Here is a 72,089-nt window from a genome sequence, read left to right as displayed (position 1 = left end):
TAAGACAGGGCCGATAGCCCATCCTTTTTTGAAGAAGAACAATCGGGTTTTCATGTTAGATCATGTCAAATGCAGAGAACGGGTCAAGAGATCTCAAAGTGTCATCAACAATGTTTGTTGGAGCAATTTCAGTATTATGACTCACTCTGTAACCCTATTGGTATAGGTCAAGGAGCCAGAACTTCTCAATGTGGTTGCAGAGCTGCGTGTGAATGCAATTTTCAAGCAGCTTGGAAAATTCATGATATTAGTAATTGGACGGAAGTTGTTAGGATCTGCTAAGTCTGTATTTGGCTTTTTGGGCGTGGGGGTGACTTGTTCCATCTTGAGGGTATCTGGACTCCTACCCTGCACAAGAGATTCATGGATGCTCAAAGACCAGAGTGTAAGAATGACAGATTTGAGTTCATTGAAAAACTTGGCGGGTAGCTGATCGATTAAGTGATTGGAGTGTTTCAAAGAAGTCATAGATTTGAGCAGCTCAGCAGTGTCTTATAGTAAAAAGGAGTTCCATGATGCATTGTTCTTTGGAAAGTAAATAATGGAGTAGGAAGTAGGGGCTCCCACTCAGATTAATCAAGATAATGGTGTGGACAGGGTCTGAAGCTGCACATTTGGTAAAGCAATTTACAGTTTAAGTTACATTTTTTGTGTATTTTCAATGAAGTGTGTTGAGAAGTCCTTCCCAATGGGGCAGGAGATCTTGGGTGCATAGTGTTGGTTGGTTAAGTGGTTAGTTTGTTGCTTGATGATTTTAAACAGTTTTTTGGGTCTGTTTTTGTCATTGTCAAGCTGTGCCCTCACGTGATCAGTTTTCGCACTACAGGTATGTTTGTTATCTGAACTCTAGTCATCCTCAACTGTTTGAGGTTTGTAATGGAGGGAAAGTTGCACCATAATCTCTCCGTAAGCCTTAGATTGCATTGTTTCTCATTTAGGGAGCAATTTAACCAGGGTTTTGACTGTTTGATTGACATCCTTTTGAGTTACTTTGGTGCAATTGTGTCAAAAATATTTGTCATGGTGTATATGTAATGATCAGTAATGTCATCCAGGTTAGTCATATTAGAGGGTGGAGGAAGTAGATTATTACTAATGGAGGTTAGATCATTTTCGTGGATGTTTCTCAGATTTCAAGACCACTGTTTGGTTTTTTGAGGTTGATCTTGTCTGACCAATAACTTTTCCAGGATGTGAAAAGAGATTTGCTAGTGATCCGACCAGTCATCAAGTTGTATGATGTTATCTTTAGCTATGATCAGATCAATGGTGGAATCCTTGTTGTGGTTAGGTCCATTGCAGGCTTGGGTGAAGTTTAGGTCAGAGAGGAAAGACTTGAAGGAGCCCAAGAAGGGATCAGTTGTGTCATTCCAGTGTAAGATAAAAACCCCAAGGAAGATATGGATGGGGTGTTGGTCAGAGTTTGAGGCAATAGACTTGTCACATGGGGTAATATATAGGGGAATATATATCGTGTGGAGCAAACATACTAGCTTGCCATAATTCCAGTTTTCAATGCCTAGGTGTCGACAGGAGGCCATCATAGAGGTTTGCACCTGTCTCAAGGTGAGGATGGAGCTACAGATGCAAGCAATGCCACCCCCAACTTTAACAGGTCTATCGAGTCAAATATTGTCATATTCAGGAGGGACTAAGATGTCTAGAATTGGAGATGAGGTATCATTAAGCCAGGTTTCAGTTAGGTTTAGGAGGTCTAGTTTTTGCTTGAGGATGCATGTTTCACTGCTGACTAACAGTTGAGAAGCATCGATTTGATGTGCAAGTTAGTTGCTACCGCTTCTAGGTGTGAAGTGGCGACAAACAGTAGGTTATCCTTGTTTCACAGTTCTCAGGGTAACACTGGATTCTCTAAACGTGTAGGATGGACTAGTTTGGATGTTTAATGGTGAGGGTGAGGAGAAACTGCAGGAGCCTTTGTAATATAGAAGTACGGAGAGAGTGTCATCATCAGACAGATGGTGAGTAGACATATGGGGCCTTGAGTGGTGATTAATAAGGGGACATGTTTTCCAGAGAGGAATGAGCAGGTTTTCGTAAGATGAAATGTTTCTCCTGCAGTGTTTATCCATGCGGTAGGGCTGGATTGATTAGTCTCAAGGGTAGGATAGAGCTTCCAAAACGTCTCCATCTTCAAAAAGAAGTGTAAGAGGGTCTGCAATCTAACCCTAGCAATTTGGGGATCCTGCTTGAGGTCAACCAACTTAACCTCAATTTAGGGCAGGCAAGTATTGTCAACAGCAGGTCTAGGAGTAGACAGTGGTTGAGACCCCTCAGGGAGAGGGGTGTTGGAAGGCCAAGTGGGTCATTCATAGGTGCAAAGGTAAGTATTGGGGAGGATGGGTCCTGGTTAAGGACAGACATCTTATCATCAATGGAGGGTGGGTTGACATAGTGGGCGGCAGGTCTAGGGGTAGCTAGTAGATGAGACATTCCGTGAATGGTGGTACAGTTGCTTTCTCCTGGGTGAGAAGGTAAGTATTGGGGAGGAAACAGGATGTTGTGGGTTAGAGGATGGAGTGCTGGAGTATAAGTCTGGGTGAGGGGTAGGTAGAGTTGGCAGATTTAGTTCTTCTATAGGTCTCTTAGGTTGAGAGGCAGTGTACACAAATGGGCAGGAGAGGACAGTGGAAGAGTATGGTCTCCGTTGGAGGAATGGAGAAATAGCGGAATGGTGGTTAGTAGAATTAAGGTTTACCAGACTATTGTTGTTGGAATCTTTAGCAGAGTGAGCAATATGTTTCAGACAAATGAGTGAAGAGGGAGATGGCAGAACACTCCTTTCGGTATTCGGGCAGACTTGAGTTGATATACCAGGATTAGATTTGTTGGCATTGACTTCACCATCTGTGTCAGGAGACTGGTCATACCGGTTCAGGGGGAGTGAGAGAGAGGTGGAGAAGGAAGAGGATGATACGTAAGGTTAAGCAACTAAAGGGGTACTTTGATTAGGTAGACTAGCTGGGACTATATTATCCAATGTATTTTTAATCCTAATAAACATTCTGTCAAATTGTTCACGATTTGGGTCAGAAGCTTGTATAAGGACGTTTCCATTGTTGTAGAGGGACATACCAAGATCGGCATTGTAGTCACGTGAGGGTATTATGGTTATTTGGAAACCATGAAGGGTTTTCCTCATTGGTTTGGAAAGAAACGTTCATATCAGGACTCTTTTCCACTAGGCTCTTCTGGTAGCGTAGAAATTTAGGTCTTTAACCACAATATCCTTTGACGTACAGAAATAGTCATTAGAGATAAGCGTTTCAGGGAATTGTTTGCGCAGATTGTGTTTGAAGATCTTTTTAGATTTCTTAGAAAGGTTAGGGTGGTAGGCAATCTAAAAAGCATTAAGATCTACCTGGGCGAGGTTGTTGTAGCAGCTAATGTTAGTAAGCGCCATGGTGAGAATAGTGACCAGCGTTAATGATTATGAGAGAATCTTGGTTCGACATGAGATGTCTCCAGAGCGTAGTGGTATGGCCCACCTTTAGATTCACTGCATTCTGTGCACTGTATATTGCTTCACTAGACCAAGAACAAGCACCATTCTAATATGGCTGCTACTAAATTGAAACCAAGTGAGAGGTCCAACCTTTCATTTAGTACCCTGGACCGTGGTTCAAAAGATATACTTTACTTTCATTGAGAGGGAAAGAGAGCTAGTCTTATGTTTGATTTTATCAATCCTAGTGAGAAGATGTATCTTTCTGGCAAGATGTATAAAGTCCTTCTATACTTTCAACTAAAGGGAATGGATGCAAGTCCTATGTTTATTTTCATGAAACAACTTGCCCACAATCTTGAGGAAAAGACTTCATATTGAGGATTAAGATAGAAACTGACCCAAAATGGACGAGTGTTGCGCTAGTAAATGCAAATCAAAAGAAATACATGTTGGCAACAAAAACAATTTTCCATCGGGCACAGCAGTCTTAAGCTCCCCCCCCATCGGCAGATGGTGGTTAAGAGAAGTAAAATAAACTAAAGACAAAAGCTATGCTGTTCCTAGGGGGCTAGAGGTAGGAAAAGATGAGCCAAGCCACATCAGTAATGGCAGTCAATAGTGGGTGTTAGAGTGCTTGTCCAGGGATAGCTCCTATAAGGAGCAAGGGCCCTCACGCAACCTGTTGGATGTCATGCTTCATCATATGGCAGCTCCTCATTGGCCCGGTGCCGCCATGCAGGGGGGATCTTTAACGGAGGTCTTCTCGCTTTGCCATTGTGAAGCTCGATGATATTGGGTGAGGGCGAACCTGTGTAAAATGAGTAGAGGTGGGACTATCTGATTTAAAAATGGCTCCTGGATGCTCCAAAGGGAATTTATTCGAGGAGTACCTGTGCCATGAGTAAAAACCGACTGAAAGAGTCGTGAACTGAGAGAGGAAAATTAAACCTGTGTCAGTTCTGGTGAATTGTGCAAAGTGTAAGGAAAGCGTAGCAGGCAGCAGTTGGTGTGGCATGCAGAGCAGGCCAGTTGTCGTTGACAAGCGTCTGGAGCCTCACTTTGGTGGTTCTAAATGGGATGTTGATGCTGCTGTGTGAAGAGACAGGCTCGTGGCTGTTTGCACCGATGTTTGGAGCATATAACATAGGTCCAGTGCAAACAAATTGTATTAAACATTTCTTCATATCCTCTTACAATTTAGTTTATATAAAAAAGCCTTGCCTTCACAGTTTGAGCACGTTCAAGGTATTTATAGCTTTCTTTTCAAATTGTCATTCAGTTTGGCGGGGAAATTACAGTGCATTGTTGTGTTGTTACATCTTCTGATAAATTCAGATTAAATGAACCGCCTAGCTCTCATATATAACCATCAGGATTACGAGACATATCAATCCAAGTCATATCTTCTATCTCCTGCAAAAGAAACAAACAACTGCTGACCTCCCTTCCCTTCCCGACCCCCTCCCTCTCCCTAGGCATGCCTGAGATTGATGTGGTCCAGTAATCCATGCCCTATTCAGGTTTATTCCGTAGATTTGTTACAGAGCTGTCCGATGCTCATTGTTTTGGGGTAGTATGCAAGCAATCAGGTTTGATCTCCCTCTATTAAGTCCCCTCCCTGCACTTCCTCGTCAGCGTCGTTAGTTGGATGCTTGTGTAGTGTTACTTATACTTCCCCTGCTCTGCCTGTCTCTTAGGATCCTCTGCCTCTTCTGGCCTCCTTCAGTCTCACTGCCTCCTCGTATATGGGTACAGGAACTGTTGGGGAGCCTTTTATGTCCCTGAGGCTAAGACCAGGCCACCAGCAGACTAGCTCTTTGAGTCACTCAGTAGTCCTGGCCTCAAGATGAAGTTGTAGGTCAAGTTCTTCCCCCGGCAAGAAGGCAGTAGGCAACAGGTCAGCACAGCAGGACAGTAGTTCCTTTAGGGCAGCCGTCCAACAGTGTGGCAGTTCTTAAAGCAGTACCACAGTCCTTTATCATCATTTTCCTTTATTTCAGCTCAGTTGAACCACAAGAGGTACAAGATAAAACTTTGTTTAAAAAGTAAGATGAAAACTGACAAATTCATTACAGAGAGAGAATACATCTACCATTAAAGTGCATTTCATTCAGAGGAAGATTCTTATGTGAAAGTCTTTGTCAAGTGCAAATCCCAATAAAGTTAGAAAAAACTAAATTAAAAAATGTATAGCAGCACAGTAGTCCTTCTTCCAGGCAGAGTATCCACATGTCCAGAAATGTGCAGAAGTTGTGGTGTCTGAGGTCTTTCTTTTATACACAGTGGTGTCTGTGAAGTGAGGAGAAGCTTCTTTGAGGCATGCCTTTGAAGTGCACGGATGCCTTGCCTCCCCAGCCCTGGTTTCAGACTAACTGCAGGAGGTATGCAGCCCCCTTTTGTGGAGACAGGACACAGCCTATTCAAGTGTAAGTGGGGCTGTGTTCAGCTCCTCACTCCCATCCTGCCAGTGATGGACCATCCAGTCACACCTCAGCTCCCATTTTGTGTGGCTGTCTAGGAGAAATAACAAATCCCAACTGTCACAAACATCCAGTCATGTGACCCAGAGACAGGCTGCAGGCACCAAATGGCTACGTCAAGAAAATAGCAACATTCTAAAAGTAGCATTTTGAAAATTGCAATTCAAAATCCGACTTTACCATAAGTTAGGATTTTAAACTGTGATTCCAGAGACCCCAAACATGAACTGGTCATCTCTTTCCATTTAGAAATTACACTTAGAAAATGTAATAAGGGAACTCCAATGTTATCCTATGGGAGAAATAGGCCTTGCAGTACTGCAAAACACATTTGAGAGTTCTTTTACTACTAGGGCATGTAAAACTTGAAAAAATGTGTCCTACTTTTAAATATATTGCACCCTACCCTCTGGATTGTCCAGGGCCCATCCTGTAAAGAAGTAATACTCTTAATAAGTTGGTAAAGAAGAATTTATTCAAATGAAAGGATCCCATCTATCAGGTGACTCTTTCCAGTACAGCCAGTCAGCTTCAACTGCATACTTTCTAATCATAACATTCTATGCAGGCTGCTGGCACTGATGTATCCAACATTCCAGTCTAAAGAATGTGTAGCACCAAGATGCCACACATCTCCCTTCTTACAACAAAACAATATATATACATAGTAAAACTATTTAACAAAGTCTTTCAGATGAGCTGGTTCACGAGTGACCCTAGACGACTTACGAAGACACAGAGAAGGTCCACCACGATGAGATGATTCCAAAGATGAATCAGAATTTATCCCAGACTTGCTACCACTGGAGATAAGATCTTTCCTGATAACCACAACTCTGTTAAGATTCCAAATTCGTTGATCAGCCGTCTTAATTGCATTATGGAAAACTTTGATGACTTGAATAGGTTTCATGAACATGGCAGACATCATCTTATTTTTATTACTTGGATTCTTTATGAGAACCCATTCTCCCACCTTTACACAAGTTTTTTTAACATTCTTCCTCACATCAAAAAGTCTTTTCCTATTTTGTATTCTTTGAGCCTCACGTAATTTCCAGTCTACACGATCATTGGCAGAATCTAACTTAGGCTGTAAATCATTAACCCAAGCTGGTGCTACCAATGTGTTGGCTCTTCTAGATCTAAAAAGCTCAAAATTAGACTTATTAGTTGTGGCATGTGGAGATAACCTATACACCTTAACTTTCTTAAAAATATCACATCTCCAGTCAGTTCCTGAAGATTTAGCCATCCTCACAGTCTCCTTAAGCACACGGTTGAATCTCTCAACAATGCCATTGGTTTCTGGGTGGTATAAAGATGACTTCTTGTGCCTAATGCCATGTTTAGAAAGAAACATTTCCATTTCCTTTGAGACAAATTGACAACCATTGTCTGTAACAATAGTATAAGGAATACCTTCCCTGTCAAATAGTTTCCCAAGAAAACTAATACCATGTTTTGTTTCAATTCCACGCGTAATAGCTATCTCAGGCCATCTTGAGTAAAAATCAACCAAGACTAAAACATACCACTCAGATCCTGTAGAAGAAATAGGTCCTAAAATGTCCAAACCTACTTCCTTCCAAGGCAAATCTGGAGGATCCCTAATAATCATGGGTTGTGTCTTGGGTTTGGCTACTTTGTCACTTAAAGCACATTCCACACAATCTCTAATTTTCCTTTCCACTTCCAAATCCATTCCTGGCCACCAATAGGAAGATCTTAGAGTCTCTTTAGTCTTAGATATGCCCAAATGACCAATGTGAGCTAAGGAAATGAGCTCACTTCTTATGGACTGTGGTGGAACTAACCTCGTACCCCTCATTAACAAACCATCATGCTCCGCTAACTGATCTTTGACATGCCAGAACGTTTCTATCATTTCATCTCCCTTTACTCTACACCTCCAACCTGCATTGATTCATTTCAAAATTTCAACGAAAACAGAATCATCCTCTAAAGCCTTGTTCCATTTCTCCCTGTCAATAACACTTTCTTGTATAGAACACACCAACTCATCATCCTCATCTAAATCATCATTCACATTAGACTCTTCAGACGGAACAAGACGAGACAACGCCTCAGCAACCTTGTTTTCCACACCAGGAAGATACTTAACCACAAAATTATAATCCTGCAATCCAGCAACCCACTTAGTGATCCTACTAGATATGGCATCTATACCTTTCTTCATCAGAATTTCACATAAAGGTTTATGGTCTGTCCTTATTTCAAAAGAAGTTCCTCACAACACATTTTTTAACTTTTTAACAGACCAATATACCGCCAATGCCTCCCTCTCAACAACAGAATATCTACATTCTGCACCTCTCAGACTCCTTGACAAAAATAAAATCACAACTTCTACACCTTCACATTTTTGTACCAAAACCGCACCCAGACCTCTCAAACTAGCATCAGTAATTAAAATCGACTTTTGAGCAGGATCAAAACTATTGCGTTTGGGAGCACAGCTCAATTTAACTTTCAATATCAAAAATTCCTCTTCACACTTTTCACTCCAAACAAAATCACATCCTTTCTTGAGTAAACCTCTCATATTGACACAAAGAGAAGCAAAACCCCTTATGAACTTGCTGTAGTACTCAGCCATTCCTAAAAAACTCATCAATTCTTCCTTGCTCGTTGGTGAAGACATTTTAGAAATGGTGGATACTAAACTTTCTTTAGGCAGAATTCCCCCTTTAGAGATGGTATGACCCAAGTATTCAATAGAGTCTTTTCTAAATTTACATTTCTCAATTTTTACAGTAAGACCAGCATCACATAACGCTTCTAAAACCTTCATGAGTCTCAAATCATGTTTCACATTATCAGAACCAAAGATCAGGATATCATCCTGATATATCCTCACACCTTTAATGTTTTTAAGTACATTTTCCAATGCTCGCTGAAAAACTGAGGCAGCTGAAACTAACACAAAGGGTAGTCTTACAAAACGGAAAGTACCAAAGGGGGTAATGAATGCTGTCAAATCTTTTGACATTTCATCAAGACTAATCTGATGGTAGGCAGATCTCAAATCCATGGTGCTAAACACTTTAGCCCCCTTCAAAAGAATTAACATATCAGAGATCTTCGGCAAAGGTTAATGATCACTAACCACATTTTGATTTAATTCTCTCAAATCTACACAGAGACGTAAAGAACCGTCCGATTTCTTCGCTGCAACAATGGGGGCGACCCATTCAGTCCCCTCAACTACCTCTATGATGCCTTCTCTAACAAGTTTCTCCAACTCCGCCTTCACTTGATCCCTGACAGCAATAGGTACATTGCGCACCTTACAACACACAGGAACAGCGTTATCTTTCAATTTTATGTGATGTATATAGTTATTTAGACAACCTAATTTTTGTGAAAAAACACTAGGAAATTTTTTCTCTAGATCACAACAAAATTCTAGATCATCAAATGTTACAGCTTTAAGATCTTGACCAAAAGGCTCTTTTAAAATGATTGGAGGTGATGAATTCGGGTCTAACATAACCCCAAGATCCCTTTGAGCAAACCAACTTATAATGCTGTCGCCTTCTTGAGACACATACACCTTAGTCGTGGTCAATTTTTCCTTATAGTTGATGAGACCCATGAAATAGTCAAGCAGTTTGATAGGCTTGCCACAATAGGCCAAAGGTTTGATATCAGGGTGAGATAATTTTGTCTTGTCTCCCAAATTCTTTAAACAAAAATCCTTTGCAACTATAGTTAATTTGGCACCAGAATCAAATAAGACTTTGGTTTTATGCCCATCAACACAGATCTCATCAGAAGGACAGTTTTCACTTTCTTGATTGCTTATAACTTGCACCAACACCTGACCACAATAAACTTCCTCAAAATTTCCCGTTTGTTCATCAAAGTCATAAACATTTCATTCACTTTACTTTTAAAGTTTTTTTCCTTACACATGTGAGACACATGGCCTTTCCTTTTACATTTACTACAGGTCATTTTCCAACCTGGACACTGCCTATCATTGGCGAAGTGTCCCATCTTGCCACATCTGAAGCATTTAACTTGAGAGAAGTCAAATTTACCCTGAGATTTTCTACCAGGCACACTATTCGGTAAATGTTCACCTTTATTTACCTTCTGGGAAGCATCAACTTTGTGATTTAACTTTACGTTCTGGACAACATCTTTACCTTTAGCTTCTCCATTCTTTTTAATTACTTCCACACATTTGATGGAATGTTCAATTCTCTTTGCTATTGTGATGACATCATTCAAACACGGCTCATCCTTCTGCCACAGCTCATCTCTAACTTTCTCACTAATACAACCTAACATAAATTGATCCCGTATACGTTCATCAACTAATGCTCCAAATTTACAACTTGAAGCAAGCTTCCTGAGAGCCGTAATGTAATGTTCAATACTCTCTTCCTCTTGTTGAGCCCTGTGACCAAAATGATACCTCTCTAATATGGTACTGACTTTTGGCAGGTAATGTTTGTCCAGCTAGGCCATGCAAATTTCATACTCATTGAGAGAACTGTCATCAAGTTCTCGAAGATGGTCAAACACATCCTGACCTTCAGAACCCAGACAGTGTAATAATAGAGCTGTCTTCCTCTCCGCACTAAGACTAGAACCACAAACCTTTGCATACCTTTCAAAGACTTTGCGACATTTTTGCCATCTAATCGGAGGGTCACCAGGAGAAGATAGGAAAAATGGCGGTGACGTAACATTTTGCATGTTGTAAGAAAATAAATAAAAAAATAAATATATAATCAAAATTACTCAAATCTACTCTGTCTTTGGATTGAATGTGTGTCAAATATCTAAAATGTATACATGAGACTAAATTTCCCACATGAGTGAAATAAAGGATGTAAATACCAAAAGATGTGAATGTAAAAGATAATCAAAATTAATACCTCTTTCTGAAATAAGCCTTTACAAGAGTAAAACACTTAATAATTCACTTATGTATTATAATAGAAGTAGTGACAGACTATTAAGCTCAAAAGCATATCTCCATGAGGAAGTTAAATTTGTGAATGTGTCACAGTGGTAACACATTTCAAAACGAATAAATAATAGAATAGTGAGCTTTTTTTTTTAAATAATCCAATTGTCAAATGCCACGGAATTCGCCAAATGAATAAATAAATATGGGAAGTCAAAGTGCGTGTAAGAAAACACACAAATACCTCATAATAGTGTGCGTGTCACAGAAATGGCAGTAACACGCAAATGACTCCAAAATAGTGAAATCCTTAAAAAGTGTGCGTGTCATAGTAGTGGCACGCAAATGACTCCAATTTGTACAAATTCCAGGAACTACATAGCAGTGTGCGTGTCACTGAAACGGCACGCCAAGGACTTCAAATCTTTTCAAAGATGGCCACCACGTTGAGCGCGATGACGTTAAACCGCAAAGAACTATGGGCCGCAGTCACCACGTTGAACGCAATGACATAAACTGCAAAGCACGATGGACTGCATACATCACCAGCTTCCTTGATGAACGTTCCGAACTCCTTGATGCACGATCCGAACTTCAGGCTCCACAGTGAGAATGTTTGACGCCTGCACAGTCCAGTTGATGCCAGTTAGGTTAAAGTCTTTCAACTTTGAAAAATGCAGTGCCCATTAGATCACAGACTTGCAGCTTTGGAAAAAGCCCAAAACACCGCAGTAAGTACCAGGTTTCCAGGGCAAAACAAGTCCATAAATAGCCCTTCAAAGTGTATAAAACACACAGTCACAGTTGCAGCATGAGCACAGTTATTTTATGCAGATGAGAAAAGCGCTTGCTAAATAGAAAATTAAGATGATACACGAAGCAGAATGCATTTGTAAGAGATCTTAGAACACAAAAATCTCAAATTGAAGTTATAAGGTTTCTATTAAAAACCCATTTTGTAGGAAAATCAGATGAGGTGTGAAAAACACCACAATACCTCCAGGTAAAACACAGGCTTGTAACTTTCAATTTTAAAACAGGACCTCAAACTTCCTTGAAGTCTTGAAATCCATCAAACAGTAGTCAAACTGTAAAGTTCAATCTTTTTTTTTTAAGAGAAATTATTCGAGTGTTGAGATCCTTTCTTCTACTGCATCCCGTCCATCGTCGCCAAATGTAAAGAAGTAATACTCTTAATAAGTTGGTAAAGTAGAATTTATTCAAATGAAAGGATCCCATCCATCAGGTGACTCTTTCCAGTACAGCCAGTCAGCTTCAACTGCATACTTTCTAATCATAACATTCTATGCAGGCTGCTGGCACTGATGTATCCAACGTTCCAGTCTAAAAGGTGTAGCACCAAGATGCCACACATCCTAAGGTTGATTTCCATGTATTACAATGAATGTTTATGTCTGGCTAAAGGTTTATTCAGCCAGGTCAAAATGGCAGTATAAAATGAACACACAGGCTCTGCAATGGCAGTTCTGAGGCATATTTAAAGCTCTAATTACATGGGTGTCACAACCAATGCTGCAGGCCCACTAGTAGCATTTAATTTACAGTCCCTGGGCACACGTAGTGCCAGTTTACTAGGAACATATAAGCAAATTAAATATGCCAATTGGGTATAAGCAAATGTTACCATGTTTTAAGAAAAGAATACAAGCACTTTAGTATCGGTTAGCACTGGTAAAGTACACAGAGTCCTAAGATCAACAAAAACAAATTTAGAAAAAAGTTGAGGAGTGAAGGCAGAAATTTTGGGGATGACCCCACAGACAGGACCAAATCCAACAGTCCTTATTATTATAAAGCCTTAACTTAGCAAATTTAGGAACCTTCTCACAAATATACCTATCCCATCACTGTTCACTAGGTGCAATGACATAGGGCCTGGTGTAGAGTTTGGTGGATGGGATTCTCCATCCCAAACATGATGATATCCCATCAGTTGTATTAGACGTGCCATAGGATATAATGCACCTGTAGTATGGCAGGTGGGATATCCATCACATTTGTGATGTAGTATCTCTTACGCCAAACTTTAAATCAGGCCCATAGTTTTTTCAAGGGACATAAATCTAAATGAGGGTGGCAGTACTAAGGGGCCCATTAGGATCACGGGTGAATCGCCACCGCCCGCATGGCGGTGGTGATCCGCCTATGATCCGACCCCGCCCGCCACCCATTTCCGGAAAGACCGTCCGCCACTTTTCCGCCCGGTCAACGAGTTGACCCATTTTCGGAAAAGGGTTTATTATGGTGGCGGTGCCGCCACAGAAAGGCATGCAAGAATAGACTGCGGGCCTGTTGCGGGCCCCCAGGTACTCTGGGGGGTGGGGGGGCACATGGGGTGTACCTATGTTAACCCCCAGCAGTTCCATGCACAACATGGCAGGCACCGGGTGGTGAATGCCATGTTGTGCATGGAAGTGCACATCATGCCTTCCTGGCATTGTGGCGGGCGGTGCTGAGTGCACCGCTTGCCACAATGACAGGAATGCAGAATGCGCCCGCCACTGTTGCGGGCGCATCCTTATCGCCCCCACGGGACCCCCGCCCTTATTATTAATATTATTATTATTATTATTATGCATTCTTATATAGCGCTCGATTACCCGTAGGCATCTCGGCGCTTGCCTTGGGAACCCGTCCTGGCTTTTTCCCTGTGAAATACCCGTACTGGGCATCCCCAAGGTGAAAGCCAGGCATCCCGCCGCGGGGGGCCGTAGTGGAGATTAAGCAGCTAATGCCCAGAGCAGCAGAGTGTGAACCCGTGATTCAAGTAGGCACCGAAACGAGAATTATCGAGTCCGTGGATATTTGGGCTCAAGACCCTGCCGCGTCGGGAATTGAACCCTGGTCCCGGGTCTGACCTCTGCTTCAGGGTCTGCCTCCTCTAACCAGTGAGCCACACTTCTCCACCATGGCGGGTGGTCCCGTTTCCAGATAGGGTGGCAGGCGGACAAAGTCCTACCGCCACCCTAATGACCCCCTAAGTCTTCAGAAACTCCAAGCACAACAAAAGATTGGCCAAACTTGAAATTATTTCCTAATCACATAAATCTGGTCAAAATAGAAAAAAAACACTTTTAAAAATAGTTATGTGACTGTATTTTACATTTCTAAGATCCTCAACAAAATTTAGTTGAAATGTCTTTGGATGCTTTTAGACCTGTCATTTGTAAGTTGGATAACCGTGAAAAAGGAGAGAGATGATGGTCTGTTTTTCCTTTTCTCCACTCTTAAAGAGGGCTCCATTCCAGAAGGCAACAGCATCCCATCAGGATAAGTTAGTTATTTTAAAGTACAATGCACTTATGATAGCATGCAGAATACATTTTTACAAATAATTTAAAACCTTTATATTGGCACATTCTGAGTCAAACACTATAGCCTCATTTCTCTTTTTAGTGGAGTTTAGTTCATTCATATACTTAGGGGCCGATTTCGGCCGGAAGAGCTCCGAACGATGGTCGGAGCCCTTCCGAACAACGCAGAATGTTTGGGCCGGATTCCTTTCCGACCGAGCCATTCTGATGGGCTCGGTTGAAAAGGAATCCGACTCGGATTTCCAGATTGTGGACGACAGGCTCGGAGAGCCTGTTCGCAGTCTGGAAATCCCTCAGTCGTCCCCTGGTCGCCTCTTTATGACCGAGGGAGTACGATGGCAGCTTTTCACTGCCTTTTCGTGCAGGTGTGTCCTGCACGAAAAGGCAGTCAGAAGCTGTCTCTGGGGGCCCCCAGCAGGTTCCCCTATGGGTGTGAGGCTGGCACCTATGGTGCCCTCCGATGATCCCTGCACACGGTGGCAGGCACCTTGGGGTGCCGGCCACAGGGTGCAGGGATGAACTGCACCCCTGCTTTCAGCAATGCAGGCATGCATTCCACTCAGAATGCATGCTTGTATTGCAAAGTATACGAATGCAATTGAACCCTGTTCAGTCGCATCGTACTAGCAGGGCTGTAACCGACAACAGCAGGTCAGTCGGTTACAGCTCCTGGCCGATGTCGGACGGGGAAGCAGCCCCTTAATAACGGGAAGTTTTTTCAAAACACTTTAATCAGGCAACATCTGTCATACAGGTTTTTTTCAATGCATATGGCCTCCATGTTTTGTCAACATATTTTGGCTGTTTGAGTATTTAACTGGCTTTTGCTGGACAGCAAAGACATAGAAAAAAATGACATGGGCTTCATTTAAATATGTGGTGTTGCCCATGGGCTTCAAAATGATGTGAAGCCCCCACATTTTCTCAATGGATCCAGGTCTTAGTGTGAAAATTAATACAAATCCATCCACATCAGAAAGTTCAATAACAAGCACTGTTAAACTATTAGCTCTATTTATGTTGCTTTGACCCTCATTGAAGGCAGTGTATGAGATTCCAAGGCATAGGAGGTAAGTTGTGTATGTTGCTTTATGTTAATTCAGCAGCATCTGTATAGTGCATTTCTGCCATGTTTATTGCCTTGTCGAATTTCTGTCATTTTCAGGGTTTCTTTCCACATGGTTGTTGACTTTCTCCTTCACTGAGTCAAAATACCCAGATATCTTTAAGTCTGGAATATGAATTAGTGAGCTTTTTCACTGTAGTGCTTAGTGATGGTTCAACGGGAATGGAAGTATTTTGCCCAAGAGATGCTTAGGGTGGTGATTTTTGGGGAATCTATTTGTCAAGATTGTGACTCTCTTGCTGTGTTGCATGTCTGATAATGCAGGAAGTTCTGTTTAAAGTCTTTTGTTGTCTTTGTGAAATATACTTTTGTAATAGGCGGATAATTCTGTCAGAAATATTAACTCAGTTGTTTAGGTGCATAGGTAAGCAGATTTGTGCTGGCTCCTCTGCTCCACTGGACATTACATTGACTGGACATTACATTGACTGAATTGTATAAATAAACAATACAGAAGATGCAAGAGTCCATGTGCCGAAGGCAGCAGGGAAAGAGAGTAAAGAGGGCTACATCCATTAAAGAAAAAAAGTAGCACAGCTAGAGGGCCACAGCCCCTATTAAAAATAGCAGGGGAACATTGAAAAAGGCAGACCCTCAAAACAGCACATTTACAATACAGAAGAGTACAAAACAAAAAAAGGGAGACTCATGAAGGGGGTAAATATAAAAACAATGCCATATGGAGAAGCCACCATGAGCCACGGTTCAGTGACTAAATATCGAGGGACAGAGTATCGACTGCCCAAAATATCGACTCCAAAATATCGAGGGACAGAATATAGAATGCCTATCTACAAATTAAGTACTAAAATATCGATTCCAAAATATAGAAAGCTAAAATATAGTTAACTAAAATGTAGAATTTTTAAATGTATTATAAAATCCTATAAAAGTAATTAAATAATATACACAATTAATTGTAATATATATTTATTTAATAATATTATAAAATAATAATTAATCTTAATCTTAAAATATTTAGAACATTATTAAAAATACATTGACATGTATATAAATAAACAAATTATCTAAATATAAAAATAAATAGTATATAATAATTTAAATAATTAAAGTAATAATTTTTATGTTAATTAATAATGAGTGCAACAGTAGGGAAAGCGTTGGATAGCGTAGGGGTAAAAATTACTATTCCCACTCCAGTGAGGTCAACAGTAGGAAAGCGTTGGATAGCGTAGGGGTAAACATTACTATTTCCACTCCAATGAGTGCAACAGTAGGGAAAGTGTTGGATAGAGTAGGGGTAAAAATTACTATTCCCTCTCCAGAGAGTGCAAACAGTAGGGAAGGCATTGGATAGTGTAGCGGAAAAAATTACTATTCCCACTCCAGTGAGTGCAACAGTGGGGAAAACGTTGGATAGCGTAGGGGTAAAAATTACTATTCCCACTCCACTCCAATGAGTGCAACAGTAGGGAAAGCATTGGATAGCGTAGGAGTAAAAATTACTATTCCCACTCCAGTGAGTGCAACAGCAGGGAAAGCATTGGATAGCGTAGGGGTAAAAATTACTATTCCCACTCCCAGTGAGTACAACAGTAGGGAAAGCGCTGGATAGCGTAGGGGTAAAAATTACTATTCCCACTCCAAGGACAGCATCAGTAGGGAAAGCGTTGGATGGCCTAGGGGTAAAAATTACTATTCCCACACCAGTGAGTGCAACAGTAGGGAAAGCATTGGATAGCGTAGGGGTAAAAATGACTATTCCCACTCCTGAGAGTGCAAAAGTAGGGAAAGCATTGGATAGCAGGAGGGTAAAAATTTGTATTTCCACTGAAGAGAGTGCAACAGCAGAGAAAGCATTAGATAGCTTAGGGGTAAAAAGGACCATTCCCACTCCAGAGAGTGCAACAGTAGGGAAAGCATTGAATAGTGGTAGGGTAAAAATTACTATACCCACTTCAGGAAGTGCAACAGTAGGGAAAGTGTTGGATAGCAGGACGGTAAAAATTACTATTCCCGCTCCAGAGAGTGCAACAGTTGGCAAAGAGTTGGATAGCGTGAGGGTAAAAATGACTATTCCCACTCCAGAGAGTGCAACAGTAGGGAAAGCATTGGATAGTGGGAGGGTAAAAATTACTATTCCCACTCCAGAAAGTGCAACACTAGGGAAAGTGTTGGATAGCAGGAGGGTAAAAACTACTATTCCCACTCCAGAGAGTGCAACAGTAGGGAAAGCCTTCGATTGCGGGAGGGTACAAATTACTATTCCCACTCCAGAGAGTCCAACAGTAGGGAAAGTAATGATTTAATATTTAAACATGAATACATTAATTATCGATACCGATTTAAAATTAATTAAAATGATTTACCAATTACAAAATATTTAATAATTAATTAATTATATATACCAATAAATGTTATTTATTACACATTAATTACCTAATAATAATTGATTAAAAACCAATTAATGTTCAATACCAAAAATGTAATAAGATAAAATATTTACAAATTAATAAGTAATTAACAATAAATTATGTATCAATACACAAAAATAATTTTAAAACTTATTTAATTTCAATTCAATTTATAATCTTTATTCGGTTCTTAAAAAGACACCATAAAAGCACAAATACAAAATACACACATAAAAAGCTTTTAGTGTAACACATAAATAAATCACTAAATACGGGAGTCCTTGATCAAAATGTTCGTGCAATTTAACTCATCATGGGGACAGGCAAATGTCAATGGTCAATTTTCTCTAGTATTTCTTAGTCTTATCGCTACACGAATAAAATTTATGGTGCAAAAGAGGGTGTATGCGTCCTCTGCTTCCTGTAGGAATCTCAGGGCCGTTCTTGCATGTTTAGGTTTTATGTCTTTCAGAATCCCCACCAGCAACTTACGTCTAGGCATAGTATAAAAAGGACACAATAGGATAAAATGAAGGGTATCCTGCGGAGACCTGTGGTCGCAGCCGCAGGTACCCTTCTCCGCCAGTGTGTGAGTAAACCCTGCCGGGACCGCAAGAATATGATGTAGCATGTTTAGTCTGAACCGTGTCATGACAAAGCGGTCCTGGGCGTTAAACATGACTCTTAAATAAGGTTCCATTCCGTGCTTTGCTGTGAGTTCGTTATAGGTGGAATTTGTGGGTTTACAATTTTCTTTTTCTGCTCTTAATAGCTTGAGCTGTGCCAAGAAGAGGTTCTTTACCAATGATTTACTCTCAGATGTTATAGAGTCTGGGGATGTGAAAAAGTTTGTGCAATCGATTTCGGCTAGGGATTTCTTTACATATTTCAGCCAAGGGATGATATCACCTTTATCTTTTTTGAGGCAGTCCTCGATGATTTGTCTTGTTAGGCCGGCCTCTGGGTTAGTCCATATTTTGACCCATGCCAGGAGGGGTTTAATTTTGATTTTATCTTCTATGAAGAGTTCTCCTAGTTCTTCATGGATTATGTGGGCCGATACGCTCTGAGGGACCTTCAAAATTCTCCTCATAAATTTGTTTTCTTCAGTCTGTATCTGCTGGGCTTTACTATCCAAGAAGCCCCACACTTCTGCGCCATAAGAGACTTTCGCGCAACAAATTGCCCTATAAAGGTTCAGGATTTGTTCCGGGGACCATTTTCCCAGTCTTTGCCCATATCCCATGATAGCTCCTACTGAAGCTGCAAGTTTCGTAGAATGTTTTTCGACCAAGGGTTTAAAAGTGAGGTGATGATCAAATAGTACCCCCAAATACGAAAAGGTCTGAACTTTGTCGATTTTGTGTGACCCAATGTGAAAGGAAAAAGATCCTTTTGTAGGTTTTCCGACGGACATGATATAGGATTTTTCCAGATTAGTTGCCAGGTCTAGTTTTTCCATAAATCTGACAAACCCATCAATCAGTTTTTGCAGGCCAACGGGGGTTCTAGCAAGCAAAACCGCGTCATCGGCGTATAATAAAACAGGTACCGCACGATGACCGATTTGGGGTGAGTCCACCTTGAGTTTAAGCAGGTCTTTTTCCAGCGAATTAATGTAAATGGAGAACAAAAAGGGCGCAAGGATACATCCTTGCCTTACTCCACTAGTGCAAGTGAAGGGGTCGGTCTTCTTACCCTCTTGGCTGTACCTTACACTTGCAGTGGTGTTCCGGTGGAGGTTTTGCAAGGTGTCCACTAGCGGTTGGTCCACTCCTAGTTCTACTAACATGCTCCAGAGCTTTCTCCTATTTACACGGTCGAAAGCCGCTGAAAGGTCCATAAACCCCATGTGGATGGACCCCTTTCCCGCGATGGTATATTTGGCTATCAGGAGGTAAAGATTTAAACATTGGTCAGTAGTAGATCTGCCTTTCCTGAAGCCGTATTGCATTTCTGAGAGGATTTGATGTTCCTCGGCCCAATCTTGCAATCGCTGTAGGATGACTCGCCCTAGAACTTTTGCGGTCACGTCTATAAGCGATATGGGTCGGTAGCATTGGGGGTCGTCGCGGTTCCCTTTCTTGTAAATTGGGACTATGGTCGCCGTTGACCAGGACTGGGGTAGACCTGCCACCACCGCTTCGTTTAAAACCCTGGTGAGTAACGATGCCCACCAATCAGGTTGACTCAGGTACAGGTCTGGTGGAATTCCGTCCGGGCCCGGGGCCTTATTTTTACTTAGTCCAGTTATTCCCCTTTTGACTTCTTTCAAAGAGAAGTCTAGCTTTGCCGGCTGATGTTTCCTCGATGTATCCTCCAGGGCTAGGTGATTTGAGTGGTTATATAGTCTCTGGAAGTGGGTCTGCCATTGCTCCGGTAAGATGATGTTTGTGATTTTTGGAGCCCCTTGGTCCTGGAAGCAAGGGGAATTAATCACTTTCCAGAAGCTAACAATGTCTTTTCTTTCAGCGGCGTTCCTTAAGTCCTCCCAGGCCTGGTTCTGTAGGTTTTGCTTGCGGATTTTCAAGGTCTTTTTATACTCCGCTCTGCTCTTTGTCACCCAGATCTTATCCCTTGGTTTGCAGTGGAGGCTATCCTTCAGTTCTTTAAGTGCCTTGGTGCAGTTCGCATCAAACCAGCGGGGATTTGAATTCATTTTGTTAGATCCCGTGGTTGTTAATGAATTATTTACGTGTTGTGCGATTTCTTCGAAAGCCTTGACCACCCGGTCCCCGCATACACTTGGGTCTAAGCATTTATCAATTGCATCTGAAGCATCTATTAATAATTTTTTATAAAAACTGACCCCATCAATTTTTACCCATTTAATTCTTCTTCCCTGATCCACAGCTTTTTCCACGGTGTCAGGTTTCTTTGGGCATGTGTTAAAATCAAAACCTTCAATTGCAATAAAGACCGGGTTATGATCACTAAAACTGCTGGCCTCTATTTTAGTGCTAGTAATGTTTCTTTTTAGGATGGGCGAGACTAGAATAAAATCAATGTAGGAGTGGCACCCTCTTCCTTTGTACGTTGGTGTCAGTTCTCCTAGTTCGCCCAATGCCACAAGGTCTAGCGTTTGATTTAAGTTGTTCCTTTTCGTTAATCTCTCCAAATCCCATTCCTCTTTTGTATGTGCAAAGTGTGGGCCTTTCATTAAAGTGCATCTTGACCAGTCTTTATTAAAAGGTTTTAGTTTGTCGCATAAATGACAATTAAAATCTCCCGTTAGTATTACGCTCAATTCATTTGGTGTCTTGTGTAAAAGGTTTAAGTTTCTTAAGCATTCCTCTAATTTGAAAATGACTTTTCCCCTCTCCATCAATGCTGGGGAATTGTACCAATTAACTAGGAAAAAGGTTATTCTTGCTGAGTTGAACCTTAGAACTTGTAGGTTATGTGAGGCCCATTTGATGTTACTCCAAGTGCCCTTAATGTCTAGGTTGACATATATGGCCAGGCCCTCACTTGCTCTCCCAGAGGTTACTTTTTTGGCTGGGACACAAAAGCTTTTGTATCCTTCCAGGCTGTAGTCATTTAATTCTAGGGCCCAAGTTTCCTGCAGGCAAATGATTTGGAATTTTTTGATGTAACTCAGCCATTCCTGTGATTCAAACTTGGCCGCTAGTCCTGCAATGTTCCAGGATGCTATTAGTAGATTTGGTGGCGTCATTTCTTTAATGGTTCTTTTTGGTTCATCTGGTAGGGGCGTAACCTGTTTGCTTATTTCTGTTAAGGTGGCATTGTTGAGATGAGTTTCGCTAAGAATATTTGGCGGGTTTGTCCCTTTTTCTCTTCCAAGGCTGGTATTCGGGATTTTGGTGTATCCTCCTCTGTTGGGCACGTCCACTATTTCATTGTCCATCCCTTTTTCCCTTCCTGTTAGTGGTGGATTTTCCACCTTCAACCTCTCAGTCTTGGAAGACTGATTGTCCCATCCCTGTCAATCGACCTCTTCCAGCGCACTGAATCTGTTCCAGTGTGCGTATTGCATTAGGGAGGAGTCGTAGTTTGGCATGGCAAAGTTTGGTCTTTGCCATTGTGGTGGACCATAGTGGATACCAGGATATGGTAAGTTATTAGGGAAGGTTCTGTTGTTCTGCCTGATTCTTTGGGGTGCAAAGGGATAGAAATAAGACAAATGTACCGGGTGGATCTGTGTTCGGGTATAGCTAGGGGGGGCATTACAGATAAAATTGACTGCGTCCATATCTCTAAAGTTTATCGTAATTATATCCCCTGCTATGGTCTTGGTGCCTTTACCGATCCACTCCCCTCTTCTTACAGACAGGATTCCCCCAAAAACATTGGGGGGCAAGGGTCTGTGTGTTTGTAGCCACTGTGCGCATTTGTTTTTCAGTTCTATTTGTGTTTCCCGTTGGCCTTCCCTTAGAGGTGGAACTCCTGTTAACACCACTACATAGGGCAGTGCTTCGGGCGGGAGGTTAATTGACCTAAAGCGAGTAGATGTTTTGTTTTCTTTAGTTGGTGCAGTCGGCAGAGGCTTTGGGTTCACGTTGGGAGTTTGGGCGTTGTTTGCTTCCAACGTTTGGGGAGGTCCTGGGTTTGATTTGTTATTTTCAGTCGTTGTTTTTCTGCTGCTTTTCCCTCTGTCTGGTGTAGAGGAAACCTTTTGCTTATCTTTGCTACTTTTTTGACTGGCTCTATTTGGGGTTTTTGTGGGCGCATCAGGGAACGTAGGGACCTTGTCCTTAGTTTGGCTATGGGGTGTAACATCGGTCTGTTTTCTTAAACCGCCTTCTTGCCCTGGTTGGGATTTTGTGCCATTCCCTCTGTTGTTTACAATTGAGGTTAGTCTGTCTATTTTAGCTATGAGGGGTTTTAGCAGCACAGTAATTGAATGTTCGAGGTCCGTTTTAAGGTCAGCTACCATATTGGTGATCCAACACGGTATTCCCGAAGCAGGTGGGTTTATTGGTGTAACCAAGTTGTGATTTCTATTTTTAGAGGATACTTTTGATGATCCTTTTTCCCCCCCACGTTTAGGGCCCTCCTTATGCAGATTTTTCTCAATGCTGCAGGGAGCGTTAGTATGGTTGTGTGTTTGTACAGCAGATCTCTCGCTACGAGTATCTGCAGAGACCTGCGCGCAAGGTAGGTCAGCAAAAGAAGAGGGAGAGAGGGGCAAGCTGGTGTCGAATTCCTCTACCGAGTCTCGAGAGGCCTCGGTCAGGTTAATGAGGGATTCCTGAGTTTCCTGAATAATTGTCACAGGTGGTAGTGACATTCTTCTTTCTGTATCTGCGATGGCATTTGACACTGCCCCTAATGTTTGTTTGAGCATTTTGTCAATCGCGGTCAGTGTTGGTAGTGGCGGTGGAGGATCCATTTTATTTTTTGCGCTTGACCTTAAGGTGGGCATCTTGGGCTTCTTGGTGGTCTTCCTCATAATCTGTAGTGCTGAATACAGATGGTAGATTTTACTAGAGCAGATGTAACCGACTAGAAGCCTGGATCAAGAGTTGTAAAGTGCGATTTTTCAGGGGGGTGGCCCAGCCTGGCCTCTTCTGGCCTCTGAGGGCCACAGAGGGCCCGCCCTTTGCCCGGGCTTCGCTCGGCGTCCCGCTCGCGTCCCGCTATGCGGTAAGCTGCTAAATATGAGGAGGTTTTGCAAGCAGGGGGCGTGTCTTCCTGGGGGCGCGCCCGTGCACACCTGTGCTGCGCAGGGACTCCTGGTCTTTTGAGTCCCTGCGGCGCGCTCCCTCGATGTTGTCTCGGTGCTCCTCCTCCTGGGACAGACCCAACAGCGCGAGTGCTCTCCCAGCCTCGACCCCACGCCACTCACCGCGCAGCAGCGCCCGCGAAGCGGGTGCTGCAAGTTGTAGCGTTGCGGGAGGGCGGTCGATCCCTCCTGGGACACAGGGAGGCCGGGTGTCAGCAAAGGCGAGGGTAAAAAGTCTGGAAAGCCTAACGGCGACAACAGCAACAGTCTAGTAAGTACAGCGGATCCCACTGGAGGCTACACAGTTTCCCGCTTAAGTAGGCTGGACAAGCAGGGGGCGTGTCTTCCTGGGGGCACGCCCGTGCACACCTGTGCTGCGCAGGGACTCCTGGTCTTTTGAGTCCCTGCGGCGCGCTCCCTCGATGTTGTCTCGGTGCTCCTCCTCCTGGGACAGACCCAACAGCGCGAGTGCTCTCCCAGCCTCGACCCCACGCCACTCACCGCGCAGCAGCGCCCGCGAAGCGGGTGCTGCAAGTTGTAGCATTGCGGGAGGGCGGTCGATCCCTCCTGGGACACAGGGAGGCCGGGTGTCAGCAAAGGCGAGGGTAAAAAGTCTGGAAAGCCTAACGGCGACAACAGCAACAGTCTAGTAAGTACAGTTACAGTTACAGTTACAATTACATTACATCGTACCCTATTCCCCTATGACCCACAACCCACTCCAAATAAAATATTTAAACAATTAACATAATTATCAATTAAACAATGAATTAAAAATAATTACCAATCAATAAAAATGAATTACCAATTAATAAATAATTAACAATTAATTCATTATCAATACATATAAATATGAATAAATATTTACTTAATTACAATTAAATTACTTCCCACCCTATTAGTATAGTATAGTATAAACCATTTTATAGCGCGCTCCGTTACTGGAGAGTATCCTGGCGCGGGAAAACGAGAAAAGCAGACAACAGAGCACAGGAAGAACCTTAGTTTACACTATTAAACAGATGTGTTTTCAGATGTTTTTTGAAGGCAGCTACTGTAGGTGTGGAGCGCAGATGAAAAGGAAGAGCGTTCCAGGAGCGAGCCACAACCACAGAAAACGACTGGCCGCCAAGTCTGGCACGTTTAAAACGGGGAAGGGTCAATTTAAACAAAGTGGAGGATCTTAGGGTGCGTGCAGGGACATAACTGATAAATCTTTTTCTCAAATACTGGGGACCCTGATTGTGGGTAGCACGAAACGCCAGTACTAGAGATTTAAACAAGATGCGCTGTGCAACAGGAAGCCAGTGGAGTGTGCGCATCTCAGCGCGCACGCTCTTCCATCTGGGGATGTTGAATAGTAGACGGACAGCCGCGTTCTGGATAATTTGCAGTCGTTTTACTAGATAAGAGGGAATGCCACTGAACAATGCATTTGCATAGTCCAACCTGGCCAGTATGAGTGCCCGAGCAACAGATTCCCTGGCATCTCTTGGGAGCAGGGGAAAGAATTTGCGGAGCATTTTTAAAGTGGCAAAACAGGTGCCAGTAAGTTTTTTTATGTGGTGTTCGAATCTAAGGTCCTCTGCAAACCAAATGCCTAGATTTTTTGCAGGTCTCCCCATCTCTTTCGGGATGGGAATGTCAGGAGGCCAAAGAGTGCTCATGAACGAGGGGGTAAAAGAACCATAAAAAAGCACTTCGGATTTGTCCTCGTTGCACTTCAACTGGGCCTTCGTTAGCCAGCGAAATACAGAGGACAGACATAAATGGACTATAGATGTGTCCAGATTATCATCTGGCCAGGTGAACAGCAGTTGGGTATCATCTGCATACCCTATGATCTTAGCCCCGAACTGTTCCGCTAGATAAACCAGGGGGGTGATGTAGACATTGAACAGTAAGGGGCTAAGAGTGGATCCCTGCGGGACACCTGTGAGCAGAGGTTTGGGCTCAGAGGCATGGGGAGGCAACCAGACCTGCGGAGTCCTATCAGAAAGGAAGGAGGACAGCCAGTCTAGCACAACCCCCCCAATGCCTATGTCGGCCAGCCGGCCAAGGAGAAGCTCATGAGGGACGGTATCGAACGCGGCAGAGAGGTCCAATAGGATTAGGACCGCTCTGCCACCTCCGTCTAAACAGTCCCGAATGGACCCTATTCCCCTATAATCCACAACCCACTCCAAATAATAAATTAAAACAATTGACATAATTATCAATTCATCAATTAATTAAAACTTATTTACCAATTAATACAAAATAATTACCAATTAATAAGTAATTATCAATTAATTAATTATCAATACATACAAATAAAAATACATATTTACTTAATTACAATTAAGGTACTTCCCACCCTATTCCCCTATAAACCCACAACCCGCTACAGAACTAAAATGCAAAATTAAATTAAAAATAATTATTAATTCATAAAAACTTATATTTAATTTACTATAATTAAATTACTTCCCACCCTATTACCCTATAAACCCACAACCCACTACAGAATTAAATTACGCAAAAATTAAATAACATAACATTCATTATTTCAAAAAAATTTAACGTACATTACAAATATAATATATATTTTTATTACATATACTAGCATACATAACATTAAAAAAATGTGATATTATGTAAAACAATATTTTAAATTCGATATTATGGAAATCGATATTTCTTACCTTAATTTCGATATTCTAACCAACTATATTTTGGTAATTCGATATTCTGTCCTCACTATATTTTTAGTTTGATATTCTGGTCAGTCGGTATTTCTGAATCGATATTTAGGGTGTTCACCATGAGGCACACATCCACGTATAGAGTGTGTCACTGTCTGTCCCAGGGTCCACATTTCAGGTGCATGTTATCTAAGCCTGGGTGGAGTTCGCGGAATTCCGCTATGCGGAACTCCATGAAGTGCATAAAAAACTCTGCCGCGTTATGCGTTTTCCTATGCACACGTTATATTATAAACACGCTTTCCTTTGTGCCACATTGTATTTTCACACGGAACCGGCATATGTTTTCATATTCTGTTCTTTCCCTGGAAGTTAGGGGTTGATTAGGATGGCGGTGAATCCGCATCTTGGAAGCCACCACTGGCCCGGAGGATGCGGATTCACGGCCGCGGTCCCTGTAAACACCACCTGCCAGATCAGGATGGCGGTAGGATCAGGGGCGGACAGCAGGTCCGTCCACCGCTGATCCGCGGGGTGTAGCCTGCTATTTGATGGCGGTGTGTGGCCCCCAGGGTGAAGGGGGGTGGGGGTGCACATGGGGGGTACCTATGGTACCCCCTGCATTTGCATGCACAAAGCGGCAGGCACCGCGCGTTTTACACTTATTTAAGATAATAATTGTGAAGTCACCGACCATGTTATGAGTGATGTAATATATGAGTGATGTAATATGTGAGTTCATGAGCAGTGCATTGCTTGGATATAAGTTGTAGTTAGTTCACCTAACTATAACATCTGAATTTCTCTGGTTTTGTATGATTAAAATGTGAGGCTAACTATAAAGTCCCTGCAACCTTTGTTTTTTTCAGTGTATTTCTAAGTTTTTTAATTCCATTTCCTAACTATACCTTCCATGTATCCTTTTGTTTGTTTTTTTTTTGCTAGGAATTTCTAAGGTTTTTTAAATTCTATTTCCTAACTATAATAACCCTGTAACCTTTAGTTTTGTCAGGGAATTTCTAAGGTTTTCATTTATTTTATTGACTTCTAGCTATAAAGTCCCCGTGTTCTTTGTTTTTTTTGTGAATTTCAACAAAAAAATTACAATTGTATTTCCTAACTGTAGCCTGTTAAGTTTTCATTTCTATGAGATGCGCGTCATGCCAGAATGAATCCTGCCCTGTGTTTTTTATCCAAGAAGAGGTCACCATTCTGTGCAAAATCTCTACCCAACTAGAGTCCTTTCTACTGGCTAATTAGTAAGCACTACCCAGTTGGGTAAATATATAGTGCATCTCCTACACTACAGCTGTGTAAAGAGCGCCAAGGAAATGTGTCCAGTGGCCTTGTGCGTCTGTTACATTGCAATTGTGATTGTTGCTCTAGCGTCTTCATCAGATAAGTTTACTACCAGTCTGCGTTGAAAAAGCTACTGCTCGAGTAGAAATCTACTTGAGCGGCAGAAAATGACTGCTTGCACTGTCCCTTTTTCTCAACTACCGCTTGATTGATCACCCCGAAACGTTCCATGCGCAACAAGAATCACTGGCACACACTTTGTTTTTTTAAATTTCGTGAAGATTCATCAAACGGGACCAAGAAAAAAGGGGGCCCCAAAACTCATTTTCCATATGTTGATTTCGAAAGGAACTTTGGACATGGCTACAGGCTGAACTGCTGAACAGAATTACACCAAATTTGGCAGAAAGGTAAATGTTAGTTCAGGGAAATGCCTTTTTGTGATTTGGTGTAAATCCATTCAGGATTTATTTAATGAAGTTTCCAATTGTAAATACAGATACATGGAGGATCTGCAACCCTTTCTGATCTTGCACTGAGATCTGATTGAGTGCCAACACTTCAAACCAGTAAGTATTGGCAGTCATCACTTAGCACTATTCCTACTTCTTACATCACTTAGCACAAAGACTGTGTGTGAACTAGAGACAAAATTTACATTTGAAGGTGAATCACCACTATTTATTTTTTAAACCTCTTCACTGGGTCCATGTCCACTGCTATGGGACCTGTTAGGAATGCGGGCAGATCGCCAACCAGATGTCCCTGTTTCACCCCCACCATATTAGTATGTCGAGGGGCACCACGGTGGAAAGACCGTCCACCGCTTTACCGCTGGACGGATTGCCAGCCGGGCAGAAATGGCACACAATATAGTGGCGGTGCCTTGCAGGCACCACCATCCATATTATGATGCCTGCGGTGGAATGCCTTTCCATGGCGGAGACTCTGCCATGGAAAGGCATGCGGGAAATCACAGTGGGGGACTATTGCAGGCCCCTGGGGGGGTGGAGGGGCAGGTGGCTGCACTGGGGGGTACCTATGGTACTCTCAATCATTGCCATGCACAAGGTGGCAGGCACCGTGCGGTGCCTGTCACGTTGTGCATGACAATGCACAACATGGGCTTTCAGCATTGTGGCGGGTGCTGTTTACAGCATCGCCTGCCGCAATGTTGAAGGCAGGAATGTGCCCGCCAGTGTGGCGGGTGCATCCTAATGAGCCTGGCAGGATTGCCGCACCTCTGGCGGTCGGTCCTGTGTTCTGTTATGGTGGCTAATTGTCAAAGACCGCCCGCCATCGTAATAGGCCCCTAAGTTTCTTTTCTTCTGTGTCTTTGATGTCTATGTCTTTTTATACCTTACTGGGAATATTCATTCATATTCCAATGACCTTCAATACAATTATAGTCCCATTCCTTTGCTTCTAGCACCACTATGGAATAATGTATCTGGCGGGCTAACAAAATTGGGGACATTAAAGGATGGGCTTTACATCATCCATCTTATTTAGGGTAAAAACCTGGCTGTAAAGGTCAGGATCAAAATTATAATCCTGACATCCTGGGAGAAAACTCAAAAGGGAATGGGGGCTATTTTTTATTTTTTTGGCTAAAGCAAACTCCCACTACAGGAGTGTATTTTTAAAAACAAAAAAACATTTGAAAAGTTTGCCTGTCAACATAGGGAGTTGTCGAAACGGCCGGTGGACAACCCTAAATTTAGCAGTTGTACGTCCTTCAGGATAGCTGTGGTATTATCGTCCGACTTCTGACGGAATGAACTCCATCCCCCAAACTCCATATCAGGCCCACAGTTTTTCATTCTTTCATCATGAGATTGTAAGGAAGCTTCCCAAGTATACTGTGTTGGTGAATTTATAAGGCGCAATTGTTTCTATTGTCTTAAGATTACACTAAAAATCAGATGGCACTGTGTCACTGTGGTACTGTGTTTTCACTTCTGGTCTTTGTGTTCACAAAAAATGGTTTTCAGGTGTTTAGTCTGATTTGTTTACTTGAACTGATTCAAAATTTAATAATTACAGAAGGCCCTGATCAGCAGTAGAAAAAGAGGAGTTCTGATTATATGGAACCTTGTATTAATCCTATATCTGGTCCTGGACATTTCCTTTGCTTGTGAGTAAGGGGGGACATAGCTGTAGAAAATTAACAAGCTTCAACTAGGCTTGCAAAGGTTCTAATCATCTATATTATTAGCCACCTCTACAGGAAAACGCAAAGGAGTAGGAGCATTGTGCAGCATGAGACAGCTCCATATAGGGCCCCCCACGTTACTGAGTCTTGGCCCATGGTGCAATGGAGTAGCATTCTGTGCGATGTCTCTCAAAATAATTTAGAAACATTCAAACATTTGGGACCTCTATACATATAAATGGGGGTAACTTGTGTAATTTGTTGTAGCGTAATTACATAGAATCACAGCAAAATTACAATGAATTATATGACCTAGCTTTTATAATTATTATCCTCGTTCAAAATGCACCCACTCATGTCACAAAATTACAGGGTTTGTAACCACAAAAGGTTTTATCATTATTCATAAACCCATTGCAAGAATTGTAATATTCTTTTGACTTATAAAAGGACTTTTGTTATTATTTCTGAATTGTAAATAGGAGAGGCCATGACAGAGGGTTTCCCTCCGTTTTCGAATTTGGAAAGGAATTTGTTGATAGTTTATGACTGCAATTGCTGTTACAGTCCATTGATGAACTAATGGTCTCTGAGTTGGGGTGATTCCTATATTGCAAAGTGTAAGAGGTCTCTTTAGGAGCCCTTTCCCATGTTAAATCCTGCTTGCAACCTTTCTGGAAAGAAGATTCCCAGGCCGGACTGGGAACCACAACCGTCCCTGGCAAAGTGCTCGGCCGCCGAGCTCTTTGCCAGGGCGGGTTTTCGGCCGATTTGGGTACACAGTCGATTTTTCAGCTATGTTGCAAAAACGGCCCTGTAACAAAAATTGCCCCCAGGGGCCCAAAACTGGGCCCCACCCGTGCGGCACTCCGGGGGATTGCCCGGTGCCCGCTATGGTCAGTCCGGCCCTGAAGTTTCCCAAAACAGAAACTTTTTTTATGTAAAGCCGCACTGGTTACATTTAAAAACATGAGATGCCCAATGCAGTCATGGGGAAGGTGGTGAGCTGTCCCTTGCAGGCCACCATCCCTGTGATTGTAGCAATTACAGAGGGTTAATATTTGACACCTACGGAATATGTGGGGCCTGATTCACAAAAGTAATCTGAGACAAAATCCTAACTTTGTGACTTTCGGTATCCACAAAATGGATTTAGTTGTAGTAACTGAGACAAAATCCTAACTTTACTACTTTCGGTATTCACAAACAGCATTTAGTAGTAGAAAAGTTAGGAATCCTGACTTTACTATTACCAAATCCCTTTTATAAATACCGAAAGTCGTAAAGTTAGGATTTTGTCTCAGATTACTTTTGTGAATCGGGCCAATAGTAATTAGGCAGGTTAGTCTGGAACCTCTGCAAATAAGTATTTGGTAACCCCAGCTAATAGTTCATGGTCAGTTTGTATTCTCAAAATATATGTGTTTAATGTGTGACCACATTTTTGGGAATCAGGACCCTAACTTTCAAGGGGAGATGGATGCTAATTATATTCACTCCTTGTTTGAAGTTCTACCTGGTGGTAAACATCTTTTGAAGGCTGGATTAGGAATATTTATACACAATTTAAGCAGTTTAGACAACATCTAGGTAAATAGTGATGTTACCCTGCTATCTGCATGGCTGCTGACAACGTTGGGCATACTGTCTTTTATTTAGAAAGCCCCTCGGTGTATAGTGAAGTTTATTTTCTGTTAGCAAGACCACAGTCGAAACACCACTTGAGTTCTGCTATTTTGCCAGCAGACAGGTACAATTGATTTGTTTTGCTATTTGCCAGGCTAAATGTGAAATAGTTTACACTATCTGCTATTTAACCAGCGACTAGGAAAATGATTACGTTTATTTCCGAGTTGTATGGCTAAATTGAAAACAATATCTGCTGTGTTGCCAGCAGCTGGGTAATGAGTGAAGTTTCTTTACTGTTTGCTTGACAGCTGGCCAAATATGTAAATAGCACATAATCACTGCTAATTAGCCAGTAGCAAGGTAAATTGTGTTTTTTCTTTATTATTTGCTTGGCTGCTGTCCGAGCAGTGCAGAATACTTACTATTTAGCCAGCGGTCTGAGAAATAGTTAAGGTTTTCTGAAATTTAATGGTCGACAGCCAACAATGCAGTGTCTAATATTTAGCCAGTGGCCAGGTAAAAACCAAAGTTTCTTGCTTTTTTCAAGGGTGCCAGCCAAATACGAATTCATTTCTACTATTTAGGCAACAATCAAGCAAAAGGCAATGAAAATGCACTATTTACCTAGTGGCTGGTTAAATCAAATAGCTGCTACTGAATGTTTTACATAACCGGTGTTACTACCAAGCTCAAATTAATATTCTAGGGAGAATGAAAGGCAGAAGCAACTTTTTGGGCTAGCAATTGGCCTGCAGTGATAGTCGTATCCTTCTTCACCCGCACTCACTTCAAAGACTGGAAATCCAAGTATGAGGTAGAGGGTCTGGTACAATATAGAACAATCATGAAACTGAAGGGAATCAGAGGTGGCATGGCTTACGAGGCACCATTAGCCTAGACTGCCAGGGACAGCGTGAGTTGGTAAGGTGCCAGATGGAGCCAAAGTCGCTGAAGCATTACAGTGAATGCACACTGAGGATAACATAGGGCACAGTCTGTACAGCAGTTTATGCCAAACAGAACTATGGGGCATATTATCAAGGGGGTTTATCTCCGCTTTTTTGGCTTTAAAAGCCAAGAAAGCGGACTAACACCAGTTCGCGACAGCAAGCAGGAGATAGCGACCATCTTGGGCGCCACTTTGCATGTCAGTGATATTTATCACTAATGACATACAAAGTGGGCGTGCCAAGATGTTAGCGACTGGAATGAGTCGCTAAAATCGCTATCTCCTATTACCAACTTTTGGAGATATTCGCGCTAAGCGCGAATATCTCCAAAAACTAACACCTGCCCTGAGCAGTTCTTAGCCATGTTATCCAATGGGAGGTGGATAACATGGCTAAGAGCATTAGCTCGGTAATGCATGAATATCGCTGACTTTTCAGCAATATTCATGCATTGCTGCCGTTTTTTATCGCATTTGCGATAAGCCTTGATAATAGCAAGGTTTATCTGCGATAATTTCTGACGATGCTTAGCGTTAAAAAATTTGTTGCTAAGCATCGTTAGCGATAAATATCGCTTAACGTTGGTAATATGCCCCTTTGTTATTGAGATTTTGAGACGTCACATAAATGTACAAGGATTGGCAGAGGTTGTTGGGATCATAGTCAGACACAAGCATGCAGAAGAAAAGCAGAGACTCAACCCAGAGCAATGAGCCCAAGGCTGAAGGTTATGTGCATCATGCCCCAACATGTTAAGGGCCATCACCAAGTCACCGAGTGCGCCTAACCACAGTGATACTTCAGTCACTATCTTACCAGATAATGACTGAAGTTTCACTGTAGATTAAGTCCACTTGGTGACTATAGTAGTAATAAATGGGGCGAGGAAGAACGCTTTGAAAGTCACACAGGGATGGTATTTGTTCAGAATGTCTGATATTTAATCAATGGCAGCATACATTGAAAGGCTTATTTACCTAATACTACTTAATCTCTGCTATTTTGTCGGTGTCCTGGTAAATGGTGCTGCTTCTTTTCTATTTGTATGGTCACTACCTAAATAGTACATACTCTCTGCCATTTAGTCGGTGGCCAGTAAAATAGTAAATTTCATTTTGGCTATTTGCATGAATGCAGGCAAATAGTACTTGATGCCTGCTGTCTATTTTGAGGCTGGGTAAATAGTGTAGCTTCTTCGAAGTTTGCCCGGGTGCCAGCTAAGTATAACATCTCAGCTATTTAGTCGGCAGCTGGATAAATCGTGCAGTTTTTTGCTTTTCGCATGGCTGCTGGCCAAATAGTACATGTTATCTGCCATTAGTTGATGGCCGAGTAAATAGCGAACTTTATTTGATATTTGCACAGTCATTGGCTACTTTTTACATAATTTCTGATATTTAGTCAGCGATCGAGTAAATGGTAAAGTTTTTCTGCAGTTGGCACGGCTGTGGGCTAATAGCCGAAAAGTAGATGAGCACTGTTTTCTAGTCAATAGCGCAAATAGTACATGTTCTTTGCTATCTAGCAGCATGACGTTTCTGTACTGTATACCATTCATCATATAGTATATAATCGCTGCTATCTAGTCATCGCCCAAGTGAATAGTAATGATCCTTTACGGTTTGCACAGCTGCTGGCCAAATAGTAGATAATCTGTGCTATTTAGTCAGTGGCTGAATATATAATAAAACTTGCTACATATTTACATGGCTGTCTGTAAAATGAACATAATCTCTGCTATTTAGCCAGAGGTCTTGTGAATAGGAGAGGAAATCTACTATTTACCACCCACTGGGGTAAATGGCCACTACCTTCAAATTAAGCGAGTGTTTAAGAAAATCAATTGCATGATCAGGTAAATGTAGGGGCATATTTACAAGCAGTGATGGAACAGGGGTTAGCTCCACAATTGCCAATGCAGTGCTCCGTCACTATAGAAAAGCAGGCATGCACTGTATTTATGATAATATAGCTCACCCCTGCTTTTCTCCCTGAACCGGCCCTAAAATCAGCTGCCTAACGCCAATGCAGGCACCCTGGCACCATAGCGCCAGGGTGCCTTTATTGAGGGAATGCAATGCAGGCATTTGTGGGAAACAATCCAGAATGGCGATTTGTAACTCCTATGTGTGCTGCATTGTGCAGCACACATAGAAGTTGCAAATTGTCATTTTTAAATGTTTTTTTTATGTGCAAGAAGGGACACCTTCCCGCATATAAACAATCATTTATGGTCTTTAGCTACTTTCTATGTGTGCTGTACAATCAAACACACATAGAAACGGCAACAACAAGGAAAAATAAAGCATTTCTCCTTGTTTCGCCATGTTAAGACAAGGTTTTCCCTGGTCTTAATTATGGCGCTGCCTCCTATTTACGCCACCCTTGAAAATAGGGGGCAGCATCAAAATCAATGGGTGTAGCGGAAGAACGCCAAACATTTTTATGCTAAGTGTAGCGTGAAAGGAGGCCTTATTTCCAAGGCAGCATTAAGCCATGTTAAGTGGCCTAACGCTGCCTTGTAAATAAGGCGAAGCCCCTGTTGCCACAGGAATATCGTTAAAAGTGACAGGAACTTGTAAATATGCCCCCATAATTTCTTTGTATCATTGCACATCTGTTACACTTTCCAAATGCATTTTGTTCAATTGAGACAAAGAGTTTAGTGGAAATATTCAGCAGGTGAATAAACAATACAATTTTAATCTATTCAGAATCATGCCAGTTTGTTCAAGTACAGTGACTTAATATCGTGTCCAAAAAAGCTTTAAGCGTTAGATAGAAGCGCCATAGATCTTTCCTAAATGAATTGCAAAATGAGAGAGCAAGACTAATGCACACACATTATCATTTTACATCTAATCTCTTATTACCAAGATTTATTTTTGCCTAAGAAGCCCTTCACTTAATTACAATCCTGTAAATTCACGAGCACGCCTTTTGAAAATGGCAAGCTTGAAGGAACACATTGCATAGTGCAAGATGGCTGCCCCTGAAAAAAAAAGACGACTTAGCTTACTTTCCTTTTCGAATGCACCACTGTTTTACAATTATTTTCAGTTTCCTTCAAGGAGGTGACTTCCCCGAGACTCTCCGTTTTCCTAATGTGCATGTGTCCGGTCATTATTATAATTCACTTGCAAGTGGAAAGGAGGTTGACTATTAAAAGGCACAGCCGAATTTGTAATCAAACGCATAATGAGCCTCTGACTTCAGAGCATTCCACTATGAACTACTGAATGCAGAACAGCTGGTAATGGATGGGGGATACTACACGTTCAGCCATTAATGAATATTTAGTGAGGCATAAAAATCCTCACGTGTTTAAGTGCACCCAGGAGGACAACTGTAATCCATTGAAGGCTTACAAGACTTAGGAAACTAGCTTTGGTTTTTGATGTTTATTACAAATTACATTTCATAAGAATTCATAACTTAGTGGACTGTTTCAACAAAGTATATGTGTTCATCAATTTTTTTCATTGTAATCAAACAAAATTTGACACAAAGGCAGCACTATTTTGGGATCAGTTGGTAAATATGAGACCGTCTACTTCTTCCAAACAGAGGTGCGTTTTTACTTTGTTGGTGGATCAGAAAAGGCAGTTTTCGAACACAGACACGCTAAAACTTAGGGGCATATTATCAAGGGATTTATCTCCGCTTTTTTGGCTTTAAAAGCCAAGAAAGCGTAGATAAAATTATCTCACTATTACCTAGCTGTCGCTAACACCAGTTAGCGACAGCTAGTAGGAGATAGCGACCATCTTGGGCCCCGCTTTGCAAGTCAGAGATATTTAACACTAATGACATGCAAAGTGGGCGTGCCAAGATGTTAGCGACTGGAAACAGTCGCTAACATCGCTATCTCCTATTACCAACTTTTGGAGATATTCGCGCTAAGCGCGAATATCTCCAAAAGCTAACACCTGCCCTGAGCAGTTCTTAGCCATGTTATCCAATGGGAGGTGGATAACATGGCTAAGAACATTAGCTCGGTAATGCATGAATATCGCTGACTTTACAGCGATATTCATGCATTTCGGCCGATTTTTATCGCTTAGGAGATAAACCTTGATAATAGCAAGGCTCCTAAGCGATAAAAATCGCCGCAACACGGCGATAAAATTATTGCCGCTAAGCCAACATAGCGATAATTATCGCTAGTTGTTGGTAATATGCCCCTTAGCAACTATTGAAAATATTCATGTGTAAAAGTAGGTAAGTGCCATTTATCGTGAAGGGGCGTTACTATAAAGAAAAATATATCTTCTCAATTAAACAAGAAAATGCTTCAAAAACTCGTTTAAATGTTCTTACTCTTTATCAAAAATCTAGTTAAAAGAAGGAACTTGATGCTGAGGGTAACTTTTAATAACAAACATAATTTATGGCTGCAAATATCAACTCTTGGTAGTAATAAACCAGTTTTGCAAGTTTTACCTTCCCTTTGGCGGCAGTATTTGCATCCCTGTGAGATGTGAAAAGTTGCAGTGCCACAACAGAATAGGAAATCCTGTGGGATCAGAAATATTGAACAGACAGTCACGGAAATCTATCTTGCATGTGCCATTTTAAGTGTGCAGGAACATAAGATAGCACAAAGGGCCTGGCGGATTTTGACATGAGGTTGTCAGAAGGGTGCTTAAGTAACAGCAGCCTTTCATCAAGGAAGCCCTTTCAGACATTTGATTGGTGAGAGATAAAGTGTCCCAGATCAGAAAGAGGGGGTGGTTCCTCATTTCCAAATGGCTAGACCTGGGAGAGGACTAGTAGCTCCTGAGAGGGAAGCCTGACCTCAGCCATTTTCAACTAAGTTTTCTGTGATAGTTGACAGTCACGCGAGGGAGGAAGTGCTGTAAATGTAGGATGCCTAGTGGTAAAAAAATTACAGAGACTGGATAAAACTGGCACCTCACTGCTAGCTCCTCAGAACATTCCTCCACACCAAACAAAAGAAGACCTCCACCTCACCTGATCTGTAAAGATGCCTGAGGTGTTGTCTTCTCTTCACTTGATGCCAGGCCTTAGAAATGTCCTAGAGTCAGGTTTCTATTATCAACTCCTGCTTCCCTTCTTCTGAACAACCTGTCCAGTAGAGAGTGGACTGCAGTAGGATCCTGGCAAAGATCCTCTCAGGAGGCGCACTGACAGTGCGCCACCTAAAAGGAGGCACACTGTCAATGCGCCACCTGATTGCAGTAATTTGAAGGGGTGGAGGGGATCACATGGACCCCTCAGACATCCCCTTGTAGGCGGGTGCAGTCACTCCCTGTACCCATCTGGTAGAGGATCTCTAATCCCCTTTAAAAATGCAGGCGTGTTGCTGCCTGTGCTGTGAAAACACGGAGCGGCTTCAAACCATAAGGTGGTGCATTTTCATTGTTTGCGCTGGGTGCACCTTTTAAAAGGTGCGCCAAGCACAAACAATGAAAATGCACTGTTTGCCTAACATGGACCATAGTGAGCATGCCGCCCACCATGATCTAAATGACTCCACAAATTCCAAGGTAAAACCTTTGGCCAGTGTGGCCCTCAATGCTTACACAGCCCCTCATCCATCACGTCTGCTGAAAATATCACTCAGGTCCACAAACTGATAGGTGATTTCTATATTGTTGGCAATTTGTGTCATAACATTTTTAAAAAACTGTATCTCGCGGCCCATTCATCTTTTGCCCACTTTTTCTATTAGAATTTTCCAGATTTTTTCGAAGCTTGATTTAGGAGTTTACTGTGCTGTTTACTTAACTTTTGCTATATGGTGCAGCTTGAAGCTATCACACATTTCTCAGAGGAAAATCCCACTGCTACTGTCATAGCTATCACAGGGTAAAACTCATACCCAGTTCTTGACGTATGGTCTCCGATTGGGTACCCTGTCCCACTACCAAAAGGCCGCTCATATAAACCTATTTTCTGGTACCTGAATTGGAGCGATAGGGGCATAACCACAGCTCTCACATCCAAAGGTGGCTATGTGGATACACTTTTCTTTATATGCATCTATCAATACTTGAGTTGGCTTTTGTTCTAAGCGACGAGCAAAATCATTTAAACGAAAAATAGCTCTCTTTAGACACCCTGCATTTTTCTTGATCAAAGGGTGCCAGCTAAGACAAGAGTCTAGTAAAATCCCCAAATATGGAAAGTTATCTACCCTACTTAAGTTCTGTCCATGGGCTGAAAAGCTAGCTGTTTTGTTATTCTTGAGACTGACTATTGTAAAATAAGATTTTTTTAAATGAGTGGATAGGCTCAAACAGTCCATTAAAACAAAAGAAAGATTTAAATGTGCTAGAGACTTCTAGCTGTACGAGCGATCAGAACAGTGTCATCAGCGTATAAAAGTGTGGTGATTGCCCTACCACCAACTCTTGGGACGTCAAGAACACTTTCAGATAACACCACCTCCAGCCAGTTAATATACATTATAAAAATGAATGGTACGAGAATACAACCCTAAATTAAAGTGCTGAGTGCATTACCTATCAATCCCGAATCTTGCTGATCCTGTGAGACCATTATTAAGGTCTCTCAGAAATGTGATGAGAGCAAATTCAACCCCATGGACCCCTGCCCTCCCCAGAGCTTATCTCTATTAACTTTGCCAAAGGCTAAGTTGAGGTCCATGAAGGTCAGATGTACCAAGCCCCTATGTGCCTTTGTATATTTAGGTATTAATAGGTATAAAGTTAAATTCTGCCCCACTGTTCCCTACCAGGTCTGAACCAGTACTGTATGTCAAACAGGATGTCGTGCTCATCCGTCCAGCGGGTCAATCTCTCCAGGATGACCCTTCCTATGATTTTGACCTCTCCATAAACTAACACAATTTGTCTGTAACAAGCAGGGTCAGCGCTATCTCCCTTTTTAAACACTGACACTATTATAGAATGACACAAGACCTCTGGTAAGGGACCACGAGTGTACACATTCACAGGGATGGTGAAAAGAAGTCCCCACAGATTCACTAGGAACTTCAGGAAGTCCCCAGGTTCCCAATTGGCTCCCAGAGCCTTACCCAAGGGTAGGATAAAATTGCATTTCCTACTTCATCCCACTGTATTATTAACCTGTCACCCTCTTGGTTAGCCGAGGTAAGGGGCTCAGTGGACTCATAATCATATAGGACTGAGAAATGATTCACTCAGACCTGGGCAAGCACTGTGGCAACGTGATATGCTGGCTGTTCCACAATAAAACATAGTGGTATCCCTCAGGTCACTAGCTATCAAGATTTTCCCACACTTCTTTCTTTAGTTGGCCCTTCCATCCCTACGTACCTCTCAAAAAGAAGCCCTGCAGCTATTTACCTCTGTTCTATATTGGAGTGTTTTTTTGCACCGCTGAAAGCTCCTTCTGAGACCTTGTACAGTTCTTGTCAAAGCATCTACAAGACAGTGAAGGGGCCACCTGCCAAGGTTTAGTGAGGACTGATTTGATATACCTATATATATCAAGTTGACTGCTTTCAGAATATTGCCTCACTTGGCCTCTTTATCCAAACAAATCTGAAAGTTAGATTGACAGGCAGATACCACTCAGCGTGACAGGCCTCAGGAATGACCTTATTCCATTTTAGTCTACGTCTTTGTTCTCTAGTAATAGTTTGAGCTTTCAAAAAGGATTGTGTTTGGCTGCTTCATTTCCCTTAGAAAGGTGATAAAAAGGGCATTGTGATTGCGGTGGATATTCCAGTCCACTGCGAAACTGATCAAACTAGGGATAAGCTGGCTGAAACAAAACTATAATCAATGGTGGTCCCTGTCCTTACACCTTTAAAAGTCGGTACACCATCTCCCCAATCTAGGGTTCTTTTGTTATGCAAGTTAACCAATTTGTTCATCAAATTTCCCTGTACAGTATTTTTAATATGGATTGTTCATCATTGACCCCCTAATTTTCTGGACTGTCAATCAAAAAACAGTCCCTGCTGGGTGAAGATTGAAATCCGCCGAGGTTAACATTAAGGCTGTGTATTGTGAATAGTGGGTAATGAAAAAGGTATTTAAAAACTGGTCAAGGTCCACCAAGACATCATTTGTCACTGTCCCATGTATTCGATTATAAACATTAGTACTTATGATGCTAAGGTTATTTCCAATGGACAAAATCACGGCAAGAAAAAATAGGTATTCAGTAGGCTCCTCTTCAGGTTTACATTCCACATTCAGTGCAATGAAAGTGGCTAGGTCCCCTCTAGCCTCACACTCATGGATGGAATACCCTTAATAGTGAAGGAGGCATAACCTTCTAATTATAGATTCTTCTGTGTGTTCCCCATCTCTTAGAGACTAATGATGTCTTAGGAGTTAAGTGTCTTGATCCAGTCTGCATCTTTAAATTTCACCTGCACGCCTGCAATAATCAAGCTTAGTAATCTCAGCTCCCTAGTCAGCGTACTAACTCTAGTGGGAGCAATGTAGCCAATTGTATTGCCCAGTCAGTCTGGATTGTTAAATTTGCTCAGTAATTCATACTGATTACTCAAGTGTATGGTGAGTCTCTGCATTTGAAAAATAAGGTGATCAGGGCCCTGTCTTCGATCTGGGTAAGGCCCCCTCGGCCAATTTCCCCCCTCTCATCGGCTTATAAAAGAAAGCCAATGGAAGAGCTGTGATTCTACTAGAAATGGCTGAGTTGGTCATAAGGTTGTTCAGACTAAGACACATCCAGTGGGCATTGCGAAAATAAAAAATTAACCACACTGCAGTCCCCTTCATACGTTTTCAGAGCATTCCCAATCCTACACACTCTTCTAACCATTATGATATCCTCCAAAAACTGTTAGCTGGGGATATTTAGGACCCTCCCTTCCAGCCAATAAACCACCTTATTTTTGTGATGCTGATACATTTCTGACTTAGTATTTTAGGAGTGGAACTTTGGCCAGAATCAAAATGTATGGAGTACATGCTGCGGGAAGTTAAATAGTAACGTCACAAGGGGTGGGGCCCAAGGGTGACCTGGGTGGAACATGAAGGGTTCTTCTTTTTCCATCTTTTTCATGATTTGGGCCATATATATCTACTGAAGACCTATTCTCTATGTAAGGCCCATTTGGGTTATAAATGGGCCACCTGTGCTGGAAATGTGGAGTGGTACAAAAGGGGGTGGTGATGGACGGAGCATCTGAACCAATCAAACACTCACACCCAGTCAAAAGATCTGGGTTTGATCCATCACCGTTCTTTAGCCCACTCTGCCACCCCAGTACAGACATGGCTATATGCAAATCAGTCTGACCCTGTGCCTCATGGGAACAGTCCAGCCCGAACTGCCAATCCATGCCTTCCCTGGACCGGAAACAAGCAGGTAGGTTTGCGAACGCTATTACCAGGTATCTGGCTTCAGTCCTATTTGGAGGGTCGCCAGCAGGTTGTTACCCTGGCAACTTTCTCCTCTGTTAAATCCGCCGTGGCCCATGGGGTGCCGCAGGGCTCTGCAATAAGCCCTATTCTTTTGAATGTTTATTTGCAGCCCCTGTTCTCTATCATTAAATCCTTCGGAGTCAGCTTAGTCAATTACGCCGACGATACACAGCTGGCCTTTTCCTTGGAAGGGGACCATGCAATATCGATGGAGGTATTCCAGCAGTGTATGCGGCAGACATCGGACTGGCTTCAAACAAACACCCTACAATTTAATAGTGGAAAGACGGAAGTGATGTTCTGCTCTGCAGCCAGGATATCTAGATCAATGCCGGGTGATTTCAGACTCCTACCAGAGGATGATCTGCTCATCCCGGTCAGGAAAGTCCGCAACCTGGGGGTACTGTTCGATGCTGATCTCCAGATGGAATCACAGGCTAATAAAACTGCGAGTGTTTGCTTTACCCTGGCCCGCATGTTGCGTAAAATACTCCCTTTATTACCTGCTGAGAATCGCACCTTGGTGGTGAGCAGCATTGTGGGCAGCAGTCTGGATTATTGCAATGCTCTCTATTTGGGGGCCCCTGGGTACATCTTTCAAGGCCTGCAAAGAATCCAGTCTGCAGCAGCTAAATTGGCTCTTGGTAGGCCGCGGAGTTCCTCCTCTACCGCGGCGTTGCGGGAGCTCCATTGGCTGCCTGTCAGGGAAAGGGTACACTTTAAAGCCCTGTGTATGGTCTTCCGCGCGGTGCACGAACTTGGTCCGGTCCCCCTGCAGGAAAGGTTCGAATGGTATCTTCCAACAAGGCAGCTTCGTTTCTCTAGCACTGGCCTGCTGGCAACTCCTCGGTTTAAGAGGGCTAGGCTTGGAGGTAGGGCTTTCAGTAGGGTTAGTGCGCATCTATGGAATGAGCTCCCTCAGAACCTCAGATTAGGAAGCTCTCTGTTAGAATTCCGCAGGAGTCTAAAAACCTGGCTCTATCCCACAATCTAGTCTGTGTTTCTCCACTCTGTGCGACCTGCTCCACTCTGGTCATGGCTTGCTCTCTGTTCTTAAGCGCCAGGATGCCCGTAGGGTGACATTATGCGATATACAAAAGCAAAAATCAATCAATCAATCATTCACCCCCAGAACAAGCGTATGTCACTTTGGGTCTGATTCAGAAGGAAGCTGGGCTTGTATCACAATTAGCACAGGCCACACCTACCCCCCAAAACGCTATATCCCCTCTGAACCCCAACATTACAGCACTAATCCCAGTGCATCCTCAGACTAATATCTTGCGCCCTGAGACTGTCTCCCCTAGTTTGATTAGCGAGGATGACAACTCTTGGCAACATTTAAGCACCGAGCAGGGTCCAGTAGACCCCCCAAGAGATCTCAAAGTGGGGGCGGGCATACTGTCGGATACAGACAAAGAACCATCTGAGTTTTTCACCATCTCTGAAGGAGCTGAGGATCCTGTATTGTCTCAAGACCAAGACATTGATTCTGATTCTTATTCTCATTCTTATTCTGACTCAGATCTTCATACGGCCTCTAGTGCGAGCTCTCGAGAAAGTAACTCTGACGCAGCCATGGGCAATGCTAGAGACAAAAGGCATACAGTGTTAAGAAGGAAAAAAAGCCACCACGGCGTGGATGGTCCACCCTGGGATCTTTCTCCGGCAACAGCTCCAAGCACGCAGGGTCCATCCTCTAAAGTCCATCTCGACGGTACCCCCTTATTTGAGCAGCAGCAAAATGCCACCTTAACATCGGTTATGGACACGGTCCTACAAGCTATAGCCTCCCATAGAGAACAGACCTCAAAGGATGGGCGTAAGGCACAACAAGTACTACACAAGGTTCAAGGTGTAGTGCGTAAACTTTCTAAATCAGTCGCCGCCTCTAATGCAAGATTGATCGATATGGAGGATCGTATTGTAATAAACAAAGCGGACGCTACAGCTGTAAAAGGACAAGTAGAAGCTCATGAGGCAGAACTAAAAGACGTCAGGTGGAAACTGGAAGAAATGGAAAACCGCATGCGACGTTATAACCTCAGAATACTAGGTATTCCTGAAAATATTGAGGGGGACAATGTATGCGGATTTGTGATCCAGCTTTTCAAGGATACATTCCCTGAGCTGTCCACCTGGAACTGGGAACTAGAGGTCCAACGTGTCCACAGAACTCCGTTTACACTAAGGGCCTCAAACTCGCAAAGCAAATACCCAAGGGCAATTCTAGTATATTTAGGAAACTTCCTTCTCTGCCAAGCAATTGCCGAGAAAGCAAGACCGGATGCCCATCGAACTAGAGGTGAAATCTCATGCTTTGTAAGGCCCGATTTTTGCCACACCACGGTGGAGCGGAGATGGCGGCTTCGACAACTGATTAAGCCTTTTCTGGAGAAGAAGATTCAGGTGTACCTGAATAATCCAGCCACGCTTAAAGTTATCTACAAGGGTCAAGCTAAGTTTTTCACCTCAGAAATCAAAGCAAAGGACTTCCTAGACAGTCTGAGCTAAAAATATATATAATTTTTTCTTTCTATGACACTGAGCCCTCCCTATCACTGAAAACGAGATGGAATTAATCTAACCAGTATATAAATCAACCTAAGGTCCCAGTTAAATATTTGATTTTTGGAATTAGCCAACAAAAAATACCCTTAATAGCATCATATACTTGATACTTTTAGATACTGGCTATAGGGTTATCTGGGGTTATTAGGCCTCTCTAACTCAGAGACAACTGTTATTTTCTGCACTGACTTATACTGATCTTTCTCGATAGGGTCTTTAATAATTCTTCTCAGCTTCTATAAGGGTCTATCTTTTTTTTCATCTCGTTTTTAGTTCCTTTCTGGTTTTTTGGTTTTTTTTGTCACCGTTTCTTTTTCTAGCCTTTTTTTTTTTTTTTTTTTAGCCCAATAAAGGGTTGTTAGAAGATAAATGTGCGGCACTGGTTAGGGGAGTCTCTCCATCGCAACAGACTCTGGTTAGAGTCTAAATGCCTCAATGGGTGGTGTGTGGGGGGGGCGGATGGGGGACGGGGAGGGAGAGGGGAGGAAAAGGGAAAGGGGAGGGGGGGGGGAAACTTAAAAAAATTTGCAAATTCATTCAAAAAGTAAAACATATGCAAAGAATGTATGTGGATTATAACCAATATGGCAGAAAACAAAGAATCAATATAAAATTTAATGTTAGCTATTACTCATCTGATCAATATATTAAAGCCAGGTTGAACCAATATCATGTTAAATGGGGAGAGTGAGTCTGTGTTCTTGGAATGTGACTGGCCTCAATGATAGAAATAAAAGGGCTCAGTTATTTCAATTAACACGCCAGAACCCTGTAGACATACTTTGCCTGCAAGAAACACATATTACAGCTGCTGACAGAGAATTACTCAAATTACCGGGATATAACCTCATGGTAGCCACAAGCCAATCATCCAAAACCAGAGGAGTAGCTATTTTAGCTAAACCCATACTGGGTCTCCCGACTCGCAGATTGGCTGATAAAAATGGTAGATGGGCCATAGCTCAACTAAAGTTTGGCCTAACGATATGTGCAATATATGGCTCAAATACTGACGATCCCACTATCTTCAAGGAGCTAGAAATTGAATTGGCCTCATGGACTGGCCCACTAATTTTTTGTGGAGATTTTAATATTGATGTAGGAATACTTGTCGACAATCGCTTGTCCATAAAATATAAAGGACGTAAGCCAAAGGTATTTAACGCATTAAGGCAGCTCATGGAAAGTCATAACTTACTTGATATCTGGGATCTATCAGGCAAAAACATTGATGGTTATACATATTTTTCTCACCCCCACAATAAATATGTTCGAATCGACTACGTTATGTCATCTTTAGAGGGTCTGGCAATAATGGATATAATTAAATCCCCTAAAATGATTTCGGACCATAATGCGCTTACCCTTATCTTCGACACAGCCAAATTGGCAAAATCGAAGATCAATTGGACCTTCGACAGAAGACTTTTGGTCAACCAGGAATATATAAGGCACATGAAAAGTTGGGCTCAGGACTTTTTCGATTGTAATCGGTACAGCGCATCAAGAATAATGGTTTGGGACTGCTTTAAAGCTGCAATAAGGGGAGAAACTATCTCATTTGTAGCCAATAAAAGGAAGCAGGAGGATAATATTAATGCTCAACTCATGCAAACACTTTCTGATCTCGAGACCCACCATGCTACTCAGATAGGTCAGGGTGTTTCAACCTCAGAAACTCTCAAAAAAATACTGATCCTGAAGAACGAAATTAATAGCTCTTTAATTCAGAAAGCTGCTGAAACCTACCAAGCAAACAAAACCAAACTATATGAATCGGGACAAAATGTTGGCAGGCAGCTAGCATTACGATCACGTCAAAAACAATCACATAATAGCATAAAGAAGATCGAATATGAAGCTAAAGAATACACATCCACGCAGGATATTCTAAACATATTTCAAAAATATTATCAAAAACTCTTTCACAGTGATGTGTCATACTCTGACGCAGATATAACAACATTTCTGAACAACTGGTTACCCGATCAAGATCTAAATACTAAGATTGATGATAGGATTAAATTAACTCTGGATAGAGAAATCACGTATTTTGAAGTAGAGTCCGCCTTATCCGAGCTTTCTAACGGTAAAGCGGCAGGCCCCGATAAAATTCCCCTAGACCTATATAAAATCTTAGGTAATCAAATAATACCCATTTTATTAGATTTGTTTCTTGGAGTACAGTATCACTCAGTACCACCTGACTCCTGGAAACAAACGAATATAATAATTTTCCATAAAAAAGGAAAACCATCTCATCTCCCCTCATCATATAGACCGATATCCTTGATAAACTCTGACTCAAAGCTATATGCCAAAATACTAGCCAATCGGTTGAGTAGGGTCGTTAAACATCTCGTATCCCCCTGGCAACACGGCTTCATTCCCGGAAAGGGCACTACAGATCATACCCGGAGAGCCATTACCCTTTTTGATATCATGGGCACTACGGGGGGCGAGATGGCGATGATTCTCCTCGATGCCGAAAAGGCTTTTGATCGAGTATCATGGCAGTTTCTATGGAACATCTTGGAACGAAAGAATTTTGGAAACAACTTCATTAGAGCTATTAAAGCCATATATATCAATCCCAAGGCAAAAATCTCTATATGCGGCGATGAGTCAGAGTTAATTGAGGTACAAAGAGGTACAAGGCAGGGGTGTCCATGCTCCCCAATCCTATTTGCCTTATACATAGATCCCCTCATTCAGAAACTTCTCTCGACACCCTTAATCCAACCAGTTAAAATAGGCTCATATTTTACCAAAGTGATGGCATACGCTGATGACGTTGCCGTTATAACCACTAACCCCTCTGATGCAGTTCTGGAAATTGAATCAATTACTCAAGCTTTTGGGATTTATTCAGGATATTCCTTAAATAGGGATAAAACTATGGTGTTAGCTACTGAAAATATTGAATATGAAAGCCCTCTTAAAGTTAAAGAGGCTACATATTTAGGAATATGCCTCTCTATTAAGGTGGATAAAATTAACGATTTGAACTACACCCCCCTCATTGATAAAATTAAAAAAGATCTTAAAAGAATAGACAATCTACATCTATCTATAATTGGAAGGGCAAATTATATAAAAATGAATATTTTTCCAAGGGTTCTCTACCTCTTTAGAGCGATCCCGTTGCTAGCGGGATCTAACTTCATTAAGAACATCAATTCTGCCCTCTCTAAATTTATGTGGGGTTATGGGAAGATAAGAAGATCGCTTCGCTTAATGTCGCTACCTCAGGACAGAGGTGAACTAGCTATTCCAAATTTGGAATTATATCTATGGGCAACATTAATACAATCTATGGATCCTCTGCTTACAGATAAAAAAATGACTACCACATTGCCCCCAGATTTATATATTCCTTCGATTTATGAACTTGGTCTAGGTGATAAGTGCAAGGGGCTATTCTTAAGGCAAGTAGAGCCTTCGTATTATAAAAAAATCAAACTGAAGACAGTTGCAGATGCAAGGGCTGTGTGGAAAGCTATCTCTAAACAACTATCTATTCCCACTTTTACAAAATATACCCCTCTGTGGCATAGTAAGATTATCTCCTCCTCTCTTAACGATGCCACATCGCAGAGATGGGAACGCCTAGGAATTAGTACAGTTGGAGACATTTTAGGACACAATATTCCCATATCTTTCGAATCTTTCCAAGAAAAATGTTCCATTCCCACATATGATTTTCTTAAATATTTTCAAATATTATCAAGTATCCGCAACGTTATACCTACTATACTACTAGACAACTTGCCACTTTTTGAAGTTATAGGTAAGAAAACTACAAGAATAGGGGCCCTCTACCAAATGTTGATGGATAAAATCCCTGATGATCTAGAACGAACCGAACAATCCTGGGCTCTAAATTTAGCTAACCCTAATGTCGATATCGATCTCTCAATTGCTCTGTCAGCAAAATACTTTATAGCTTCTAATTTAAAAGCACAACATTATAGAGTTATATATAATCTATACTACACACCGGCGAAATTATTTGCTTGGGGCCTTCGGGCCGATGATAACTGCCCAAGATGTAAACAACTATCTGCTAATCTTCTACATATGCTTTCAGAATGCTCCGAATTGTCAGAGTTAAAGACCATGATCCTAGAGTTCTGGGCCCAGGTCTTTGGACATCAGATAAAAGACTCATTAACTTTGTATATATTAGGCCACAATGACTCGCTTGGCCATAATAGTGAGGAACAAGCGGTAGTTTTTCTGGGGTATGCCGTCTTTCGTATCATTCTGGCAGCTCGCTGGAAAGATCTGGATCCCCCTACGTTTCGTATGTGGTTAAGCCGATTCCTTTCAATCTATAAACAAGAAACTGCAATATATGCTACTAGAGGTAGAAAATTAAGAGCAATAGGAGCACAGATATGGGACCCCATCTCTAGATCGTATACGAATGAGAGGTACTATTCAGATTCTGCCAACGATTAATTAATTTTGATTTCTTAATATGTTGTAACCACCCTATTTGAAACTGTGTATATTTTCTTTGTGTGTTACATGACTTCTTTTAAGTAATTAAGCCAGGATATCAATTGTTACACTTATATTCTGTTTTTTCTTTTGAATTTGTATTATGATTGAATTTGCCAATAAAAAAAAATAAAATAAAATAAAAAGAAAAGAAGGTATCATAAAATGCAACCCGACAGCACCAAAGTCTTGGAGGTTAATGGAGAAGATGGAAGCACATGCTGGCAACAAACCTTTGCTGAGCACCTAGACCCACCACAAATGTTCAATGTCTATGTAAAAGAAGAGGGCACCTCTAAGCGAAAACCAAAGAGATGGCCTACCCTCTCCCAGGCTCTTTCATGTGTGGACAGGCCCACCTTTGGCTTGGGCTTCACCTCTGTGTCCCATGCAGCATGGCTAACAATGGCACTGTAAGCACCAGGGGGCAAAGCTCCTCCCCTTTCATGTACTGCAGGTTTTATGGCACTTCCAGGTGCAAAGACTGCTGGGACAGATAGTCCGCCACTTCCGCAAGAACTGTGTCCAGTGCGGCGAGACTAACAATAGCACTGGGGGCAAAGCTTCTCCCCTCTCAGGTGCTGAAGGGTTGGCGGTGCCTCTAGGTGCAAAGAATGCTGGGACAGATAGTCCCCCACTGCTTTCAAGAACTGTGTGCCACGTAGTGGGACTAACAATGGTGCTATAAGCACTAGAACACAAATCTCCTCCCCTCTCAGGTGCTGCAGGGTTGGTAATGCGTCTAGGTGCAAAGACTGCTGGGAAAGGTAGTCCCCTACCACCTCAAGAACTGCATCCCTCTTACAAGTGACTGGATATACTTCTTGCGTAGTGCCTACTTGATCTCCTCGAAGCTCTTACGAGTATTCAGGATGGTTGATCAGTACCTGGGAATTGTCCACAACAAGGCAAATTGGCACTTGCACAGCAATGTGTCATAAAACCAGGAAGTGGGAGCAACTGTCTGCTTATGTTTTTCTTTCCTTCTGGCCTTTTCAAGGCTAAAACGCTATTATCTGACTTTGTCCTCTAGTTAGAAGTCCAGAAGAAGGCACAGGCGCACACAACATCTTCATCACCATGGTCGAGCCTCCACCAATGATCCAAATTCACAGGCGGCCAGTGGCAGATATTAATTCAAGCATTCCACCCACCACTTTTAATGCTGTCTTTGTGCCCCGCATAGCAAAGCCTCATGGATACGAAAAGCCTCAGAGGGCTTGTTGTTTCAGTGGGATGTTGCTCTCTTCATACATGTTTTTTAAAGAACTTTATTTGTTCAATTTTATAACAAGTGCAGTGTGCATGGGCACAATCAGTTTCAGCATATAACCAGTACATATGTTTTCCATTTAGAGATATCACTGACACATGGCATTATCAACTTATGTTTGTGTGCTTACACGTTCTAAATTTGTATTCTTGCACAATTAACTTATTCCATATAGGTGCAGTTCCAGCTGTACGCAGGCATAACTCAGGCCATAACATTTGATTTGCTGTCACTTATGTTAGTTTCGCTATGCATGTCTACATCCTCTGTTGGATTGAGTACTTCCCTACACAGTTCTCTCCATTCACCTACACCTTCCTCTAACTTTTCATCCTTTCTACTCGCCTTCATGTGTATCTCTACTGCCAAAGACCATTCCCGAAAATCCCTCAACCAGCTTTCTGTTGTTGGAGCCTGAGTACTCATCTGTACTATGGCTACCCTACGTTGGGCCAACACAATGGCAGCAATTTATACGGCATTATTTTCTTTTTGGGTCTCGGAACCTGTCCCAGCAGACAATGTAAAGGACAAACTTCGATCTGCATACCAACACTCCCACATACTCTCAACTACTAGTTCCCAGTACTCATTCACCCTCACACATGTTAATTCTACAGAATGGGTTGTATTCCAACCAGCAAGTCAAAACAACGCCATTGTGAAGATCTACTACAACTCATTCAAGCAAGTCCTGTTAATCAGCTCAACACAGCATTTCTCACCTGTGGAGTGTAGCCTATTGCAACCTAATACAACGTCGCTAGTGCCAATCATTCTTCACACTGCACCAACCCCCTCACATTTTTTACTGTGAAGGAACATAACATTGAGTCTCTCCACAGTTTTGAGTTGACCAGTGTTGATAATCCAGATTTGTTGCAGGTGGCTAATTGTAGAAGATATGCAAGAATAAATGCTCCTGTGGCACTCCACTGATCACACAAGTTGTCATGAATATCATTTGGGACATGTCATATTTCAAAGCTACTATTCTATCTCATATTTTTTAAACTCGTGCATTAGATTTGTGAACTGTATCAGATTACTTAGGGCAGTGCAAGTGTGTAATGGTGCTCATCTCTGATAACCTGTGCAGTTGTGTGGTGGTATCCACTTTTTTCTGTGCTCTCTGAATGTTTCACCGTCTTTTTTATTTTTGAAAACCAGTTGTGTGTCCACTAGATCTGAGAGACTTCTCAATATCTCAAAATGCAAAGCCATGATCCTCAGTTCATTCTTTTGCTCTTATAGGAGAGACCCTTAATTGGTTTATCCATTGTATAATGTCAAGAGGCAGCCCCCTTTGAATTGTTTTATGCAAGGTGTGGCTGGTGATAGCACAATTATATTTTTGGGGTGCAAAATTTACACCCGGGGAAGCTCCCTAGGGATGCCATTACATCACATCTGATATGATGGTGGTGGTATGGAATGATAGGATTGCCAATGTCATGTAGTTCCTACCAATCCATAGGATCTGCGCATTGTTTGGACAGCATAAACTAGGGGCTTGGTGTCTAGACTGATTCCGGACACCCCCGCAGGATATGTTCGCCTAGAGACAAACTAGCTCACAGTGCTACCGTAAGCCGCGCTAACACATCAGGAAGGAAATGGTTTTCTGGCAACCACTGAACATGACAACCCTGACCCCTCAGGGATCGTGGAAACAGTACATAACCTTTCAGTCAGTCAATCATGCTCACTTATTCTCATAAAAATACTACACACTGGGATGTTTTCAATATTATTTATTGAACCAACGTTGTTCTTGCACAAAATATGTGTGCTGCAATTATTAGTAAACAGAAAAAGATAAACGTGATTAAAAGCACTAAAAGTGTAAATAGAAGATATAGTTCTAACATGGTGCTAAAACAATGTATATATGCAGGCATTTAAAACAAGGCAGTAATTGAGCGTACTCCTACTATGCAAACCCTACTCTAAGTGTAGCTAAAGTGTGTGTATGTGTAGAGCCAAGAATCCCCCCAAGGGACAATCCAACACCACAACCTGATGGGATAGAGTGAAGGACCCTTTCTTGGTCACGAACAGGACACCCCTCATGAGATGTCAGACCGATGCGTGGTGATTTCTCAGCATGCAAGGATCTCTGGGTCAGCGGAAGTACCTCCTGTGCTAATCTATCGGGATGCTTATCTTTTATAATAGAAAGCAGCCTTGTGATGTGAGTATAGATTAGTGATGTTATGACTATGTAGGTAGCCTTGTCGCCCCATGGATCAAGATACTGATGATATTTGTACATAGTGCGAAACAAGACCTTGTACATTATTTTCTGTTGTTGTGATAATGTTGCGCAAAGCTAGATGTTTAAATGAGTTTAGCTTCAGGGAAACTAATCCAACCTTGTTGTGCACGCAAATATGTGCAAAAGGCCACAGCTGAAAATTTTATTTGTGAGGACAATGTGAGAAATAAACTGCTTTGCTATATGGGCCTAACTTAGGGGCCCATTAGGATGGCGGGCGGATTGCCACCGCCGGCCTGGCGGTAGCTACCGCCGGCCCGGTGAGGGAAATCCGCCCGCCATCCTCAACAAAATGACCCCCCACCACATTAGGATGGCTGGGGGTCCGCGGCGGACGTAAAGTCCGTCCGCCGCATTTCCGCCGGTCGCAAAGTCGACCGGTGGAAAAAGTGTTTCCATATGGTGACGGTGTCTGCGAGACACCGCCAACCATATTACAGTGCCTGCGGTCCTATGCCTTTCCACGGTGGCATTGCCGTGGAAAGGCATACGGTCTTTGCTTTGGGGGCCCATTTCGGGCCCCCAGGGTGAAGGAGGGTGGGGGGTGCACATGGGGGGTACCTATGGTACCCCCCTGCATTTCAAAGGACAACATGGCAGGCACCACGCAGTGCCTGTCATGTTGTGCTTTGAAACGCACAACATGCATTTTTTGCATTTGCACTCGCCACTGTGGCAGGTGCATCCTAATTGCACGCACAGGACCCCCGCCCTTCCCACGACAGAATGGCGGGCGGATAAAGTCCGCCCGTCATCCTAATGAGCCCCTTAGCTTGCCAATCGACTTCTGTCAAGTTAAAACACATGCCATTGTTTGATAAGTCTTTCTCAGCATTTACATATTGATGATAGTTTGAAGGTGTGGACAGATGTTCGTTACATTATGAATGATAGTAAGCCAACAATTTGCTGTAGATTCTTATGACACCTCAGTCAATTACTTTGATAATGAAGTAGAACTATTTCCATAGTACACCAATGGCAGAATGTGCATCGTGCCCTTCATTTGATGAACTCTAGCTATTGCACAGTACACTAAGTATTGACTATAGCATTCCTCAATGCCGATGAGATTTAGGTTCATGTCTTCTTCTACATAAAGGCAATTTCCTGTACTGTTATATATGGAAGAAGATGCAGGTGAGGCATCAGCAGAGGTTTAAGGTGCATTGTGGGTAGAGAAGCGTCATATATAGAGTGAAAATATGTCGCAGCTCGCTAATCACTCAGTATGTTCCTAGCTCATATCATTCAAAATTAAAGCAGTATTAGGAGACGAGCAAGCACTACTTAGATGTTTCCAATGGTGTTTGTCATATAGTGAATGGAGCAGTTGACATACTCTGATTAATTGTGTATATACTTCAATGTTATGGTTATATCCTCTGTGCTATTTTACTGCGTGTCCATCACTAATGAATATATGATGATACAACGAATTCCGTTGCAACGCATGCCTTTACCACGCATGCGTTACAACGGAATTCGTTTAGCACGCATAAACCTTTCACCGACTATTTGCGTGGTGATGTCATACGTCGTGAAGAGAAAACGGCATATTTTTACCGATTTCTCTTAATCGACTCTGATGCCGACTTGACTTATGGTGAGTTGTTTTATTTGGGGGGGAGACCCCCCAAGCCCCCCCCTTTTTTTTAAACTTTTACCACATATGCCTTTACTACAAACATCGTAGTAAAGGCATGCGTGGTAAAGGCATTAGTTGTAACCACGCATGCGTTGTACAGCATGCGTGGTTAAAGATTTCGTGGAAACGGCTTCGTTGTAAAAGCCGTTTCCCATCACTAATATGCCAGGTGGAGTTGATACCCACTGCAAAGGTCAGAGCTATATTAATGAGGATTTCACACCAGTTGTACCAAAACAAGTTATTAGGTAAACTGTGTTCATCTGCTCATTCTAATGATTCCGTAACTCGCTGGTTCGAGAAACAAGGTGTCCCATCTACGATAATGTCTTCCTGTCCTTATTCTATAGTCCTTCCACAGGCCTTCTCACATATACTGATTATTTAACAGCACAGACACGCCCTTCAACACATCTATTTCAATCTTTATTCATCACCATTTCCTCTGACAGCTCTCCCAGGGACCTCTAACCCAAAGACCTGTGGTTCCATTACAAGGATCTTACACACCAAGGCTACAAGACACAGGTCTTTATGGACCTCGCTTTACCTCTAGCGATGAGATTGCTGTAGGATTAGTGACAGGGACAGTGTTATTGGCTGTGTTAACTAGAGGATAGTGGATAAACAGGAGTGCAGACACGTCAGCAGTAGCTAGTGGGCCCTATGTCCAATGTAAAAGTGACTTTGAACCGCAGCACTGCATTAGAATGTGTTCTTGATGAATATGCATGATATATCTAAGTTGTCAAGCTATGAGGAGGTGCACAAGAAAAAAGCCCAATTCCAGTATAGTTTTCAAAGTATCTACTTTATTATTGTTCTTCGGTATAAAACTGGTTGAAATTAGGCTGGATTGTAACCCTTTGTATATCTTGTAAGCTTGGATCTGCTGGACAGTGGTATCAAACAGCAGCAGGTGTTAGAAGGATTATGCCCATGACATTATATTTTTTGTGACTGGTGATTGATACAGTCCGCCGCTGGCTTTATCCTTTTGATATATCTCAGTTGTACTAAGGATTACAGATAATGTCCTTAATAGGTGGACCAGGTAGATAAGGAACTTTCAGCTCTATGCAAGTCTGTTAAGTGTACCTTTAGAGCAACAGTCATCTTTTTCCCTGGATAAATCATCATTGACTTCTTAGACCCCAGGTGCAAATGTAAATGTCATGACTGATGTGAATAGAACATTGTCTGCCTGCATATAGCACCCTTTGGTGAAAATTGTGTCTGGTATAATAAGTGTTGCACTTTGTTGATATAATAGACATGGGGCCTCATTTATGAAAAGTGACGCATCGCTGCGTGAAAACAGCGATGCGTCACTTTTCACTGTGCACTCCTTGCGACACCAATGATGCATCATATTTACAGTATGACGCATCATGGCGCAAGGAGTTACAGATACGTCAGTATTTCTGACGTATCTGTATGGCGCAAAAGTGACGCATTGCTGGAGTGGGTCACAAAAGTGGCGCAACTCCAGCAATGTGTACTTTCACATGGGGCAAGCCCCATGTGAAAGGGCCTGCGTCAGTCTTCTGCCTGCTGTGAGGCAGGCGTAAGAAATTGACGCATTTGTGTCCTAGAAGTGGAGCAGTGAAATCTTATAGATTTTACTGCTTCACTTCTATGACCCTTTCTTGCGTCAGAACGCCCCCCCTGCATACATTATACCTGGCGCAGGTATAATGTGGCGCAGGGGTTTACAAAGTGACGCACCTACCTAGATGCGTCACTTTGTAAATATGGTGCAACAAAGCACATTATTTACGCTGCTGGTGCGTCGCAAAAAGTGACGCACCGGCAGCGTAAAAGTGACGCACAGCCTCATAAATGAGGCCCATGGTGTGCAGTATATCAAAGAAAACTGTTCATGCATATGTTCTTTCACTATCTCTATAGGGAATTCAACTGGAAAACTGTGGGAAAGAAAGTTCAATTCAAAATGTGAGGTGCGAGTGAGCCACTACCTTGCCATTTGTGAGTGAATAATTATTTTCACCACACCCCAGCAGAGCCTAATCGAATAAAATGATACAAAACAATCAAAATGCCACAAATTGGGAAACAAATCAGATTATAAAAATCAGGATATTTTGAGAAGCAGTGGGGCCAGTAATGTCAATGAATATATATCAAAGTGGAAGAAACCCTAAAATAAACGAGTCCCTGCTTACAAATTGAGCGATATTTAGTGATCAAGAGATTCAAAGTCATTAGCGGACATGGTTGCCTTGATGTCTGCACCTCTGCTGCCAAAAATAGTTTCCCTCGCTTCCCAACAACTTTTACTAAAGTTATTTTTATCTAGTAGGTAAACCTTGGATGCAGTATCCAGTGAGGCGTTTGGGACAGTCACTTTAGCATTAAGGAATCCTTCAATTGATAGATCAAAGTTTTGCTTTATTAATTAACTTTGAGCTCGATTCTCCTATAACTTCGACAGCAATTACTTTCCTGACCTACCAGATAAGCAACGGGCAAGATAATAGAAGTCATGGAATAGGCATCTGTCAAAAGAAGAGAGCATGAACTCCTTTTGACCTTTGCTAGACAATCTCGTCTTCATCCATTAATCACATTGACTACCAACCAAAACGAGATTTTGCCATAAATCCCTTGCCCATATAGACAATTTGCCGGGTCAAAACTTTTAACAATTTTTCCCCGTGAATGCCCCATTGATGTTACATAATTACACTGTAGCTGATTTGTTTAAAGAGTCATAAAACTCATACCTCTTAACCATAATTAAGAGCTTAATTTGTAAAAGAAATAGCGCTTGTGCTCAAAGCTCTGATCTGAAACACGCAGCTGGTGCAATTATATGTGAATGTACAGAATTCCAAGGCTGTGTATTTCTAAATCCACCTCATTCATCTTTAATTCGCTAACAGACACCCCATTTGCCTGTATCTCACTTCTGCAGGTTCCTGTTTTCTCCTTTTGTGACCGTGTTTATGCCTTTTCTTCCAACGTCTCTCTGCTTTTTACATTTTTTCCACGCTTGCTCTCAGTAAACGTGTAGTGCAGATAAATAAGTGCCGGCACCCAAAAATAAATGTGGGTGCCCCCCACCAGACACCACTGGCCCAAATTAAGCACTGCATTTACATTTTTCTGCTCAGGATAGAAAAACTGTGGGGCATATTATCAAGGGGGTTTATCTCCGCTTTTTTGGCTTTAAAAGCCAAGAAATTGGAGATAAATGATCTCCCTATTACCTAGCTGTCGCTAACACCAGTTAGCGACAGCTAGTAGGAGATAGCGACCATCTTGGGCCCAACTTTGCATGTCAGTGATATTTATCACTAATGACATGCAAAGTGGGCGTGCCAAGATGTTAGCGACTGGAAACAGTCGCTAACATCGCTATCTCCTATTACCAACTTTTGGAGATATTCGCGCTAAGCGCGAATATCTCCAAAAGCTAACACCTGCCCTGAGCAGTTCTTAGCCATGTTATCCAATGGGAGGTGGATAACATGGCTAAGAGCATTAGCTCGGTAATGCATGAATGTCGCTGACTTTTCAGCGATATTCATGCATTGCGGCCGTTTTTTATCGCATTTGCGATAAACCTTGGTAATACCCAGGTTTATCTGCGATAAAAATCGCCACAGCTCAGCGGTAAAATTTTGTCTCTAACCAAGCAATAGCGATAATTATCGCTATTGCTTGGTAATATGCCCTTGTGTTAGTTCATGGAAGGAAAATATCAAACGTTAATTTGCAGCATGTTATTGAAAGCAAAACCAGTGCCTAATTTGAGCCAGAGGTTTCCGGTGCTCTGCACCCACACTTACTTGTCAACACCGACCCTTATTACAGTCTGCTACATGGGGGCGCTGTTTATCTAATATAGAGATGATCACAATAACAGTTGTTTATTAAGTCAATACACATTAAAAATGACTAATATCTGCCGCCCAAGCTATTCTTATAGCTTTGGGGCCTTGAAAATAGTCTGAATTGGCAAACCTGTAGGCATGTGACGGTTAGTAGTTGTGTTGGTAGTGTCATTGGCAGCACTGGTAGGGGCAACGGGTGGTCAAAGATACAGTGGCTTCCTGACAAGTTTGCTAGCACTTACTTATTTTTTTTACAAATTAAGCACTGAAAAACAAACATTTTGGATACAAATTTGTGTAATGGATGTATTGCTACATCCTTACCTCTTCGCTGTCTTAAGTGCAGTAAAAAAACTGAGTCACTGGGTTTTTAAGGTTTTTCTGTATGAATGAAGATGTTACCAGAACTAAGACACATTTTATTATTTTGGAAGTAGGTGAAAAGGAATTATTGTGACTCATTTTATAATTTATTGAATTACCCTATCATTTCTCCATTTACAGGAGAGAGGACAAACTACTCAGAACCAAGCAACCCAGCATTTACTTTATGTAGCAAGAAGTGCGTCAATAATGCTTAGAAGAAATGTCTTTTATTAAAATAACATGGACATAACGTACTTTCAATAATGTGTTTACATACTACCTGGTTTCATTAGGACGTTGTTGGGATACCTCATCTGAACTTAATACTGAAATATATTGTAAACCTATACATTTTCGTTTACTCTTATTTGTTCATTATGTACCCTGGAGTTTCATAACCAGAAGCTCACATTAGTCTCAGCCATAGAACCCATCACCTTACACTGTAGCAGGTTTTAATTGTTGATAAACATTGGGGCATATTTACCAACAAGTCGCGCAGCACAGTGCAGCAAGTCACCTTGCTGCCCTGAGCTGCGTGACAGGGAAGGAATGTGCCGTATTTAATATACGCAACGGAGCACTTAGTCAAGAGGTGCCGCTCGCAGTCGAGGACTCTGTGTGCTGGGACATTTTGCCAGTCTGATATCCGGGGACAATCCCTTCACCTGCTCTGCTGGAAACTTTTGCCGACTTGGGGCTAACGTTTGAGCACGGGACTGCAAGGACCAGTGATCTTTGCGGCGTGTGACCTGCCGCACCTGGGCCCTCTTCCCGCCCCACCTCCCCGCAATACAAAACGACTCGCGGCCCCCGCTTCGCGGGCGCCGCTCGCAGTCGAGGACTCTGTGTTCTGGGACATTTTGCCAGTCTGATATCCGGGGACAATCCCTTCACCTGCTCTGCTGGAAACGTTTGCCGACTTGGGGCTAACGTTTGAGCGCGGTACTGCGAGGACCAGTGATCTTTGCGGCGTATGACCTGCCGCACCTGGGCCCTCTTCCTGCCCCACCTCCCCACAATACAAAACGACTCACGGCCCCGCTTCGTGGGAGCCGCTCGCAGTCGAGGACTCTGTGTGCTGGGACATTTTGCCAGTCTGATATCCGGTGACAATCCCTTCACCTGCTCTGCTGGAAACGTTTGCCGACTTGGGGCTAACGTTGTAGTGTAGTTCCTATTATCCCAATAGGCTCTGCGCATTGGAATAATACCTTCAATAGTATAGGCCTAGACCAGACGTTAACTAGGTCTACTACTGTCGATATTAGACTTAAAGTTTTGGGTTTGCCAGCTAGCTCAGAGTTCACTAGAAACTTTCTCGAATGTTCAGGAAGGAATTAACTTCCCTGATTAGACAAGAAGGGATTTAGTTTCTGACAACCATAGAACATGACAACTTTGCTCTCCCCTAATCAAGAGTGTATCTCGAGAGTCGTGTGAACAAAAGGCAATTTATTTTACTCAGTCAGTACGTGCATTCTTAGTCTCATCAGATTGTAGAGAAAAGGAAGAGACGGGCGTGTTCAATAAAAGATGTTATTTATTGATCAGTCTCTTTTCTCGTACAAGAGAAATGGATCGATATTATTGCAATACTTATCGTTAAGTAAAGTGCATACATTAAAAGCAGAAGTATAAAATAATACTGTAAAAACATTGATATGGTTTCTAAGCCATATGAAGGTTTAAAATGAATAAAATATATTACATACACATATACATTTGACTAAACGTACTCAACTGGTGTTTCTAGATACGCCTACCCCGTGTACCTGACCTAAACCTAATACGTGGGCGGGAATAGAAAGTTACAGTTTAAGTTAAGTTTGTTTTTGCCAAGTGACTGACTAAAGAATTCTCTGCGAGGGGTTATTCAGTTCTGTACCTGGAAGTTAGGATGAATGAGGGATGGTATCTCTCTTCTCTGCTCTCGATATTCCAGGCTGCCTGCGAGGGCTACCCGGAAAAGCCGGTGCTGGATTTCTCGGCAGGAGAAAGCAGCGCGTCTCGTTCTCAGCGCGTCAGGAAGGCGGGGCTGCGCCAGCGGGGTCTGCTCTGCTCTGGGCTTCGGCAAGTATGGCTGCTCCGTCTCGTCACCACCGCGTGTGTTTGCATAGGGCAATATCGGTAATATTTATACCTTTAAGGTGCCGAGATTGACGTAAGGATGGACATAGATACGTCAATAAGGATGTCATACGACCAGGTCGTTAGCACATTCTTTTGCTGAAGTTCTTGGTGAAATCAAAACAATGGCCGCAGGGTTTTTCCCAGGTTGTCATAGGTTTGATTTGTTATGAGAACTCCGTATGCCTTATCAGGGGCTGGAGGAATATCGCTTGTCTAATTAGATCGCAAGCGTTATGACCTAATCAGATAACACGTTCCTGTGCCGTAGTGTGGCTTCGTCAGATAACGGTTTCTGCATCATGGGGGTTTGCTGCCTCATGGGCTGACTGCTAGTTAACTTGTTGGTTTGTTAACCAGAATAGGGTCAGGAATAGGGGGATCGATTCAGAACCTATAGGAATACATCACACCCACTCCACGCTAACTATGGCCATATTTACTAATCTATGCATAGTAAAACATAGTACAATATATTATAGAGTATTGTGTATACCTTACCACCCCAAAATACATAAATGCATTTTGAAATTTTCAAATATACGGAAGAAATGCAGTCATATGTATATTATGCGCTCAAGCTGTAGAATAATACTAAAGTAATAACGCATTTGTATACATTATTGCTATTTGGTATATGAGATTTACACATGAAATGGCTCTTAATACAGAAAAAAAGTTCGAGACCACTTCATCACAGAATATAATAACAATGAACATACCAGCGGGCAGCTAATGTCTATAAGCAGTCTAAAAATAGAAATCTTAGTTCTCTAGGAATAGTTTCTTACTTTAAGCAGAAGATAAGTGTCCCGAAAAATTGTAAAAAATAATTTGGGGCTGCTGAAAAAATTGCTGTCCGTGAACTGGAGGGAAAATTGTTCATGTGACTTTATTATTAAAGTTGAAGGCCAAATTCAGGGAACGCCGTGTACGAGTTTGTTCAAAAGTCCCTATTTCTGTTCTGGTGAGAACATCATATCATTTAGGCTTTCGAAAAAGTTGTCAACAGCTTCCTGGGAGAGTTCCACTAACTCGGAAATAGGTGTAACCATGCATTCATGCGCATGATTGTCTCCATTGACATTCTGATTTGGATTGCTGACAGAAGGTCGTACCTGATCGATGCTGCTTTCATCTTGTACTCCACTACCCCTTAATCGTAGTGGTGAAGATTCCACGAATGCCGTCATCAGGATTGGTAGCCTTTGAGGGCAGCACAAAGCATGAGCCTTGATCGGACTCAACAATGTTTCTGCATCCATTGGCGCATCCGATTGTAGCGTCAGACAGGTGTCTAACACGCATTCTTCTCCGCATAGCAGGCACCTTAATACAGGTAAAACACATCGTTGCCACATATGTCGAAAGGATAGAAACCAAGTCATGTTCAGGTCTCTAAGCCGGGATAGTCCCAGGATTCTTGATATCCGGTCCCGGTATCCAATGGCTAGGATTGTTTCTTCCCTTGTCGCAGGTGTTTTGTCTGTGACATGGTTTGCCATAACGAAAAATAAGGACTAGGAATAGGATTCCTGCAATCAGTCCTAAAATGAGGGGAAGTCCGCCAAAAATCGAATGGACGAAGTCTGGAAAAATACCCAGTATGGCTTTGAATGGTGTTAATGCCATCGAAAATACTGTCTTAAATACTTGTGAGACCCCACTGGTATCAGAAATATTTAAGATTTCATTCAGGATTTCTGCGAAATGTATGGGGGAATTAGTTGATAACAATGAATGTATCTCTGCAGTCGTCCTTGCGACTTGTAGATCATATGTTTCTTTTGATGACGTGAGCCTGGTCAGCGTCTGAAGAAGCACTGTTTTCATTCTGCTTAAAGTATCTATTCGAATAGAAGTAATTTTCAAGTTGGGCCATGCCCTTGCCTCCCTGTCTGGAAAGGAGCTGGGGAACAATGAGTGTCCACAGCACTTGACCTTCGCAGTCGTAGTTACGAGATAAGGAGTCCCGGGCATAAGACTACAACATCTGCGATCTACAATTAGAATGTAACTCCCATTATAGAGTCTTTGAAAGAATGGTTCTATCTCTGTTGCAGGTGCGCCTTGCTGGTGACATGAAAGGTTATTTGAGTTCCCTTCACAGGCTCCGTGCAAACTAATTCCGTTACACAGAAGTGTACCACTTAGTGACATTGCACAATTATTGCCACTAAGAAATACTTTCTGTCCTTTATTACTGACACATGCATGTGAATAGGGCAGGTCCCATGTTGTTTTAATGTACCCCTTTCCCAATTTCTCGTACATGCCAGCCTGTATATATTTTTGGCAGTATTGAAACCTGAAGGTTGAAATTGGAATATTTATTATCCCATGTATTATCCATTCACTGACAGGTCGTTCTGACATTGTCACTGGTAATCTCTCAAGTTTCTCAATGCTCAGGATTGTATAATCAGCTCCCTTTTGGGCCATACTGATTTGTCTATCAGTAAGGTTAAAGATATAGAATAGTGACGTTGTGTTGATTAAACGCCAAGGCACATAGCCTGAACGCAGATTTTGTAACGTCCAGCCAAGCTGTACAATAGAACGCAATTGGGACTGACCGTGTTGTAATAACAGTAAGTCTTGCGATAATATGTCGATTGCTGAAGACACAATGCTGTCCAAAGAAAAAATTCTGGAGGACAGAGTCATTAACCCATTGTCCACTACAGAAAGTGATTTTTCCAAATTAATACGGTCAATTTCCCGTATTCTCTCTGCTGTTTCAATTTGAGTAACCTTCCAGGCCTCATTGTATGCTGCATATACTGAGGCTGCTATGAAACGCTTTTGACGCTGTTTGCGTGGTCCCATAGTGAAATCACGCAAGTCAGCACCATCAGTAAGTAAAGTTAGGTGTTGCTTAATTTCTGCCAGTGTGGAAGTTTGTAGCCATTGAAGGCATAATTTGCCCACACTGTAGGTGGTTATTATCCCTGGGTGATGTCTTTGAGGATATCTAGGGTCTGGCCTGGTCATTTTGAACCCCTGTGTTTTGTTCAGGAATCTGTCTTGACAGTTATTAGTATCTGTGGGCCAGATCAACCATTGTTTCCAATCTGGATGTGTTCTGTTTTGGTTTAATACATAATTTACGTCTATCTCTTCTTCTGTAGAACTATTGCTGTTCATTGTTGGTTTTGGAATAGACGGTTTATTTAAGTCTTTGATTTTGGCTAGGCCAAGACAGGTGGTTTGTTGAACAGTGTCATTTAAAAATATAATTTGTTCTGGGATCATGCAGGCTCTAAACAAAGATTCTATACCCTGTACTTGCCATTCTTTTGTACCCCAAACACTTTTCAATTCAACATTTTTGTCCCAATAATCAAAACCAAAAGTATTCATTTGTTCAAAGAATGAGTCTGAATATATCAATTTCGTGTTGGTTATCATGGTCTTCATCCCTGTCTTATTTGACAATTTGAAATAAAATGTTTCAGCATTACTTATGTTAAAACCTGAAAAATGTGAATATTTGTCGTAAACGGTTCTTGAGCTTCCTTTTGGAGGGGTTGCACAATGTTCCCATTGATTATAATTTAAAACATTTCTAGGTTGTGCAGATCTATGTAGAAAATGGTTACCATAGTGGTTATAACAGTAAATACTATCATAATTTGTAGAACCCTGCAAATAATCATGTTTGGTAAATTTAGCAGACATTACTAAGTCAGACATCATATTATTAATGCTTTCGAAGTCCCAATCATCAGCAAATGAGCTTGGTTTTACAAAGTCACTCAATGAGATCTTAATTTGGTGTGGATATTTCAGGATTTCGACCGGACCATAAATTTCATAGTCAGTGTTATCCCATGCTACCCCACCCGGTATAGGATTGGCTGTGAAGTTGGCTGAAGAAAGTTCTCTTTTCTCGACGTGTGAAGATGTGTGTGGTTTGAGGATCAAGTTGATTTTCTGACTTGCTGTGTCCATTTTAGCATATTTTCCCTCAATGAAGCGTCCCAAAGTTAGTACCATGATGAGCCAAAGTATGAGGATAAATGCACCAAAACCCACCCAAAATTCAAGCCATGGAGAAACCAGATATGTTTCTTTCAGTTGTTTCAAAAGTTCTTTAGCTTTATCTTTAAAGGTTTTTGATGATGGCTGTGTCTTTGATTCACTGAAGCCTTCAGAGGAATCATCGAAGTTTATGAAGTAGCCGGATGCAGTTCTGTCAATTGTTCCAATTGGTTCAGGATTACTGTTTCTTGCATTTGCACTTGGTACTTCATTATAGATTGGTGTGTCTCTGCTAAATGTTTTTATTTGGGTTTTCAGAGGTCTAAGTTCCATTGCATTGTTGCATAGTCCTTGTTGTTCTTCTCTAGGCGTTTCAAATGTAATGAGCCTCTTAGTTAGGACCTCTGTACTGGTAGCAAACCTTGGTGTTCTGCTACTTATTGGGAGTCCACTTGGCCTACTATTTGTTATCGGCCACATGATTGTGGTTTTACCAGGTCGATGGATACAACTCGGTTCTCCTTTTTACCAGCAAGCGGCGGTAGTACAACTGATCTTGTCCCGTTGACAGACAAGACAGGAACTGCTTTTCTGTAAGAAGGCCCAAATTCCTTCTTTACCGCGATCTTTTCTCTGACCAGATCCCCGACTTTTGGAATCCAGACAGGTCTTGCTGGGACAGGTGGTGGTTCTTCAGTGGTTGTTGGCTGTTGTTTCAACTTTATGTTGCTCAGGTCTTTTCTTGTTTTGTTTAAGTCCTGCAAAATAGCCAAACGGTCTTTGATATCAAAGCTTTTTTCTTTCACCACTGAAGTCTGACTATCAAGGTCAGAGATCAACATCCTAGTTCCAAATAATAATTCGTACGGACTGAATCCCTTCAGAGAATTTCTTGGCAAGTTATTTAGACTACGTTGGACACTTATTAGATGTTTGACCCACCCAGCTCCCGAACCTAATATCCTTTCCGTTATAGATTGCTTTATGCCTTGGTTTTTTCTTTACACCATCCCGTATCCCTCAGGAAGGAAGTGAGAAGATTCCCGCTGTGCTATGCTCATTTGGCCATGTGTCCCCTCAGGCTGGAGGGCTAGAGTGGAAACAATGGTCAAACGTAGCATGCTCTTAGCGTATATGCCATTTAGACTCGCAAATCTTTGTATAACAGTCCAGACGTCAGCCGAGTGCTGGTGGTCTACATTATAAGTGGAAACTAGCCTGTATATGTTAATCGCAAGCCTTGCTTTTTACTCTTGATTTTTTCTGGAGTAAAACGACGAGGTATGAAGCTGTTTCTCTCCCCACTGCGATCTCTGTTGCAGTTTGGGCAGTTTTTTACAAACATGGTGTGATGCAGGCTCATGCCTGGCCACCAGTATCGTGATTGTAATTCTTTCAGAGAATCTTTTAGTTTGAGGTGTCCGAGACCCTCGCCCATATGTGCGTCTGCGATTAACAAGTTTCTCCTGTCCATGTTTGGAATCACTCTATCCCCCACTCCAGGGATTCGAGCAAAAGGGACGGAGTTTGCATCGATTATGTATGTATAATTGAGTGGATAGTTGATCGGTAGCGCTGAGCAGTCGCCTTTTAATGACGTTTTCACCGCCAGCACTGTTTCACCGTCAATGTATTTTAATGTACGCTTTTTTCGAACTACGGGAGCCGATTTAGTTGCTACCGCTGTGGCCGTGTCAGCCAATGAATTCCCTGCAACGTGAACGCCATCACGCTGATGACTCAGTGAGTGTGTCACGTGAGTCTTTGGTAGTTCTTTTTGTAAAAGAGCTATTTGTTCCCAAAGCAGTTTTTGCTTTATTGTTGCATCTGTGTCATCTTTGTAACCGTTTTGAATCCATGTCTGCAAATCATTGTTATATGATTTGACGCAGTAATATGAATCTGACACTATAAGTGTCGGGAATTCGCGATCCGCATTATCTAGCGCCATTTTCAATGCTAATATTTCAGTTTGTTGTTCTGAATTAGTTTCTACTGAGTGTGTTTTTGTTAATAGAGGTCTTAGTTTACCTCCGCGCCACACTTCTTTTGTAATCCCACATGTGGGGTTGTATGCTTGTTCTCCCCAAACGGGGGGTTGAGCATGTCCGTCTGTATAAATTACACAGGCGTAATGTCGTAAAGGCAGAATATCGATTGGCAGAGGGAATGTTCTTTCATATTCTAGATTTTTTAATTCCTCTAGTTCTGGATCAAAGTAGTAGTATACTTTGTCCGTTGTGATTGAATTCACCCATTGTATCCATTCCGGATTCAATGTTGTTGTTGGTAAATTACACGGCGTTGTTAATGCCTCAAAGGCTGATTCAGCTGTTCTGACAGTGATTTGTCTACCGTCCGCTTGATCTTTTTCTCTAGCTATTGTGGTTTGAACTGCATGAACAATTTTTTCTTTAATGCTGAATTTATGTTCAGCTTCTGTGTACAAGTGTGATTTGAATGCAATTGGTACCTTTTCTCCCTCATTAGATGTCAGGTATGTGAATCCGCATCTCCCTGGGATGACTCGGATCACAAGATTGCGTGTGTTATCACGTGTTTCTAATTTTGTTTTAATTAGCATGTCTGTTTGTAAGGATCTCAATATTTCTGTGTGTATTTGAGTCCAATTAGATCTTTTAAAATCTGGTTTTATTAGATCATAAAGGGGTTTGACCCTTTCTGCGTAATTTGCAATATATGTTCTTCCGAAATTTAGGAAGCCTAGAATTGACTGTAGGTTTTTTAGTGTTCTAGGTGCTTGGAGTACGGCACATTTTTCTAGAAAATTGTCAGCCAGGCTTTTGCCTTCACTTGATAATTCATATCCTAAGAACAGGACTGTCAGATGGGCAATTCTGGATTTTTTAAAGTTGAATTTGTAACCCTCTGCTGCGAACCCAAGTATTATGGTGTTCACTCTCTTCAAGTGAGTCTCCAAGTCATCATCTGTTAAGTATATGTCGTCGACATATGATAATGCTTCGTCGTCATATATTTGTAGTAATTCTGTTACTCTCGCTGAGAATACTCCCGGGCTGTTCTTGTACCCCTGGGCTAACCGACAGAATTGTTTTTGAGTGCCATTTATTGAGAACGCAGACAAATATCTGCTCTCTGGTGCTATGTTTTGACAAAAGAATCCATTAGAGATGTCTAATGTTGTTTTGTATTTTTTGCGCACTATGTTATTCATTAGTGCAGCACTATGCGAGTTTTGCACTGCAAAGGTTTTGCAACATGAGTTAAGGTGTCGGTAATCCAAAACTAGACGATATGAATTGTCTGGTTTGGAGACCGGAAACAAAGGGTTGTTCATTTGTGAGGTGCAAGTTTCAATCACCCCCTGGTATTCTAGCTGATCTAGGATTTCTTTTACCTGTTTTTTAGCTTCTTGCTTAATTGGGTACTGCCTTTGTGCAGTAGGTTGTGATTTTAACTGGATTTCGTGAGGAGGAGAGTCCTCATCCCATCCTACGTGATTTTTATATAAAGCAGGAGCTAGAGCTACTGCCCACTTTCTAGCAAGTGTGTATTTTTTATGAATTGGGATGTGATTTGAGAAGGCAGGCATAATTACTTCTTCGCCATGAGGGCACTCCCTGACAAATTCTGGTGGCCAGTCTTTTTCAGCTAGAAGGATGTCATAGCCCTTGGAGAGATTATCCCAAAATAGTCCCCTTATTTTTCTAGTCTTATCTCCCTCTATACGTAATGTTATTTCATATATTTTGTGAGGTTTGCTAACTCTGGTGTCTGCAGTTTCCACTTGAAGATATTCATTCGTGTCCACTGTCTCCAGATGATTCATAAGGACTTTGTGAGCTATGCTCACTTCTGCTGCGCTGTCTTAGCATTGTCTGAGCCCATTCTCCGTTTTTCAGTTGTGTCCTCAGTATTCTCGGCATTGTTAACTACCTTGATACTGGCTACCTTCTTTTTTGGAAATTGTAATTTCTTTTTTAGCTGAGCAGGTTCCTTGTCTTTGGACTTGGCGTGCTCTTCTCTTTGTTCTGATCGTCCTCTTCTTTCCGATTTCTGCGAGGAAGTCTGAAAAGATTGAGAGGGACGTGTATCAATGTCTTGATATCTATCAGGCTTTTTTATATTATCCCTATTTCTAAGGTTATATCTTTTCCCAGAGGGGTCACTCTGGGGTGACCTGTGTCTTTGGGTCGGAGATTTTTCTCTTCGCCTTGGAGACCTGCCTCTGGACTGGAATTTCTTTTCTTTAGGATTGGATTGTTTGTTTCCATCCCAGCTCTTTTTCTGTGATGTTGAATTATTATTAAAAAATATTTTTTCAGGACTTTCAATCAGTTGTGGTTTTACTGGTATTCCACCTAGACTATCTCTACCTAGTTCCTCATAGGATTTTTCTATGATTCTGGCAATTTCAGCTGGTTGGTCTGCTATATCTGTCTCCTTTAACCTCTGGCGGATCGCCACGTTTGCTGCTTCTCCCTTTATGTTGGCTAATAATATAGCTGAGACCTGCTTGAAGTCTTTTAGTAATTTCATACCAAGAGTTAAAGCGGGTTCTGGACCATATTCGTCTTGAATTTGTTTTAGCACATCTGGTATTACCGAAATGGATGGAACACCGTGCGTTTTTGTGTAAATGGAAGCAAAGACTGTACCCCAAGTGTCACAGTCCTCAATGTGTGGTGCGATTCCCATTGGAAGACAGATAGTCAGAATCCTGTGTTTTTCTAACGGGGTGGTGTCAGGAAACACCGCCTCTATTTGGGTTATTTTCTGTGCCAACCAGAATGGTATTTGTTCCCGTTTAGCTGGTACTTTACCTAGGCAGGACTGTATGTTCTGTGGTGTAATTTTATTTGTGTTCCCCTGGTGAGGGGTCAGCTGTGGAATTTTAATTGCTGGCTGAATTGTAGAAGTCCGCATCACATACTGGACTAATTGTCTATGTATTTTTATTAATTGTTTTAGCTGTGTTAAAAGGTTTGCTGCAGACATCCCGTCGATGTCTGGATGTGGTGTGTATCCGGCTAGGACCGGCCACGTTGCTCCTGGTCTACCTAAGGGACCGAGCCTGGTGATGTGATTATTATGTTTTAGGGCGCCATCAAATAAGAGCAGGTGCTCTTGAAATTTGAGTGGTACTTCCACCTCCTCGAAAGGAGTGTACGTTTCAGGAGGTTCCTCTGTTTTGTAATAGTGGAAGTACTTTGTTACAGCATTTGCTGCTGGAAAATTTATCCATGAATAGTATACCTCTGTCTGCCGATATTCGTGTGCCTCAATTACGAATATGACTGTACCACCTCTAGGTGTCAGTCCATTTTCTATAAGTTTTAAGGTTATAGATTTCCTTTTGATGACCGGGATGAGTATTATGTCCTGGTCTGCATCTTGTATAGCAGCATCAGCGGCTGCGAGTTCAGTTGCTAATCTAGCTGTCTCTCTTTCTTCATCACTGTCTACCATTTTACTGACAGGATGGTTACTTTGTTTGTTTGCAGATCAGGTTTCTTATGGAAACAAAGATTAGATGCACAATATTCTGGAACAGTGTATCCTTCAACGTTGACTATACCAAGAACCATACATAGGAGTTCCCTCCTGCGAGGTCTGGCGGATATTACCTTTCACCCACTCCAGACGTCTTTGGAGTATTATGGGAAAAGGGGTCTGAGTGAGAAAGCACGACTGAGTTACTTTAAATGTCTTACGTTAGTTTTATCGCCCTTTCCAAACGCGTTGGGCGCCATGTAGTGTAGTTCCTATTATCCCAATAGGCTCTGCGCATTGGAATAATACCTTCAATAGTATAGGCCTAGACCAGACGTTAACTAGGTCTACTACTGTCGATATTAGACTTAAAGTTTTGGGTTTGCCTGCTAGCTCAGAGTTCACTAGAAACTTTCTCGAATGTTCAGGAAGGAATTAACTTCCCTGATTAGACAAGAAGGGATTTAGTTTCTGACAACCATAGAACATGACAACTTTGCTCTCCCCTAATCAAGAGTGTATCTCGAGAGTCGTGTGAACAAAAGGCAATTTATTTTACTCAGTCAGTACGTGCATTCTTAGTCTCATCAGATTGTAGAGAAAAGGAAGAGACGGGCGTGTTCAATAAAAGATGTTATTTATTGATCAGTCTCTTTTCTCGTACAAGAGAAATGGATCGATATTATTGCAATACTTATCGTTAAGTAAAGTGCATACATTAAAAGCAGAAGTATAAAATAATACTGTAAAAACATTGATATGGTTTCTAAGCCATATGAAGGTTTAAAATGAATAAAATATATTACATACACATATACATTTGACTAAACGTACTCAACTGGTGTTTCTAGATACGCCTACCCCGTGTACCTGATCTAAGCCTAATACGTGGGCGGGAATAGAAAGTTACAGTTTAAGTTAAGTTTGTTTTTGCCAAGTGACTGACTAAAGAATTCTCTGCGAGGGGTTATTCAGTTCTGTACCTGGAAGTTAGGATGAATGAGGGATGGTATCTCTCTTCTCTGCTCTCGATATTCCAGGCTGCCTGCGAGGGCTACCCGGAAACGCCGGTGCTGGATTTCTCGGCAGGAGAAAGCAGCGCGTCTCGTTCTCAGCGCGACAGGAAGGCGGGGCAGTGCCAGCGGGGTCTGCTCTGCTCTGGGCTTCGGCAAGTATGGCTGCTCCGTCTCGTCACAACCGCGTGTGTTTGCATAGGGCAATATCGGTAATATTTATACCTTTAAGGTGCCGAGATTGACGTAAGGATGGACATAGATACGTCAATAAGGATGTCATACGACCAGGTCGTTAGCACATTCTTTTGCTGAAGTTCTTGGTGAAATCAAAACAATGGCCGCAGGGTTTTTCCCAGGTTGTCATAGGTTTGATTTGTTATGAGAACTCCGTATGCCTTATCAGGGGCTGGAGGAATATCGCTTGTCTAATTAGATCGCAAGCGTTATGACCTAATCAGATAACACGTTCCTGTGCCGTAGTGTGGCTTCGTCAGATAACGGTATCTGCATCATGGGGGTTTGCTGCCTCATGGGCTGACTGCTAGTTAACTTGTTGGTTTGTTAACCAGAATAGGGTCAGGAATAGGGGGATCGATTCAGAACCTATAGGAATACATCACAACGTTTGAGCGCGGGACTGCGAGGACCAGTGATCTTTGCGGCGTGTGATCTGTCGCACCTGGGCCCCCTCCCGGCCCTAACTTCTTCCCATTTAGACACGCCCTATTCCACAGTACGCGGGACGCACGCGGGCGCGCGCCGGGCGAAGCCTGGGCCAAGGGCGGGCCCGTTTAGGCCCATTCAAGGCCGATTAAGACCGGACCGGGCAACCCCTCTTACACTTGTAAGTGTGAAATTGTATGTATACTGCTGTAATATCCTTTTACCACAACTAAGGAAGTAGGGGCTACAACCTCTGTCTCTCAATATGACTACACGTGAGAGTAGGAGTAAGGCCATTATGGGAGGGTCCCAATTAACAGGCACCCTAGATAATTTTATAATAAGGGCTAACTTGGTAATAGATCAAGGCATTAGCCTAATGGAACGAAGGGTGTCTCAGGATTTACCTATGGCCAAAAGGTCATCTATGGGCCATTTCGCATCTACACGCACCCCAGAGCACAACACTAGAGCGAACCTTATAGAGACTCAGGTAGTTGTGCATGGTATTCCAAACACATTAGCGCAACCTCAAACACAGTCTTTAATTGACCTCCAACCTTCCCCGGTAGCGGTAAATACTTCAGAAATCATAACGGTTGGATCCCAGGAAGAAACAAACACGAGGCAATTGCGGGAAAGACGGGAGGGTGCCATACCGAAAAGAAAACGTGTCAATACCACCTCTTCAAGGGGCAGAAAATCTAAGGTAGCTAAAGCCCGGGGCACTAGTGATACTTCCAGTAAGCAAGGGGAAGAACAAGGGCAAGTTACCCAGGTTAGACAGGACTTACCGCAGCTAGATACATTGAATG

This window comes from Lissotriton helveticus, chromosome 4_1, assembly GCF_964261635.1.
Source record: "Lissotriton helveticus chromosome 4_1, aLisHel1.1, whole genome shotgun sequence".
NCBI classification, from domain to species: domain Eukaryota; kingdom Metazoa; phylum Chordata; class Amphibia; order Caudata; family Salamandridae; genus Lissotriton; species Lissotriton helveticus.
The sequence above is the reverse complement of the archived record's forward strand: the minus strand, read 5'-3'. Positions refer to the sequence as shown.